At 38.2% G+C, this 72,089-nt stretch overlaps 3 non-coding genes across 3 annotated transcripts; 1 reads left to right on the top strand and 2 right to left on the bottom strand.

Annotated features, from left to right (window-relative positions):
* Nucleotides 1-18,427: 18,427 nt before the first annotated feature.
* On the bottom strand, nucleotides 18,428-18,535 carry LOC148574113 (small nucleolar RNA R71). The gene has a single exon (XR_015905851.1). It is a non-coding gene; the product is annotated as a small nucleolar RNA R71 (small nucleolar RNA).
* Nucleotides 18,536-42,086: 23,551 nt separating this feature from the next.
* LOC148574112 (small nucleolar RNA R71) lies at nucleotides 42,087-42,194 on the bottom strand. Its single transcript, XR_015906148.1, has one exon. It is a non-coding gene; the product is annotated as a small nucleolar RNA R71 (small nucleolar RNA).
* An 18,347-nt stretch (nucleotides 42,195-60,541) lies between these two features.
* Nucleotides 60,542-60,649, top strand: LOC148574111 (small nucleolar RNA R71). The gene has a single exon (XR_015906363.1). It is a non-coding gene; the product is annotated as a small nucleolar RNA R71 (small nucleolar RNA).
* The last annotated feature ends 11,440 nt before the right edge of the window (nucleotides 60,650-72,089 follow it).

The following is a 72,089-nucleotide window of genomic DNA, read 5'->3' as shown; positions in this document are numbered from 1 at the left end:
AAATATACATGGCAAAGAAAGTAAACTAATGGCTAAAAAAAAGTCTTGGCAAGGTTTGGTGGTCAAGGATCTCTATCCTAATCACTAACCACAACATGAGAATTGTCAAGGATCAACCCCATTAAGTCATCCTCTAACTAATAAAGGAAAGTCAAATGAGCTATGTCAATCCAAGTCCATAAGTCCTAGTTCTCCACCAAATCAATTAGTGAGATCTAGAGTTAATGGCTCCCAATCATCAATTACTTGGACATTAGCAACTCAAGAGTTCCTAAGTTGCCTTCCCAAGCCAAGAGCATAAAATTCTACTCTAAAATCCAACCAAGTATTTTATCAAACACTTGGAAGGCATAAAAGGTAAACAAAGTTCAATTGCAAGAAAAGTAAATCTACACTACTCAATTGCAAGGAAATTAACAACAACAATTCAATTAAGCAATAAAGGAACATGAATCATAAATTGCATTAAGAGAAAATAGAGGAAACAAAAGTGCATCAACATAAAAGTAGAGAATTACAAGAACTAAATGCTAAACTAGAGAGAGGAAAGGTAGAAGAAGAAGAAGAATTACAAAGAGAAAAGTAAATCAAAGCATGAAATTAAACTAGATCTAAGAGTTTCTAATCTAGATTTAAAACCTAATCCTAATCCTAGAGACAAGTGAGAGCTTCTCTCTCTAAAACTAACTTTCCCTCCAAAAATTAAACTAAACTAAACTAATGTATGAAAGTATGTTGATTCCTCTTCATTCCTTGTGTTAAATAGCATCAGAAGTGAGTTGGATTTGGGCCTGGGAAGCCCAGAAATCGCCCCAGCGGATTCACTTTAAGTGGGTCACATGTGGACATCGGCGCGTATGCGTACAGTGTGCGTGCGCGTCGCCTGACAATTTTCCACCCACGCGTATGCGTCATGCGCGCGTACGCGTTGCCATGCGACGTCACCATTTCACGCATGCACGTCGTTGATCTTATCCCAAATCCTTGCTTTTCCATGATTTCTCCACTTTGCATGCTTTCCTTTCCATTCCTTTGATCCATTCCTAGCCTTTTGAACCTGAAATCACTTAACAAACAAATCAAGGCATCTAGTGGAATCAAAGGTGAATTAAATTTAGCTAATTAAAGACCTAGAAAGCATGTTTTCACACTTAAGCATAAATTAGGAGACAATCATGAAACCATACTATTTCATTGAATAAATGTGGGTAAAAGGTCATAAAATCTCCTAAATTAAGCATAAGATAAACCCTACAAATGGGGTTTATCAACCTCCCCACACTTAAACCAAGCATGTCCTCATGCTTAAACCAAGAAAGGACAAAGGGTATAAACATTTATTCAATGTAAACTAATCTAAATGCAAACTACCTATATGCAACTATCTACATGAATACAATTGCTTTGTCAAAATAAATCAATTCCCAAGAATACATATATGCACAAGGGCTAAGGGTATTAACAACCATGCCAAACCACAATTGAATTGAGCTATTAATTATTTTTACAAACTTGCATGATGAGTGATGATCATAGGTGGAAAACATCTAATTGAGCAATCGAACCCTCACCGAATGTGTTTGCACTCTATTTGCTCAAGTGTTTAGGGTTGATTCACTCAATTCTCCCCTAATCATGCTTTCCAAGATTTGTTTTTCTTCTAACAATCGACATTTATTTCATGCATGCATACAAGTATCATGAGGTCTTTTCATTGGTTGTAATGGGGCTAGGGTCAAGGTAGGATGCATATATGGTTAAGTGGACTAGGATTTGAATCTTTGATTGACTTAGACTTTCCCACCTAACCTATATAATAACCTATATAATTAAGTGCTAACCTAACTACCCATTCTTCACTTTTTCACATACTCATGCACTTTCTTTCATTTCACAACACTTATGTATTGATTCTTATTGAACTTTATTTTGGGGCATTTTGTCCCCTTTTTATTGCTTTTCTTCTTTTCTTTCTTTTTCTATTTTTTTTTTTTTTCTTCTTTTCTTTTCTTTTTCACATTTTTTTTCTTTTGTTTTTCTCATTTTTTCTTTCTTTTAAGCTACATACGAGAACATCAATGCATAAGGTCTATACATTTAATCAATACATGAGCATGCACCCAATTCCCAAATATAGAAATACAAAACACCCTTTTATCCCAACCAATGTTCCCAAATCTCCCCAAACTTGAATAATAAGCACTCGCACTAGCCTAAGCTAATCAAAGATCCAAACAAGGGACTTTTATTGTTTTTCGCTTTAGGCTTGTAATGTGCTAAAATAAAGAACAATTGGGTTAAGCGTAGAATCAAAATTGGTTAACAATGATAGGTAAAAGGTAGGCTATTCGGGTAAGTGAGCTAAATGACGATGCCTCAATCATATAAGTGCATGTCTACACAAAATAATGGACATAAAGAATCAAACAATTCAAAGATCACAATCATAGAAAGAGAATAATGCACACAAGAAGGGAAAATAAGTGGTTATAAGATGTAACCACACCATTAGGCTCAAATCTCACTTGCTTGTGTTCTTAGCTCAAAAATCATGTTCCACAATATATATATAATTCAAGCAAGTTCTATGAAAAATTTTCACTCAAATCAATTGGTGCCCTCTAGATAGAAATCTTGAAAAATTTCATTATTTTGACTAAGCTTATTATTTATATATATGCAAAAATAAGAAAATGAAAAAAAAAAATCTAAAAATGAAATGCAAAAGTGTTGGAATTAGAAGCTTGTCACCCAAAATCACCGACCGGTCGGATGATCTCCCCACACTTAAAAGTTTGCACCGTCCTCGGTGCACTCAAAGATGACCAAGGGGGTACGGCGACTTTCCGAGTTGCTACCTTCAGCTGGTAGGTCAACCGGTTGCTGCGTGTTCTTTGTCTCGCTTCCATTTTTTCTTGTGGTGCATCAATCATAAAAAATAGAAAATAACACCATAAGATGTGAAAGTACAAAAGCAAGGAAGCATACATTGTCGGAATGAGGTAAATCACTAGGATTGAGTGAGTGAATTAGTGTGACATTAAGAAATATTAGGTATGTGAGTTCCAAATTGCACGGTTTAGAACATACATTAGCATAAAAGTTATGTCACAAAAGAAGCATGCACTTCACTTATCCTAGTGTGCTTGAGATGCTTTAAGTAAACTTGTAAGGTAAAACAAGCATTAAAGAAGCATGAGAGCATTCAAGCTAAAAGCATATGGATTCATATAATCATGAAACACAATGCATTAAAGTAAATGCTCAACATCCAATATCAAGAAATTGCCTAATCAAAGAAAAGGGTTCAAATCACATGGTAGCCAAATCATGCAATTCAAGAAGAGTTACAAGCTTGAAGGAAATTCTCATCACTTGGTATTCTTAAAAGGTAAGTGATAAACCACTATTTCATGGTTTATCTTATGCTCAATTGAGTGGTTTTTATCAACTCTTTACCCACTGATGAGCGGATAATTTATACGCTTTTTGGCATTGTTTTTAGTATATTTTTAGTATATTTTAATTAATTTTTATTATATTTCTATTAGTTTTTATTTAAAAATCACATTTCTGGACTTTACTATGAGTTTGTATGTTTTTCTGTGATTTCAGGTATTTTCTGGCTGAAATTGAGGGACCTGAGCAAAAATCTGATTCAGAGGCTGAAAAAGGACTGCAGATGTTGTTGGATCCTGACCTCCCGGCACTCAAAGTGGATTTTCTGGAGCTACAGAAGCCCAATTGGCGCGCTCTCAATTGCGTTGGAAAGTAGACATCCTGAGCTTTTCAGAAATATATAATAGTCCATACTTTGCCCAAGATTTGATGGCCCAAATAGGCGTTCCAAGTCAGCTCAAGAATTCTGGCGTTTAACTCCAAAACTGGCACAAAAGCTGGCGTTTAACTCCAAGAAAAGTCTCTACACATGGAAGCTTCAATGCTCAGCCCAAGCACACACCAAGTGGGCCCGGAAGAAGATTTTTGCATTAATTACTTATTTCTGTAAATCCTAGGCTACTAGTTCTCTATAAATAGGACCTTTTGCTATTGTATTTTCAGACTTTGATAGACCTTTTCACGTTTGGGAGGCTGGCCTCACGGCCATGTCTAGACCTTCTTCTTATGTATTCTCAACGGTGGAGTTTCTACACACCATAGATTAAGGTGTGGAGCTCTGCTGTTCTTCATGAATTAATACAAAGTACTATTGTTCTTCTATTCAATTCACGCCTACTTCTTCTCTAAGATATTCATTCGTTCTTCAACTTGATGAATGTGATGATCCGTGACACTCATCATCATTCTCACCTATGAACATGTGCCTGACAACCACCTCTGTTCTACTAGCAATGGCTTGAATGCGTATCTTTTGGGTTTCTAATCTAAGATTGGAACCTTCGTGGTATAGGCTAGAATTATTGGCGGCCATTCCTGAGATCCGGAACGTCTAAACCTTGTCTGTGGTATTCTGAGTAGGATCTGGGAAGGGATGACTGTGACGAGCTTCAAACTCGTGATTGTTGGGCGTGTGACAGACTCAAAAGGATCAATGGATCCTATTCCAACATGATCGAGAACCGACAGATGATTAGCCGTGCGGTGACAGCGCATTTGGAACGTTTTCACTGAGACGACGGGAAGTAGCCATTGACAACGGTGATGCCCAACATAAAGCTTGCCATGGAAAGGAGTATGAATGATTGGAAGAAGGCAATAGGAAAGCAGAGGTTCAGGAGGAAAAAAGCATCTTCATACGCTTATCTGAAATTCCAACCAAAGAATTACATAAGTATCTCTATCTTTATTTTATGTTTTATTTATCTTTTAATTATCAATTCTCCATAACCATCTAAATTTGCCTGACTGAGATTTACAAGGTGACCATAGCTTGCTTCAAGCCAACAATCTCCGTGGGATCAATTCTTACTTACGTAAGGTATTAATTGGACGACCCAGTGCACTTGCTGGTTCGTTGTGCGGAATTGTGACAAAGTGTGATTCACGTTTAAGAGCTCCAAGTCCTTTGGTGCCATTGTTGATGATCACAACTTCGCGCACCACCCACTTATTCATACTATTTGCATGGTTTTATATTTTCCTTCCTGATTTTGTGCTATGACTGAAAACATGTTTCTTTTGTCTTAATTTGCTAATATTAATCCTCTCCTATTACCATTCGATGCCGTGATATGTGTGTTAAGTGATTTCAGAGATTACAGGGCAGAAATGGCTTAGAGGATGGAAAGGAAGCATGCAAAAGTGGAAGGAACACAAGAAGTTAGAGAAATTGCTAAGCTGTCCAGCCTGACCTCTTCGCACTCAAACGGTCATAACTTGAACTACAGAGGTCCAAATGAGATGGTTCTAGTTGCGTTGGAAAGCTAACGTCCAGGGATTTGCAACAATATATAATTTGCCATAATTGCCTTGAAGCCAGGCGATGCGAACGCATGGATCACGCGGACACGTGACCTGGCAGAAACGCAATCCACACAAATGCGTGGACGATGCCTCCGCGTCACTTTTGCTGTGACCTGAACGTAACAGAAATCACTGGGGGTAATTTTTGGGCTGTTTTTGACCTAGTTTTCGACCCAGAAAACACAGATTAGAGGCTATAAAGTGGGGGAATGCATCCATTCATCATACAACATATCATCAGCTCATAATTCACTTTTCATAATTTAGATGTAGTTTTTAGAGAGAGAGAGGTTCTCTCCTCTCTCTTAGGTTTTAGGATTAGGATTCCTCTTAAAGGATTTAGGATTTCAACTGCTTCTTAGGTTCAACGTTCCTTTTATTTATTTTCCCAATTTACTTTATGAACTTCTCCATGTTAGATTTGAATTTATGTTTAAACGTAATTTGATGTGTTTCAGATTTATGATCGCTTTATTCTATTTATGAATGCTTTTAATTTAATTTAGATATTTTCTTCCTTTTGACTTTGGTTAAATAATTGGTAACGCTTGAGTTATCAAACTCGAGGTGTTGACTGAAAATTGGAATTCTTCAAGAATTAATTCGAGTTCCACTAACTCTAGCCTTTCCCAAGGAAAGACTAGGACTTGAGGAATCAAATTAATTCATCCACTTAACTTACCTTCATAGTTAGAGGTTAACAAAGTGGGGAAAAAAATCCAATTCTCATTACAATCGGTAAGGATAACTAGGATAGGACTTCCAGTTCTTATACCTTGCCAAGAGTTTTATTAGATATTAATTTATTAATTCCTGCAATTTATTTTCCTTGTTATTTAAATTACTTGTTCCTCACTTTCAAAACCCCCAATTTACAAGACTCATAACCAATAATAAGAACACCTTCCTGCAATTCCTTGAGAAGACGACCCAAGGTTAAATACTTCGGTTATCAATTTCAAAGGGGTTGATGAGATGCAGAAGCTGGTGAATTAAAAATTATTAATATGGTTACGTTGCAAGTATAGTTCTTAACTCACCGAAAATCTGCCTATCAATTTAGAAATATGTCACAGAGAGTTTAAATTAAAAATTACTGGGAGTTTTAAGTCCCAGGTCGTCTCTCAACGAGTTGCAGAAAGTGTGCTATTTTATTAATCAGATGTTCCAAGAAGTTGAGTTAAGTAAATTGAAAATTAAATTGAGGGAATTTAAATAAAATGAACAAAAGCCTTGACTGGGAGTTGATTAGTTGGAACTTCTATTGTTGATGGAGTAATTTTAAGATTAATTTGTAATTGATGGTTGTTCTGTTTGGTTATCCTTTACTAGGTAAAGAAAAGTCAAACAAGTTGGAATGCTGGATCTGTTCACAAGTTGCAACCCACTTAGTTCAAAGGGATTGGCGTTAGCGATTAGATACAATCCAATAGTTAATCCAATTACAATTTTTCTTTCAATCCTTCCAACTCAAGAGTTCCTTTTAATCAACTCCCCATCAAGTGAAGAAACTACTCACTCATTGTAAATAATAAACCCATAACACATGAAAGGAAATTGAAGGAAGACATGATTATTAGAATGGAGAAATAGATTAAAATGGAAGAAATAATCCTTGTATTAAATAGTCATAAAAGTATTCAAATAACAAAATTGAACAAAGCAAAGAACATGGAAGAATAAAACCAAGTTAAGAGAACGAACTAGAATGACGAAGTCTTGATGAGGAAATAACTCTTCTCAATGTTCCAATGCTAAGACCAATTGAAAATTAAAATTCTAAAACCTAGAGAGAAAAACCTAAGGGAGTAAAACTAGATCTAAAACTATAAACTGTATAGAATGAATGTTCTCTTTTGTTTCTACATATTCTCTGGCTCTAGTCTGCTGTTCCGGGCCGAAAATTGGGTCGAATTAAGGTCCAAAATCGCCCCCAACGAATTCTGCAGATTATGCAGATTGCACATGTCACGCGATCGCGTCATCCATGCAGACGCGTCATTTGCGTTTTTCCTTGCCACGCGTTCGCGTCGTCCACGCTACCGCGTCGCCTGAGCTTTTCCAATCCGCGCGGCCGCGTGAGCCATGCGGCCGCGTCACTGCAATTTGCTCTCCTTCGCGCGGTCGCGTGAGCCATGTGACCGCGTCACTTCTCGCTGGTTATCTCCTCAAATTCTTGTCTTCCTTCCATTTTTTCTAGCTTCCTTTCCAATCTCCAACTCATTTATGCCCTGTAAAGTCTGAAACACTCAACACACAGATCACGGCATCGAATGGATTAAAGGAGAATTAAAAATAAATAATTAAAGTCTCTAGGAAGTAGTTTTCAAACATGTAATAAATTCAGGAAGGAAATCTAAATGCATGCTAATTTAATGAATAAGTGGGTAAGGATCATGATAAAACCACACAATTAAACACAATATAAATCATAAAATAGTAGTTTATCAACCTCCCCACACTTAAACATTAGCATGTCCTCATGCTTAATTGAAGGAGATAAGGAAATGAGCATGAACGTGTAGAAACTCATGAAATGCAATGCAAGCCTATATATATGTAAATAAATGCAACTATATGATTCTTGTCCACTTGATCAAAAGTAAATAAGCTCTTCAAAACAATTACAAATCAAATTCTACTAAATTTATCATCATATAATAAAACAGATAAAAGTGCAAGAAGATAGCTCATGAAAGCAGGGAACATGAAAATTCAAGCATTGAACCCTCACTGATAATGTATGTACGTTCTAATCTCTAGTGTATAGGATAATCACTCTATCCTCCTCTAATCATGCTTTCTAACTTTTGTTCTTCTCCTAACCAATCAACAACAGTTAATATACTAATGCAAACATCATGAGGTCTTTTCAAGGTTGTAATGGGGTTAAGGTATAGGTAGGGGTGTATATTTGGTCAAGTGAGCTAATAAATTGAATCTTTAATTAACCCAAGCTCCAACCTAACTTGTATTCACTTAATGTAATCTTTAAAGTTTATACCTAGCTACCAAGAGTTCCCTTTTTCAATCCCTACTCATGTATCAACTTCGTATTTTGATTCTATCATATGTGCACTGATCTTTGAATTCTGAATTTAACATTGGGGTAATTTTGTCCCCTTATTTATTTATTTTTCATTTTTTTTGACATTAAAATAAATAAAGCTTATCAATGCACATAGATTTTTCATTCTTATATTTTCACATGAGTAGGTATCCAAATTCCCCTTAAATTTTCATGACACATTTCCTTAACAATTTTTTTTGTTCCCACAATTTCCCATACTTAACTAGCACACACAATTCTATCTTAAGCTAACCAAAGATTCAATTTGGGATATACAATTGTTTTTCGGCTTAAGGTTAGTAATGTGGTAAAATATCGAACAAATGGGATTTAAAGGCTCAAAGTGGTTAACAAAGGTAATTGAAAAGGGTAGGCTTAATTTGGATAAGTGAGTTTAAACAAATAATGGCCTCAATCATGTGAAAGCATGTAAATATAATAAATATTGGACATATAAGATAAAACAAAATATAGATCACAATCATAGAGAAGTAAACACACAGAAATGAAATAATTATGGTTAAATAATGTAACCATACATAAAGGCTCAAATCTTTCACAGGTTGTGTGTTCTTTAGCTCAAATATTATGTTCCAAATACAACTCAAGCAAATTTATCATAAAAATTTTGAAAAGTTAGTGAAATTTTGTTCCAAAGATAGAGTCTTAAAAGAAACTTATTGTCTTTTCAATCAAGTGGAACATGCATGCAACTATCCTAACCTTTGCAATTTATTCTATTTTATAAAGGAAAGAAAATCTAACTAACATATCCTAATTATTGGTGCTAGAGAAAAGAAATTACCTCCGGAAGTCAGGTACTGACCGACCTCCCCACACTTAAGGCTTTGCACCGTCCTCGGTGCCATCTGTCAAGAACAGGGGTGGGCTGGTAGCAGTATCTCCACAATCGGGGCCGTCATGGCTCCCTGTGCTGGTAAAAGAAGTGGAGTCCGGGGTATCCGAGTCCTTGAAGTGTCCCTTGAGTAGCTCCTTGAGGTGTTTGAATCGGCGCTCGTTACGACGCTCTCTCATCTTAGCTTTCTGTTCTTGCCGATCCAACCGTTCGATTATCTGCTGGAGCAATGCATCAGTTGTAGGTGCTTGTGGTGTTGAAGAAGGATTGTCTTCAACTGGAGCCGTAGGAAGATTTGTAGTGGCTGCTGGAAGTCTGAGGTATTTCCCGTTAGGGACATACTGATCATCCCGTGGAAGCACGGCTTTGGTGTCCCTAGCTCTGTAGGAGACTCCGGCTGCTGAGACAAGATCTGAGACCATGGCAGAGAAAGGTAAATTGCCCGCAATTTGTACGTGTCCCATAGCATTCCGGATATGTCTTGAGAGATTCAAAGGTTGGTCTGTAAGGATGCACCATAGTAGAACAGCCATGTCCGCAGTGAAGGAGGACTCGTGGGTGCTCGGGAAGACGTAATGGGACATGATCTGTGCCCATACGCGAGCCTCCAAGGTGAGTGCTGAAGCCAAGATTCTCTTAGGGCGGGTACGGTGGTATCCGTAGATCCAACGGCTGCCAGGTAATGCGATGACTCCGAGAACGGAGTCCTAGTCAAATTGGTACCTCTGGCGCTTAAGTGCGGCTTCTTGAAAGGCGTCCATTCCTTCTGGAATAGGGGGAAGATTCAGAGCTTGCTGAATGGCCTCTTCTGTGATGGAGACTTGCTTCTGCCGGACATAAATAGACTGTAGGGTCGGCATGTAGAAGTTGGAGTAGAACTCAACTACCCAAGAAAGATTGACCTGCCTTGGCTGTCTCCGTAGGAAACCCCATTGTCTTCGTTCAATTTGTGGATCAACAAAGGTAGCAATATTGGACGGGAGAATAAGAAGGTATTCATTGTTATAGTTCCTTTCTGCCAGGATAGGGAACATCTGCTCACAGTAGCGATTGGGAACTCGCGCAGTGTCCCTTGTTGGAAAGGTTTTCTCCCTTTCATCAACCTTTATTATCCTCTTAACTCTTTTTGTTGAGGGCTTGACTGCGGTTGAAGAAGGCTCTGCCAGTAATGCTCTTTTATTTCCTCTTCTTGCTGGTGGTTTGGAAGTTGCTTTCTCCTTTCCTTTCTTGGTGGCGATCCTGAAAGAAGGGAAGAGAAATTAAATTAAATTCAAAGAGATAGACAGCAAGGAAGGAAACGGAAAAGAGGTTGAAGGGTGCACAGTAAAATGTAAATGACATTAACACATGCTCTCGAGTACATATGAAAAGCCATTAATGGAAAATAGCTAGTGCAGATAAAGACAAGTGAATGCAAGGTGTTTATTGGCATGCCGGCAAAGGGCATGAGTAGCATAGACCAAGCAATACTTTGTAACAAACCATCACGTTTGTATTCACAATTAAATTCAATTAATAAAATAGTAAGAGAAAGTTGTGAAAAGCAAGCATTGAAAAGTATAACAACATAGAGAAGTGCATAATGCCATATGAGCTTTTTCACAAACACATAGCATGCATGGAGAATAAGGTATAGAAAATATGAAGATGAACATGCAAGCAATCCCTTAAATAGAATAAAAATAAATGTCAAACAATTTGCAACAATCCACAAGCATATAATGAGGGATAATGACTCAAAAGAAAATTTCTAACACCATGTAAAAAGGAAAAGAAAAAGAAGGAAAATATGAATAATGAAAAGAGAAAGAAAAGAGAAGAAAATATATATAAAATAATAAGAATGATAGAAAGAGAGAGAGGGAAGAAGAAAATAAAACCTTGTTAATGGAGGTGAGAGAGATAGAGAGTGAAAGGTGAGATAGAAAGGGGAAGGGGGAAGTAAGAAATAGGGAGGGAAAAGAGAAATTAGGATTTGGAGGAGAGAAAGATAAGATATGTAGCAATTTATGGTTGAGCTGTGCGGCGCATGCGACGCGGCCGCGTGGGGCACGCGTTCGCATGAAGGTGCCTCAAGTAAGGTGACGCGATCGCGTTGGTCACGCGATCGCGTGACCCATATTATGCTTCTGGCGCGAGTGCAGCCTCGCTCCAGCACAACTCTCTGTTCAAATTAAATTACGTGCCAAAATTGGAGTGACGCGATCGCGTGGGTCACGCGATCGCGTGAGTGTGCGTCAGAAAATGGATGACGTGGCCGCGTCGGTGACGCGGTCGCGTGATAAGGATTGTGCTTCCAGCACCAATCCAGCACCACTCTTGCAGAATATTTAAGTGTGCACCCTTTTAAGTCGAAAACTCAGGGCACGCGACCGCGTGGAGCACGCGGTCGCGTGGGTCGATTTGTGCCATTGGCACGCCTCCAGCCACGCTCCAGCGTGACTCTCTATTCATTTATTTTTTTCTTCACTTCCGTTGCGACGCGGACGCATCGCGTAGCGAAAATTTTTTTTTTTTTTGGAAGAAATATAAAGACATGTAAACACAAATGCACGAAAGTACTAATAAAGAGAAGAGTTATTGAATAGGAAAAACAAAGAAAAGAACGATCATACCATGGTGGGTTGTCTCCCACCTAGCACTTTGCTTTAACGTCCGTAAGTTGGACGCTCCACTAGCTCAATCTTCTGCTATGTGGGGATCTTCCAAGAGGAAGATCTCAAGCTCCTTGTTTTTCTGCACTTTCTTGCCATGGTATAGCTTCAGGCGTTGTCCATTAACCTTAATAAGTTCAGAGCCTGAAGGATGGCGTAGGTGATAAACTCCGTACGGTTTGGCCTTTTCTACTTTGTATGGACCTTCCCATTTTGATCTCAACTTACCTGGCATAAGCCTTAGTCGAGATTTGTAAAGGAGGACTAAATCCCCAGGTAGGAACTCTTTCTTCTTGATATGCTGATCATGTATAGCCTTCATCTTTTCCTTGTAAATTCTGGAGTTCTCATAAGCTTCTAGGCGAAGGTTCTCCAGTTCCTGCAGTTGCAACTTCCTTTCAGCTCCGGCTTTCTCAATTCCCATGTTGCACTCCTTAACTGCCCAAAAAGCTCTGTGTTCTACCTCAACGGGGAGATGACAAGCTTTTTCATAAACCAAGCGGAAGGGACTCATCCCAATGGGTGTCTTGTATGCTGTTCGGTATGCCCACAGCGCATCTTGTAGCCTGGTTCTCCAGTCTTTTCTATGAGGCTTTACTATCTTTTGCAAGATACGCTTAATTTCTCTGTTTGACACCTCGGCTTGCCCATTAGTTTGGGGATGGTAAGCTGTTGCAACTTTATGAATTATCCCATGCTTCTTCATCAATCCTGTTAGTCTCCTGTTACAAAAATGGGTGCCTTGATCGCTCACGATCGCTCGTGGTGATCCAAAGCGACATATAATATGGTTTCTCACAAAGGAAACAACAGTGTTAGCATCATCAGTGCGGGTAGGAATTGCTTCCACCCATTTGGAAACATAATCCACAGCTAACAATATATAAAAATATCCATTAGAATTTGGAAATGGACCCATGAAGTCAATGCCCCAAACATCAAAAATTTCACAGAAAAGCATATATTGTTGAGGCATCTCATCCCTTCTGGATATATTACCAAATTTCTGGCATGGGAGACAAGATTTACAAAACTCAGCAGCATCTCTAAAAAGAGTAGGCCACCAGAATCCACAGTCTAAGATCTTTCTAGCTGTTCTTTGAGGGCCAAAATGTCCTCCACTCTCAGATGAGTGAAAGGCCTCTAAAATGGACTGGAATTCTGATTGAGGCACACAACATCTAATTATCTGGTCAGCGCCACATCTCCATAAATATGGGTCATCCCATATATAATATTTAGACTCGCTTTTCAGCTTGTCTCTTTGATGCTTAGAAAAAATTGGAGGAAATGTGCGGCTAACTAAATAATTAGCAACAGGTGCATACCAAGGGACTACCTCGGATACTGCTTGCAGGTTATCAAAAGAAAAATTATCATCTATAGGAGTAGAATCATCCTTAATATGTTCAAGGCAACTCAAATGGTCTGCTACTAAATTCTGATTACCACTCCTATCCTTTATTTCTAAATCAAATTCTTGTAACAGCAGTATCCAGCATATAAGTCTTGGTTTGGACTCCTTTTTAGCTAATAGATACTTTAAAGCTGCATAGTCTGAATACACTACTACTCTAGTACCAAGTAAATAAGCCCGGAATTTGTCCAGAGAAAAAATAATAGCAAGAAGTTCTTTCTCAGTAGTAATATAATTGGACTGCGCAGTGTCTAAAGTCTTAGACGCATAGGCAATAACAAAAGGATCCTTACCTTCACGCTGAGCCAGGGCTGCTCCTACTGCATGGTTGGAAGTATCGCACATGATTTCAAATGGCTGGCTCCAGTCTGGTCCTTTCACAATTGGAGCTTGAGTCAGAGCAGTCTTCAGCTTATCAAACGCTTGTTTGCAATCCTCACTGAACTCGAACTCAATATCCTTCTGCAGTAATCTGGATAAGGGAAGTGCCACCTTACTAAAGTCCTTAAAAAATCTCCTGTAGAAACCTGGATGGCCAAGGAACGAACGGACTTCCCTCACAGAGGAGGGGTAAGGTAAACTAGAAATAACATTCACCTTTGCTGGGTCTACAGAAATGCCATTATTAGATACCACATGTCCTAATACAATCCCTTGTTTTTACCATAAAGTGGCATTTTTCGAAATTCAATACAATGTTTGTATTAACACATCTATCTAATACTCTAGATAATCCATCTAAGTAAAGGCTAAAAGAATCACCATAAACGCTAAAATAATCCATAAAAACTTTCATACAGTCCTTGATGAGCGGATAATTTATACGCTTTTTGGCATTGTTTTTAGTATGTTTTTAGTAGGATCTAGTTACTTTTAGGGATGTTTTCATTAGTTTCTATGTTAAATTCACATTTCTGGACTTTACTATGAGTTTGTGTGTTTTTCTATGATTTCAGGTATTTTCTGACTGAAATTGAGGGACTTGAGCAAAAATCAGATTCAGAGGTTGAAGAAGGACTGCTGATGCTGTTGGATTCTGACCTCCCTGCACTCAAAGTGGATTTTTTGGAGCTACAGAACTCTAAATGGCGCGCTTCCAATTGCGTTGGAAAGTAGACATCCAGGACTTTCCAGAAATATATAATAGTCTATACTTTGGCCAAGAATAGATGACGTAAACTGGCGTTCAACGCCAGCTTTCTACCCAAATCTGGCGTCCAGCGCCAGAAAAGGAGCCAAAACCAGAGTTGAACGCCCAAACTGGCACAAAAGCTGGCGTTCAACTCCAAGAAAGACCTCTACACGTGAAACACTCAAGCTCAGCCCAAACACACACCAAGTGGGCCCCGGAAGTGGATTTATGCATCAATTACTTACTCATGTAAACCCTAGTAGCTAGTTTATTATAAATAGGACCTTTTACTATTGTATTTGGCATCCTGGATTGTATTTTGATCCTGTGATCACGTTTTGGGGGCTGGCCATCTCGGCCATGCCTGGACCTTCACTTATGTATTTTCATACGGTAGAGTTTCTACACTCCATAGATTAAGGTGTGGAGCTCTGCTGTTCCTCAAAGATCAATGCAAAGTACTACTGTTTTTTATTCAACTCATCTTATTTCGCTTCTAAGATATCCATTCGCACCTAAGAACGTGATGAAGGTGATGATTATGTGTGACGCTCATCACCATTCTCCCCTATGAACACGTGCCTGACAAACACTTCCGTTCTACATGAAATAAGCTAGAATGAATATCTCTTAGATCTCCTAACCAGAATCTTCGTGGCGTAAGCTAGAATGATGGCGGCATTCAAGAGAATCCGAAAAGTCTAAACCTTGTCTGTGGTATTCCGAGTAGGATTCAATGATTGAATGACTATGACGAGCTTCAAACTCGCGATTGTTGGGCGTTAGTGACAGACGCAAAAGGAGGGTGAATCCTATTCCAGCATGATCGAGAACCGACAGATGATTAGCCGTGCTGTGACAGAGCATGTGAGCATATTTTTCACTGAGAGGAGGGGATGTAGCCACTGACAACGGTGATGCCCTTGCATAAAGCCAGCCATGGAAAGGTGTAAGATTGATTGGATGAAGATAGCAGGAAAGCAGAGGTTCAGAGGAACGAAGGCATCTCCATTCGCTTATCTGAAATTCTCACCAATGAATTACATAAGTATTTCTATCCCTATTTTATTATATTAAATTCGAAAACACCATTATCAATTTATATCTGCCTAACTGAGATTTGCAAGGTGACCATAGCTTGCTTCACACCAACAATCTCCGTGGGATTCGACCCTTACTCACGTAAGGTATTACTTGGACGACCCAGTGCACTTGCTGGTTAGTTGTATCGAAGTTGTGAACCATGGTATTGGCACCATGTTCTTGGCGCCATTGCCAGGGAAAGAAAGAGCCATGAATTTTACATAATTAAAGTGTAATCACGATTACGCGTACCAAGTTGCTCACGTTGCCAGGGATTGTTCGAGCCTGGACATCACAATTTCGTGCACCAAGTTTTTGGCGCCGTTGCCGGGGATTGTTTGAGTATGGACAACTGACGGTTCATCTTGTTGCTCAGATTAGGTAATTTTCTTTTTGTTTTGTTTTCAAAAATTTTTCAAAAATCTTTCAAAAATTTTTCATCTGTTTTCGAAAAAAAAAATAAAAAAATAATAATATAAAAATGTTCTCAAAAATTTTATTCAAAATTTTTAAGAATGAATTCTAGTGTTTCATGAAGCATGTGAAGCCTGGCTGGCTGTAAAGCCATGTCTAAATTCTTTTGGACTGAGGCTTCCAACCATCAGCTGTTATACGACTGTAGGGTATGTCAGGCATGTCATGTCTGAATTACATGCTGAAGCTTGGCTGGCCATTGGCCATGTCTAGTGTTTTGGACCAGAGCTTTCATTGAAAGCTTGGCTGGCTAGTGAGCCATGTCTAATTCCTGGACTGAAGCTTTAGACTAAGAATGCAATATTCCTGGAATTCATGTTAAAAATTTTGGAATCCTTATTTTTTCTTTTTCATATAATTTTCGAAAAATACCAAAAAAAAAAAATTAGAAAATCATAAAAATCAAAAATATTTTTCTGTTTCTTGTTTGAGTCTTGAGTCATGTTATAAGTTTGGTGTCAATTGCATGTGCATCTTGCATTTTTCGAAAATTCTCATGCATTCATAGTGTTCTTCATGATCTTCAAGTTGTTCTTGGTAAGTCTTCTTGTTTGATCTTGATGATTTTTTGTTTTGTGTCTTTTCATGTTTATCATATGCATTCTTGAATTCTTAGTGTCTAAGCATTAAAGAATTCTAAGTTTGGTGTCTTGCATGTTTTCTTTGCATTAAAACTTTTTCAAAAATATGTTCTTGATGTTCATCATGACATTCAAAGTGTTCTTGGTGTTCATCTTGACATTCATAGCATTCTTGCATGCATCACATGTTTTGATCTAAAATTCTCATGCATTGCATCATTTTTCTTGTTTTTCTCTCTCTTCATTAAAAATTCAAAAATCAAAAAAATATCTTTCCCTTTTTCTATCTCATCAAATTCGAAAATTTGAGTTGACTTTTTCAAAATTTTTTAAAATCAAGTTGTTTCTTATGAGTCAAATCAAATTTTCAGTTTGAAAATCTTATCTTTTTCAAAATCTTTTTTTTTCTTTTTTTTTTCAAAAATCAAATCTTTTTCAAAATTCTTAGTTATTTTCGAAAATTCCAAAAATATTTTTAAAAAATCTTTTTTCTTAATTTTTATATCAAATTTTCGAAAATAACATAATCAATTAATGTTTTGATTCAAAAATTTGAAGTTTCTTACTTGCTTGTTAAGAAAGATTCAAACTTTAAGTTCTAGAATCATATCTTGTGATTTCTTATGAATCAAGTCATTAATTGAGATTTTAAAAATCAAATCTTTTTCAAAACTAATTTCAAAATTATCTTTTTATCTTACCTTTTTCAAAAAGTTGGTTTCAAAATATCTTTTCTGACTTCCTAACTTCTTATCTTTTCAAAATTTGTTTCAACTAACTAACTAACTTTTTGTTTGTTTCTTAACTTTTTCAAAACTACCTAACTAACTCTTTCTCTCTCTAATTTTCGAAAATATCTTCCCCCTTTTTCAAAAATTTCTTTTTAATTAACTAATTATTTTTATTTTTTATTTAAAAAAATTTTTTTCGAAAAATACTAACATTTTTCAAAAACCATTTTCGAAAATCACTAACTCTTTTTCAAAAATTATTTTTGAAAATTCTCCCTCTCCCATCTTATTCTATTTATTTATTCATCTACTAACATCTCATCTTACATCTCAACCCTCCTCACAGTTGTGTTTCTTCCATTATACTACATTCTTTGTCTCCCCCTCTTCTTCCACTCACAAAGGGATCCCTATACTATGGTATAAAGGATCTCTATTATTATTATTTTTCTGTGCCCTCTTCTTTGTCATATGAGCAGGAGCAAGGACAAGAATATTCTTGTTGAAGCAGATCCAGAACCTGAAAGGACTCTGAAGAGAAAATTAAGAGAAGCTAAAATACAACAATCCAGAGATAACCTTTCAGAAATTTTCGAACAGGAAGAGGAGATGGCAGCTAAAAATAATAATAATGTAAGGAAGATGCTTGGTGACTTTACTGCACCTAATTCCAATTTACATGGAAGAAGCATCTCCATTCCTGCCATTGGAGCAAACAACTTTGAGCTGAAACCTCAATTAGTTTCTCTGATGCAGCAGAACTGCAAGTTTCATGGACTTCCATCTGAAGATCCTTTTCAGTTCTTAACTGAATTCTTGCAGATATGTGATACTGTTAAGACTAATGGAGTAGATCCTGAAGTCTACAGGCTCATGCTTTTCCCTTTTGCTGTAAGAGACAAACCTAGATTATGGTTGGATTCTCAACCCAAAGACAGCCTGAACTCTTGGGATAAGCTGGTCACGGCTTTCTTAGCCAAGTACTTTCCTCCTCAAAAGCTGAGCAAGCTTAGAGCTGATGTTCAAACCTTCAGACAGAAAGAAGGTGAATCCCTCTATGAAGCTTGGGAAAGATAAAAACAGTTGACCAAAAAGTGTCCTTCTAACATGCTTTCAGAATGGACCATCCTGGATATATTCTATGATGGTTTATCTGAGCTATCAAAGATGTCACTGGACACTTCTGCAGATGGATCCATTCACCTAAAGAAAACGCCTGCAAAAGCTCAAGAACTCATTGACATGGTTGCTAATAACCAGTACATGTACACTTCTGAAAGGAATCCTGTGAGTAATGGGACGCCTATGAAGAAGGGAGTTCTTGAAGTTGATACTCTGAATGCCATATTGGCTCAGAATAAAATATTGAGTCAGCAAGTCAATATGATCTCTCAGAGTCTGAATGGAATGCAAGCTGCATCCAACAGTACTCAAGAGGCATCTTCTGAAGAAGAAGCTTATGATCCTGAGAACCCTGCAATAGCAGAGGTGAATTACTTAGGTGAACCTTATGGAAACACCTATAACTCATCATGGAGAAATCATCCAAATTTCTCATGGAAGGATCAAAAGCCTCAACAAGGCTTTAACAATGGTGGAAGAAACAGGTTTAGCAATAGCAAGCCTTTTCCATCATCCACTCAGCAACAGACAGAGAATTCTGAGCAGAATCCATCTAGCTTAGCAAACTTAGTCTCTGATCTATCTAAGGCCACTGTAAGTTTCATGAATGAAACAAGGTCTTCCATTAGAAATCTGGAAGCACAAGTGGGCCAGCTGAGTAAAAGGATCACTAAAATCCCTCCCAGTACTCTCCCAAGCAATACAGAAGAGAATCCAAAAGGAGAGTGCAAGGCCGTTGACATAAGCAAAATGGCCGAACCCAATGAGGGAGAGGAGGACGTGAATCCCAAGGAGGAAGACCTCCTGGGACGTCCAGTGATCAATAAGGAGCTTCCCTCTGAGGAACAAAAGGACTCTGAGGCTCATCTAGAGAGCATAGAGATTCCATTAAACCTCCTTATGCCCTTCATGAGCTCTGATGAGTATTCCTCTTCTGAAGAGAATGAGGATGTTACTGAAGAGCAAACTGCCAAGTTTCTTGGTGCAATCATGAAGCTGAATGCCAAATTATTTGGTATTGAGACTTGGGAAGATGAACCTCCCTTGTTCACCAATGAACTAAGTGATTTGGATCAACTGACATTGCCTCAGAAGAGACAGGATCCTGGAAAGTTCATAATACCGTGTACCATAGGCACCATGATCTTTAAGGCTCTGTGTGACCTTGGTTCAGGAATAAACCTCATGCCCCTCTCTGTAATAAGAAACTGGGAATCTATGGGGTGCAAGCTGCTAAAATCTCATTAGAGATGGCAGACAATTCAAGAAAACAGGCTTATGGACAAGTAGAGGACGTGTTAGTAAAGGTTGAAGGCCTTTACATCCCTGCTGATTTCATAGTCTTGGATACTGAAAAGGAAGAGGATGAATCCATCATCCTAGGAAGACCTTTCCTGGCCACAGCAAGAGCTGTGATTGATGTGGACAGAGGAGAATTGATCCTTCAATGGAATGAGGACTCCCTTGTGTTTAAAACTCAAGGATCTCCCTCTGCAACCATGGAGAGGAAGCATGAAAAGCTTCTCTCAAAGCAGAGTCAACCCAAGCCCCCACAGTCAAACTCTAAGTTTGGTGTTGGGAGGCCACAACCAAACTCTAAGTTTGGTGTTGAACTCCCATATCCAAACTCTAAGTTTGGTGTTGGAGAGTTTCAACAATGCTCTGAACATCTGTGAGGCTCCATGAGAGCCCACTGTCAAGCTATTGACATTAAAGAAGCGCTTGTTGGGAGGCAACCCAATTTTTATTTATCTAACTATATTTTTCTTAATTATATGTCTTTATAGGTTCATGATCATGTGGAGTCACAAAATAAATATAAAAATTGAAAATGGAATCAAAAACAGCAGAAGAAAAATCACACCCTGGAGGAGCATCTGTCTAGCGTTCAACGCCAGAACAGAGCATGGTGCTGGCGCTGAACGCCCAAAATGGGCAGCTTCTGGGCGCTGAACGCCAGAACAGGCATGGTTCTGGCGTTCAACGCCAGAAATGGCACACAAATGGGCGTTGAACGCCCAAAATGGCCACCAACCTGGCGCTGAACGCCCAGAGTTGTGTGCAAAGGCATTTTTACATGCCTAATGGGTGCAGGGATGTAAATCCTTGAACACCTCAGGATCTGTGGACCCCACAGGATCCCCACCTACCTCCACTCACTTCTTCTCACCACTTTCTTTCACACAACCCCATAAACACTCTTCCCCATCACCTCTTCACCACTCACATCCATCCACTCTTCCCCATAAACCTACCTCATAAACTCCACCTACCTTCAAAAATTCAAAACCAATTTCCCACCCAAACCCACCCATATGGCCATACCTTAACCCCCCTCCCTTCCCTATATAAAGCCCTCCATTCTTCATCAAATTCACACAACACACCCCTCTACACTCCTCTTGGCCGAAACCACATCTCCCTCTCCCTCTCCTCCATTTCTTCTTCTTCTTCATTTATTCTTTTGTTTATTGCTCGAGGGCGAGCAATATTCTAAGTTTGGTGTGGTAAAAGCATAAGCTTTTTGTTTTTCCATTACCATTGATGGCACCTAAGACCGGAGAATCCTCTAGAAAGGGGAAAGGAAAGACAAGAGCTTCCACATCCGAGTCATGGGAGATGGAAAGGTTCATCTCCAAAGCCCATCAAGACCACTTCTATGATGTTGTGGCCAAGAAGAAGGTGATCCCTGAGGTCCCTTTCAAACTCAAAAGAAATGAGTATCCGAAGATCCGACATGAAATTCAAAGAAGAGATTGGGAAGTTCTAACAAATCCCATCCAACAAGTCGGCATCCTAATAGTTCAAGAGTTCTATGCTAATGCATGGATCACCAAGAACCATGATCAAAGTAAGAACCCGGATCCAAAGAACTATGTTACAATGGTTCGGGGGAAATACTTAGATTTTAGTCCGGAGAATGTGAGGTTGGCGTTTAACTTGCCCATGATGTAAGGAGATGAACGCCCCTACACTAGAAGGGTCAACTTTAATCAAAGGTTGGACCAAGTCCTTATGGACATATGCGTGGAAGGAGCTCAATGGAAGATTGACTCCAAAGGCAAGCCGGTTTAACTAAGAAAATTGGACCTCAAGCCTATAGCTAGAGGATGGTTGGAGTTCATTCAATGCTCAATCATTCCCACTAGCAACCGGTCTGAAGTTACTATAGACCGGGCCATCATGATCCACAGCATCATGATTGGAGAAGAGGTGGAAGTTCATGAGATTATACCTCAAAAACTCTACAAGGTGGCTGACAAGTCCTCCACTATGGCAAGGTTAGCCTTTCCTCACCTCATCTGCTACCTATGCAATTCGGCTGGGATTGACATAGAAGGAGATATCCTCATTAAAGAGGACAAGCCCATCACTAAGAAAAAGATGGAGCAAGCAAGAGAGCCCATTCATGGAGCTCAAGAGGCGTATGAAGCTCATCACTATGAGATCCCGAAAATGCCTCAAATGCACTTTTCTCCACAAAATTTTTGGGAGCAAATCAACACCTCCCTAGGAGAATTGAGTTCCAATATGGGACAACTAAGGGTGGAACATCAAGAGCACTCCATCATGCTTCATGAAATAAGAGAAGATCAAAAAGCAATGAGGGAGGAGCAACAAAGACAAGGAAGAGACATAGAAGAGCTCAAGGACATCATTGGTTCCTCAAGAAGGAAACGCCACCATCACTAAGGTGGATTCATTCCTTGTTCTTATTTCTTCTGTTTTTTGTTTTCTATGTTATGTGCTTATCTATGTTTGTGTCTTCATTACATGATCATTAGTAGTAGTTAGTAACTTTGTCTTAAAGTTATGAATGTCCTATGAATCCATCACCTCTCTTAAAAAAAAATTGTTTTAATTCAAAAGAACAAGAAGTACATGAGTTTTGAATTTATCCTTGAACTTAGTTTAATTATATTGATGTGGTGACAATGCTTCTTGTTTTCTGAATGTATGCTTGAACAGTGCATATGTCTTTTGAAGTTGTTGTTTAAGAATGTTAAACATGTTGGCTCTTGAAAGAATGATGACTAGGAAACATGTTATTTGATAATCTGAAAAATCATAAAAATGATTCTTGAAGCAAGAAAAAGCAGCAAAGAACAAAGCTTGCAGAAAAAAAAATAAGCGAAAAAATATAGAAAGAAAAAGCAAGCAGAAAAAGCCAAAAGCTCTTAAAACCAAGAGGCAAGAGCAAAAAGCCAATAACCCTTAAAACCAAAAGGCAAGGAAAATAAAAAGGATCCCAAGGCTTTGAGCATCAGTGGATAGGAGGGCCTAAAGGAATAAAATCCTGGTCTAAGCGGCTAAACCAAGCTGTCCCTAACCATGTGCTTGTGGCGTGTAGGTGTCAAGTGAAAACTTGAGACTGAGCGGTTAAAGTCAAGGTCCAAAGCAAAAGAAGAGTGTGCTTAAGAACCCTGGACACCTCTAATTGGGGACTTTAGCAAAGCTGAGTCACAATCTGAAGAGGTTCACCCAATTATGTGTCTGTGGCATTTATGTATCCGGTGGTAATACTGGAAAACAAAGTGCTTAGGGTCACGGCCAAGACTCATAAAGAAGCCGTGTTCAAGAATCATCATACTGAACTAGGAGAATCAATAACACTATCTGAACTCTGAGTTCCTATAGATGCCAATCATTCTGAACTTCAATGGATAAAGTGAGATGCCAAAACTATTCAAGAGGCAAAAAAGCTATAAGTCCCGCTCATATGATTGCAGCCATGTTTCATTGATAGTTTGGAATTTATAGTATATTCTCTTCTTTTTATCCTATTTGATTTTAAGTTGCTTGGGGACAAGCAACAATTTAAGTTTGGTGTTGTGATGAGCGGATAATTTATACGCTTTTTGGCATTGTTTTTAGTATGTTTTTAGTAGGATCTAGTTACTTTTAGGGATGTTTTCATTAGTTTTTATGTTAAATTCACATTTCTGGACTTTACTATGAGTTTGTGTGTTTTTCTATGATTTCAGGTATTTTCTGACTGAAATTGAGGGACTTGAGCAAAAATCAGATTCAGAGGTTGAAGAAGGACTGCTGATGTTGTTGGATTCTGACCTCCCTGCACTCAAAGTGGAATTTTTGGAGCTACAGAACTCGAAATGGCGCGCTTCTAATTGCGTTGGAAAGTAGACATTCAGGGATTTCCAGAAATATATAATAGTCCATACTTTGGCCAAGAATAGATGACGTAAACTGGCGTTCAACGCCAGCTTTCTACCCAAATCTGGCGTCTAGCGCCAGAAAAGGAGCCAAAACCAGAGTTGAACGCCCAAACTGGCACAAAAGCTGGCGTTCAACTCCAAGAAAGACCTCTACACGTGCAACACTCAAGCTCAGCCCAAACACACACCAAGTGGGCCCCGGAAGTGGATTTATGCATCAATTACTTTCTCATGTAAACCCTAGTAGCTAGTTTATTATAAATAGGACCTTTTACTATTGTATTTGGCATCCTGGATTGTATTTTGATCCTGTGATCACGTTTTGGGGGCTGGCCATCTCGGCCATGCCTGGACCTTCACTTATGTATTTTCATACGGTAGAGTTTCTACACTCCATAGATTAAGGTGTGGAGCTCTGTTGTTCCTCAAAGATCAATGCAAAGTACTACTGTTTTCTATTCAATTCATCTTATTTCGCTTCTAAGATATCCATTCGCACCCAAGAACGTGATGAAGGTGATGATTATGTGTGACGCTCATCACCATTCTCCCCTATGAACACGTGCCTGACAAACACTTCCGTTTTACATGAAATAAGCTAGAATGAATATCTCTTAGATCTCCTAACCAGAATCTTCGTGGCGTAAGCTAGAATGATGGCGGCATTCAAGAGAATCCGAAAAGTCTAAACCTTGTCTGTGGTATTCCGAGTAGGATTCAATGATTGAATGACTGTAACGAGCTTCAAACTCGCGATTGTTGGGCGTTAGTGACAAACGCAAAAGGAGGGTGAATCCTATTCCAGCATGATCGAGAACCGACAGATGATTAGCCGTGCTATGACAGAGCATGTGAGCATATTTTTCACTGAGAGGAGGGGATGTAGCCACTGACAACGGTGATGCCCTTGCATAAAGCCAGCCATGGAAAGGAGTAAGATTGATTGGATGAAGATAGCAGGAAAGCAGAGGTTCAGAGGAACGAAGGCATCTCCATTCGCTTATCTGAAATTCTCACCAATGAATTACATAAGTATTTCTATCCCTATTTTATTATATTAAATTCAAAAACACCATTATCAATTTATATCTGCCTAATTGAGATTTGCAAGGTGACCATAGCTTGCTTCACACCAACAATCTCCGTGGGATTCGACCCTTACTCACGTAAGGTATTACTTGGACGACCCAGTGCACTTGCTGGTTAGTTGTATCGAAGTTGTGAACCATGGTATTGGCACCATGTTCTTGGCGCCATTGCCAGGGAAAGAAAGAGCCATGAATTTTACATAATTAAAGTGTAATCACGATTACGCGTACCAAGTTGCTCACGTTGCCAGGGATTGTTCGAGCCTGGACATCACAATTTCGTGCACCAGTCCTCAATAAGATCAGAGAAAAGACTCATCATGCACCTTTGGAAAGTAGCTGGTGCATTGCACAAGCCAAAGGGCATTCTCTTGTAAGCATAAGTCCCAAAAGGACATGTAAAAGTAGTCTTTTCCTTATCCTCCGGAGCTATATGAATCTGGAAATAACCTGTGTAACCATCTAAAAAGCAATAATGTGATTTACCTGACAGGCGATCCAGCATTTGATCAATGAATGGAAGTGGGTAGTGATCCTTACGGGTAGCTTGGTTGAGACGCCTGTAATCAATGCAGACTCTCCAAGCATTCTGAACTCGAGTTGCTATGAGCTCTCCATGCTCACTCTTCATTGTAGTGACTCCAGACTTCTTGGGCACCACTTGTACTGGGCTTACCCATTCACTGTCTAAAATGGGATATATGATACCTGCTTTCAATAGTCTGGTCACTTCCTTTTTGACAACTTCCAAGATGGTGGGATTCAATCTTCTTTGGGGTTGACGGACAGGTCTTGCTCCCTCTTCTAAAAATATTCTGTGCTCACATACTTGGGGGTTGATTCCAACTATGTCTGCTAAACTCCACCCAATTGCCTTCTTATGCTTCCTCAGTAGATCAAGTAATTGTTCTTCTTGTTGAGAAGTCAGTTCCCTTGCAATAATGATTGGAAGCTTCTGCTCATCCTCAAGATACGCATATTTGAGATGTGGAGGGAGAGGTTTCAATTCTAACTTTTGATCATGGGCAGGCTCTGGATTATCTAGGGCTTGTGAAAATGGCGAAGTGCCTTCATTGTCAGTTAAAAGGGTCCCCACACTTGGACATTGTCCAGTGTGCCTCTCTCCAAACTCTTCCGTGTGAACTTTAGCTACACTTTCGTCTATGACATCACACTGGAAGATAGAACGATCCTCTGGGGGGCTGTCAATGACTCCATTCAGATTGAAGATTACTATGCGACCATCTATTTCAAAGGAGTATGTTCCTGAAAAAGCATCCAATTTGAATTTTGATGTCTTCAGGAATGGTCTTCCAAGTAGGATTGATGATGGCTTATCTGAATCATTATGGGGCATCTCCAAGATATAAAAATCAGTGGGAAATGTAAGCTCTTTTATGTTCACCAAAACATCTTCAGCAACTCCAGCCACTGTAATAATGCTTTTATCTGCTAACACAAAACGAGCTGCCGACCTTTTTAAGGGAGGGAGCCTCAAAACATCATATATAGACAAAGGCATTATACTAACACATGCTCCTAAATCGCACATGCAATCATAAATTACTACACCACCAATAGTACAGCTAACTATACAAGGACCTGGATCACTACATTTTTCAGGTAATCCTCCCATTAAAGCAGATATAGAACTACCTAAAGGAATAGTTTCTAATTCATTAATTTTGTCTTTATGGATACATAAGTCTTTTAGAAACTTTGCATATTTAGGTACCTGCTGAATAACATCAAAAAGAGGAACAGTTACCTTAACCTTTTTAAATATTTCTACCATTTTGGGGTCGGGTTCCGGCTGCTTCCTGGGCTTCCTTGCAAGTTGTGGAAAGGGAATAGGAGTAGTATTTTCTGTGGTGTCTGCGCCTTTTGGTGCTTCCTCTTGTGGTTGAGCTATTTCTTCTTCAGCTATGTCCTGTATATCCTCTTCTTCTTCAACATCTTCTATTTCTACCACCTCTTCAGCTGAGGCGTATTCTGGTGAGCTTGATTCCTCCTGATTCCTATCCTGCAGTGTGGTTCCGAACCTCAGGGTGATGGCATTAATGCCTCCCTTTGGATTGGGTAATGGTTGAGAGGGGATTCCAGTGGTGCTTGAAGGTTGGTTACTGGAATTTTGTGTTGATTCAAGCTGTGTCATATAAGCTTGCAGAGTAGAGGTGAGACCATTCAGACTGGCATTAATACTATTCATGATGTTATTTTCCATGGTCTGTAGTCTTCGCTCAAAAGATTGTAGTAGCTCTTCATTAGAAGATAAAGAAGAATGAGTAAATTGAGAGGTCTGCTGTTGATTGTTCTGTGGTCCTTGGTTTTGCCTCAGGTGAGGTGCTCTGTAAGGTTGATTTTGCTGCCTGCTGTTGTTATTATTCCACCTCTAATTTCCCTGATTATCTCTGCCTCCTCTGTTATTGTTGTCCCTCCAATTCTGGTTTGAATTGTCCTGCCATCCATGGTTATTATTTCCACTTTGATTGTACCCTTGGTTGGGGTGGTCATAGAAGTTGTGAGTGGATGCCACCATGTTGTCTTCTTGTTGAAGCTGCATGTATTCATCAGTGTAATGGCTATAATCAGCACAGATTCCGCAAATTCTTTGTGGGACTAGTTGTTGGGTTTGCTGTGGTGGAGGAGGTTGAGCTTGCTGAGCTTGTTGTTGATTCAATTGCATTTGCTTCAGCAAGTTGGTCATTTCACAGATGCTTTGAGTTAGAGCAGCAGTCTCTCTACTAGAGGATACTTCTGCAACAGCTTTTGAACGGCCCTGCTTCTGTCTGTGGTTCCTAGTAGATTCAGCTAAATCACTGATCAATTGCCAAGCCTCATACCCTGTGTGATATAGCTGAGTAGCACTATCTTGTCAATCATGTGGTGGGAACATGCTTCCAGAAGATTATTGAAGCGCTCCCAGTATTCAAAGAGAGTTTCATTGTCATCCTGAACAATTATGGAAATATCCTTCCTCAGTTTATCAGTGACTTCAGATGGAAAGAATTTTTCCAGAAACTCCTTTCTGAGTGTATCCCAGTTGGATACATTTTCTAGAGGTTGAGTGTAGTACCATTCCCTTGCCTTTCCTTCAAGAGAAAACGGGAAAGCTTTCAGCAAAATTGAAGTTTCATCAGTGCCATCACGCCTGACAGTAGAACAGGCTGCCTGAAAATCTCTCAAGTGCTTGATAGGCTCTTGAGCAGGTAGGCCATGAAACTTGGACATCAAATTTAGCAGTGCGGTCTTTATTTCAAAATCTGTAGCTACCGCTGGATGATGCGCTTGAAACGGTTGCATTGTAAAATCAGGGGCTCCTTCCTCCTGGATGGTAACTCTCCTAGCTGCCATGTCTTCTGCACGTAAAAGAACCGAATCAGTAGAACGGGGGCTGGTTTCTTCCTCAAGTTCACTTTCAGATCCGCCCTCAGAGCGGGCTAACCGACACTGTTCTCGCCTTATTCGTGAAATAGTCCTTTCAATTTCAGGATCGAATATTAGCAAGCGCGGATCAGGAAGTGAACGCGTCATTTGACGGAAGAAAACTGCAGCTCATAGTAGCAAAATAAAATAAAATGCAAAGAAATAAATTCTAATTAATAAATTCAGCACTCTATTGCAACTCCCCGGCAACGGCGCCAAAAATTGATGAGATGCAGAAGCTGGTGAATTAAAAATTATTAATATGGTTACGTTGCAAGTATAGTTCTTAACTCACCGAAAATCTGCCTATCAATTTAGAAATATGTCACAGAGAGTTTAAATTAAAAATTACTGGGAGTTTTAAGTCCCAGGTCGTCTCCCAACGAGTTGCAGAAAGTGTGCTATTTTATTAATCAGATGTTCCAAGAAGTTGAGTTAAGTAAATTGAAAATTAAATTGAGGGAATTTAAATAAAATGAATAAAAGCCTTGACTGGGAGTTGATTAGTTGGAACTTCTATTGTTGATGGAGTGATTTTAAGATTAATTTGTAATTGATGGTTGTTCTGTTTGGTTATCCTTTACTAGGTAAAGAAAAGTCAAACAAGTTGGAATGCTGGATCTGTTCACAGGTTGCAACCCACTTAGTTCAAAGGGATTGGCGTTAGCGATTAGATACAATCCAATAGTTAACCCAATTACAATTTTTCTTTCAATCCTTCCAACTCAAGAGTTCCTTTTAATCAACTCCCCATCAAGTGAAGAAACTACTCACTCATTGTAAATAATAAATCCATAACACATGAAAGGGAATTGAAGGAAGACATGATTATTAGAATGGAGAAATAGATTAAAATGGAAGAAATAATTCTTGTATTAAATAGTCATAAAAGTATTCAAATAACAAAATTGAACAAAGCAAAGAACATGGAAGAATAAAACCAAGTTAAGAGAACGAACTAGAATGACGAAGTCTTGATGAGAAAATAACTCTTCTCAATGTTCCAATGCTAAGACCAATTGAAAATTAAAATTCTAAAACCTAGAGTGAAAAACCTAAGGGAGTAAAACTAGATCTAAAACTGTAAACTGTATAGAATGAATGTTCTCTTTTGTTTCTGCATATTCTCTGGCTCTAGTCTGCTGTTCCGGGCCGAAAATTGGGTCGAATTAAGGTCCAAAATCGCCCCCAACGAATTCTGCAGATTATGCAGATCGCACATGTCACGCGATCGCGTCATCCATGCGGACGCGTCATTTGCATTTTTCCATGACACACGTTCGCGTCGTCCACGCTACCGCGTCGCCTGAGCTTTTCCAATCCGCGCGGCCGGGTGAGCCATGCGACCGCGTCACTACGATTTGCGCTCCTTCGCGCGGTCGCGTGAGCCATGCGACCGCGTCACTTCTCGCTGGTTATCTCCTCAAATTCTTGTGTTCCTTCCATTTTTGCTAGCTTCCTTTCCAATCTCCAACTCATTTATGCCCTGTAAAGTCTGAAACACTCAACACACAGATCACGGCATCGAATGTAATAAAGGAGAATTAAAAATAAATAATTAAAGTCTCTAGGAAGCAATTTTCAAATATGTAATAAATTCAGGAAGGAAATCTAAATGCATGCTAATTTAATGAATAAGTGGGTAAGGATCATGATAAAACCACACAATTAAACACAATATAAATCATAAAATAGTGGTTTATCAGGGGTTTGTTACTTGTGACAACCAAACCGTTTGTAAGAAAGGACTTTTGTTGGTTTAGAAGCTATACCTGCAACGAGGATTTATCTGCGAAAATTCTAGATCGCGCAAAAGTTCTCTCTTCAAAATGGCGCCGTTGCCGGGGAATTGTAAACGTGTGCCTTATTATTGGTTACTGTAAATATTTGCTTGTTTATTTGTTTTTATTTTTGTTTTTAATTTTTTTCTTTTTCGTAAATTAAGAGGTTATTGGTTTTTATTTAGTTATTAAAAAAATTTTTTTCAAAAATTTGTTCTTCCTGTTCATCTTGACCTTCAAGTTGTTCTTAGTTGTTTTCTTCGTTTCGATCTAAAAATTTTAAGTTTGGTGTCATTTTATTGTTTTTCTATTTCCGCATTTAATTCAAAAATATCTTTTCTCTTTATTTTAATTGAATTTTCGAAATTTGAATTAAAATTTTTTTCAGATTTTTATTTTAAAATTTTTATCTTATCTTAGTTTTAAATTTCAAAATTCAAAATTCAAAATTCAAAATTTAAATTTAAAAATTTTTAAAATCAAATCTTTTCAAAATTTAAATCTTTTTCAAATCTCTATCTTATATTGTTGACTTTTTCAAAATTCAAATTTCAAAATTTAAATTTCAAATTTCAAATTCTCAAATTTCAAATTTCAAAATTCAAATCTTTTTCAAAAATCATATCTTTTTCAAAATCTTATCTTATCTTATTTCCAAAATCAAATTTCAAAATTCAATATTTAAATTTCAAATTTCAAATTTCAAATTTCAAATTTCAAATTTCAAAATTCAACTTTCAAAATTTAAAATTCAAATTTCAAAAATTTAATTTTCAAATTCAAAATTTAAAATTTAATAACCTTTTAATTTAAATTTGTTTTTATTTTCGTTTTTAATTTTTATTTTGCTACTATGAATTCTCACCCCTCTGGTTTCAAGTTTGGTTCCAATGTTGTTGTAAGGAATGGAAACTATAATGAAAATAGGCATCAAGGTTGGAAGAATCAAAGATGGGAAGAGCCACAAGGATTTGATTAACCCTCTTGGCAACAATCCCCTCCAATGCACTATAACTAACAACCATTCTGTGATGCATACCAAGATGATGATTATGGTGGACCCCTTGTAGTTACCAATAAGTCCCGTCATATGCTTATGAACCATCTCCTCAACACAACTCTGGACCACCATACTCATAAGCCCCTTACCACCAAACACCACCATATGATCCTAACCCGTATCCACACCAATTCCAATCCAATTACTCCCAAAAACCACCACTTCTCTATGCACCATGTCCATATCCATCACCCCAAGAATCAAGGGAGCAACTCCAGGAAACATTTGAAAAATTTCATGCCACACTCCACCAATTGAATCAAGCAATAAATCGATTACCCTCTCGACGTTCGGACACTCAAGGAACCCCCATGGCTTCTTGTGGACAATCTAATGAAGAACGTAGCATGAAGAAGATACTAGAAACTCCAGTGGACAGTACGGAGCATGACTTTGTACTGGAACAAGTGGAGGAAGCTATAATTATTGAAGAGGAAGAAGTGGTTGAAGACTTAGGAGATGCTGAATCCCCATGGGAAAGTCAAGTTATAAAGCCTCCTTCAAGGATGTTTGAAATTGATGTTGAGGAGGGTGTACAACCTCCAAGGCATATCATGATTGAAGACTTTGAAGAGGTTGATCAAGAGATGGATTCAATCATTGATGAATTCTTATCTGCAATTGAATCCTCTCCCATTAGACTTGACATGGAAATTAAAGAAGAAGAAGCACAACCTCCCATGCCCTTGGTGAACAATGAAGAAGAGATCAAATTGGAAGAAAGCTACCAAGAGAAAGAGTTTGAAATTGAAGAAACTTGCAAGGAGGTGGAAGTTGACAAGGAAGAACTCAAGGGACTGGAGCTGGAAATCACCATGCCAATGTTGTTGGAGACCTCTCCCCCAAAGCCATCACCATCTATTCCTTCACTCAAGTGGGTAAATCTTTCATCTCTAAGCTTAATTAGCTCACTTGAATATGCTTTACTTGAAACAGATGGTCAGCTTAGAGCTCTTTGTGGCATTAAGCGTAAAAGGAAGATGGTTAGTTGTTGGAGTTGTCATGCAAGGTTCAACATGGTTGTGTGCTCAAAGTTTAAATACAAGGGTTGGTGTAAAGCTCAACTGAATGGGTCTAGGAAGTTGTTTGGCCGCTTTAGTGAGAATTCAGACTGCTTGCTACTCGGATGGAATCATAATGATCAACAAGAAGACGTGTGCAAGAGTAAGATTTGGGACCCCGGAATTCATTATGGCAATCAACACTCTTGGGGCCTTGTCACTTGCCTTAACTTACTTGAAGGCTTTCTGCGCCTAGTTTGGGATTCCGGAGGCTGTTGGCATTCCAAACATTGGTGGAGATTTCTGGATGAATTCAAGCACAAGCCACCATAACAGGAAGCTCATCAAATGTCCAACTTAAGGACTTTAACTAAAAGTGCTAGGTGGGAGACAACCCACCATGGTATGATCATTCCTTTCTCAATTTTAATTTTATTTCGTTTTGTTTGTTTTTAGTTTTATTTTATTTTATTGAACCTGGAATTATTCATAACATCCATATCAGCATTGCATTTTGCATTCTGCATTTTTCATGCACCAAAAAAAAAAAACACGCACGCGACGCGTAAGCGTCACTGACGTGTCCGCGTCACCAGTGCGTTTGGAAGAAAAGAAAAGTGAACAGAGAGTCACGTGAAAGCGTGGCTGGAGGCGTCCCTTTGGCACAAATTGATCCACGCGACCGCATCGCTGACACGTCCGCGTCATTTACGAAAAAAGCCTCCCACGCGTCCGCGTCACCCACGCAAATGCGTGCCCTAAAAATCGACGTAAAGAGGGTGTTTGGCAATAAGTTGGGCTGGAATGGGGCTGGACCCATGCTGGAAGCACAAGCCCACTCAAGCGAACGTGTGCCCCACGCGTCCGCGTCATTTTTCAGAGTATAGCTATCCACGCGATCGCGTCAACCACGCGACTGTGTCACCCAAAAATCTGGCGAAAAGAGTTTCGAACAGAGGGTTGTGCGTACGCGAGGTTGCACTCGCGCCAATCGCACAAATCAGGCCACGCGATCGCGTGACCCATGCGTCCGCGTCCCCTGACCTTATCGCGCACCACGTGACCGCGTCACTCACGCGTCCGCGTCACCTGCGTCGCACAACTCATCCAAATCAGCACCAATTATCTTCTCTTTTCTTTTCTAATCCCAATTTCTTCTATCTTTTCTTCTTTCTTTCTTACTTTATTTCTTTCACTTCTCATTCCTTTTCACCTTCATTCTATTTTACTTAATTTATTTGAATATTTCATTCATTGCATTTTAATTTTGTGCATATTTTTCTTTTCTTTTCTAAATTTATTACTCTTCCATTGGTGTCACTTGTTCATATTCAACTGTTGTGTCTTTTCTGGTATTATTTTGGTGCTCAGTGACTTGTTTTACACTGTTGAGTAATATTATTTAAGTCAATGCTAATCTTTTATGATATTTTTATTAATTTTGCATTGACATTAATTTATATTATCTTGCACTCTCTTCCCTATTGTTGCAAATTGTTGCACTCTTGATTTGCCATGTACTTCTACTGTTTTCTCACTTGCATGTTGTAGCTACCATGTAATTGGGACCCTTATTATCTGGCATTAACACCCATATTTTATTTATTTTCTATCTTTATTTTTGGGTTACTTTTCTTCTTTTCCCTCTTCTTTCAGGATGGTCACCAAGAAAGGAGAGGAAAAACTTCTAAATGGGGAGACAAACAAGTCCATCAGCACAATCCTTGGAGAAAAGTATCAGTTAGAGAGACCCGTCCACTTGTACATCTTAGCATGCACCGAGGACGGTGCAATCTTTAAGTGTGGGGAGGTCGATACCGATCTCCGTGGGTTAGTACCTTCCTGTCTCAACACTAATGTTCAAATTTTCTTTGTTAAATTAGTTGTTGCATTTGCATGTTTAATTGCATGTTTGTTTGATTTTATGCATTTAGTTACTACTTGGCTAAAGTAATAAATTTCTTTTTAGGACTCTTTTTTTGAAAAATTTCACTGATTTAAATTGAAAAATTTTTATGTTAAAACTTGTTTGAAGTTGTAGTTGGAACATAGTTAAAAGCTAAGAACACACAACCTGTGAGATTTTGAGCTTATTTATATGGTTACATTATTTAACCATAAATTTTTATTCTTGTGTGTTTTCTTCTCTATAATTGCAATATTTGCTTTGTTCCATTCTATATGTCCATTATTTAGTATATTTACATGCTTGCATATAATTGAGGCCATTATTTGTTATTAGCTCACTTATCCCAAATAAGCCTACCTTTTACATCGCCCTTGTTAGCCACTTTGAACTTTTTAACCCCCTTCTATTTCATGACCACATTACTAGCCTTAAGCAGAAAAACAAAATAAAAATCCCAAGTTGAATCCTTGGTTAGCTTAAGATGGATATTGTGTATAATTTAAGTGTGGAGAATTTTATGGGAACATGGGATGATATGAAAAAAAATAGGGAATTAAATTGAATGAGTTATTTGAAAATTTGGGAAACATGCTCATGTGAAATCAAAATAATTAAATTACCATGTGCATTGAAAAAAAATACTCAATAAATAAGTAAATAAATAAAGGGACAAAATTACCCCAATGCTAAGTTTAATAATGAAAGATCAATACACATGTGATAAATTAAAAAGAAAAGTTGATACATAAGTATGTGATGCAAAAGTGGGAATTTTGGGTAGTTAGGCATGAATTAGAATTATATAGAGTATATATATGTTAGGTGAAAGTTTAGGTTAATTAAAGATTTAATTTATAGCTCACTTAGCCATATATATATATATATATATATATATATATACCTTCACCCTTACCTTAGCCCCATTACAACCTTGAAAAGACCTCATGATATTTGCATTGGTACATTAAATTTTTGTTGATTAGTTAGATGAAGAACACAGTTTAGAAAGCGTGATTAGAGAAGAGTAGAGTGAATTACCCTATACACTTGAGAGACTAGAGTGATATACACTACCAGTGAGGGTTCAATGCTTGATTCTTTGTTCCCTGCTTTCATGAGCTATCTTCTTACAAGTTTACTTGTCCTTTATTGTATGATTTGAATTAGTGAAATTCGATTTATGTATATTCTTGGAGAATTTTATTTACTTTTAACCAAGTAGGTAGAAACATTTTGCATGTAGTTGCATTCATACAGATAGGTTGTATTTCATACATTCTATCATTCCTCTTCACTCCTTTATAGCTTCTCTTGAGCTTAGCATGAGGACATGCTAATGTTTAAGTGAGGGGAGGTTGATAAACCACTATTTCATGGTTTATCTTATGCTCAATTGAGTGGTTTTATCAACTCTTTACCCACTTATTCATACTATTTGCATGGTTTTATATTTTCCTTCCTGATTTTGTGCTATGACTGAAAACATGTTTCTTTGGTCTTAATTTGCTAATATTAATCCTCTTCTATTACCATTCGATGCCATGATATGTGTGTTAAGTGATTTCAGAGATTACAGGGCAGGAATGGCTTAGAGGATGGAAAGGAAGCATGGAAAAGTGGAAGGAATACAAGAAGTTGGAGAAATTGCTAAGCTGTCCAGCCTGAGCTCTTCGCACTCAAACAGTCATAACTTGAGCTACAGAGGTCCAAATGAGATGGTTCTAGTTGTGTTGGAAAGCTAACATCTGGGGCTTCGCAACGATATATAATTTGCCATAGCTGCTCCGAAGCCAGGCGACACAAACGCGTGGATTACGCGGATGCATAACCTGGCAGAAACGCAATCCACGCAAACACGTGCACAACGCCTCCGCGTCACTTTGCCGCGACCTGAACGTAACAAAAATCGCTGGGGGCAATTTCTGGGCTGTTTTTGACCCAATTTTCGGCCCGGAAAATACAGATTAGAGGCTATAAAGTGGGGGAATGCATCCATTCATCATACAACATATCATCAGCTCATAATTCACTTTTCATAATTTAGATGTAGTTTTTAGAGAGAGAGAGGTTCTCTCCTCTCTCTTAGGTTTTAGGATTAGGATTCCTCTTAAAGGATTTAGGATTTCAACTGCTTCTCAGGTTCAACGTTCCTTTTATTTATTTTCCCAATTTACTTTATGAACTTCTCCATGTTAGATTTGAATTTATGTTTAAATGTAATTTGATGTGTTTCAGATTTATGATCACTTTATTCTATTTATGAATGCTTTTAATTTAATTTAAATATTTTCTTCCTTTTGGCTTTGGTTAAATAATTGGTGACGCTTGAGTTATCAAATTCGAGGTGTTGACTGAAAATTGGAATTCTTCAAGAATTAATTCGAGTTCCACTAACTCTAGCCTTTCCCAAGGAAAGACTAGGACTTGAGGAATCAAATTAATTCATCCACTTAACTTACCTTCCTAGTTAGAGGTTAACAAAGTGGGGGAAAAAATCCAATTCTCATCACAATCGATAAGGATAACTAAGATAGGACTTTCAGTTCTTATACCTTGCCAAGAGTTTTATTAGATATTAATTTATTAATTCCTGCAATTTATTTTTCTTGTTATTTAAATTACATGTTCCTCACTTTCAAAATCCCCAATTTACAAGACTCATAACCAATAATAAGAACACCTCCCTGCAATTCCTTGAGAAGATGACCCGAGGTTAAATACTTCGGTTATCAATTTCAAAGGGGTTTGTTACTTGTGATAACCAAAATGTTTGTAAGAAAGGACTTTTTTTGGTTTAGAAGCTATACCTGCAACGAGGATTTATCTGCGAAAATTCTAGATCGCGCAAAAGTTCTCTCTTCAGTAAGCATGAAAAACTCAAAACCAAGTAGAAAAATATAACCACAACAATAGAATCCAACAAAGATTATAAACATAATGATGTTAAGATAACATCCTCTTTTAATACTCAGCAGCAATTAATGGTAAACAAGAAAAATAATCAAACACTTGCAATGAAAAAAAAGAAAATAAAATAAAAACTAACTAATCAACTAACTAACTAACTAATTAGTTAACTAAAATAAATGGTTATCAATGGTGTTTGGAAGTGTTGGATGAAGGGTACAAGAAGGGAAGAAGAAAGGAGAAGGAAAGAAATGGAAAGAGGAGAAGAAAAGAGATGTGTTGAAGGAAGGAAATCCGCGCGTACGCGCGCATGGCGCGCGCGCGCGGATGATGGTGTAATGGATGCGATGCGTATGCATACATGGCACGTGCGCGGATGGCTTATTTCGAGTAAATGTTGTTTTTTCTTGTCCTCTAGAGCAATGTATATTTGGAAGTACCCAGAATAGCCATCTAGAAAGCAATAATGGGATTTACCGGATAATCGATCGAGCATTTGATCGATAAACGGAAGCGGAAAATGATCTTTTCTAGTGGCCGAGTTCAACCTTTGGTAGTCTATACATACTCGCCAAGAGTTTTGCACCCGTGTTGCTATGAGCTCCCCGCTTTCATTTTTGATTGTGGTTACCCCGGATTTCTTTGGCACAACTTGAACGGTGCTTACCCATTCACTATCCGAAATGGGGTAGATGATGTCCGCCTCGAGTAACCGTGTTACCTCTTTCTTGATATCCTCCAAAATGGTAGGATTCAAGCACCTTTGAGGTTGTCTTACGGGTCTAGCTCCTTCCTCTAAAAAGATCCGATGCTCACACACATGGGGGCTTATCCCCACTAGATCCGCCAAGCTCTACCCTATTGCCCTTTTGTTCTTCCTCAAAACACATAGCAACTTCTCTTCTTGTTGAGGATTTAGTTCCCTTGCTATGATCACCGGGAACTTGTGGGCTTTATCAAGGTATGAATACTTTAGGTGGGGGTGGCAATGGCTTCAATTCTAGCTTTTGCTCTTGGCTTGTTACTTGAATTTCTTCACTTGGATCTTCACTATCTTCTTCAATCATATGTTTCTCTTCTAGCTTTGCACAACGCACTTCGGCTACAATGTTGTCAATTAAGTCACACGGGAATATGGAATGGTTCTCCGGTGGGTGTCTCATTGCCTCTTCTAGGCTAAAACTTACAACTCTCCCATCTATCTCAAACGAGTAGGTTCCCGAATGGGCATCCAACTTGAATCTAGAGGTCCTCAAAAACAGTCTCCCAAGTAGGATAGATGATGCCCTGTCGGATTCACTTGGTGGCATCTCAATAATATGGAAATCAATTGGAAATATCAAACCCTTGATGTTGACCAACACATCTTCCGCAATACCTGATGAGCGGATAATTTATACGCTTTTTGGCATTGTTTTTAGTATGTTTTTAGTAGGATCTAGTTACTTTTAGGGATGTTTTCATTAGTTTTTTTGTTAAATTCACATTTCTGGACTTTACTATGAGTTTGTGTGTATTTTTGTGATTTCAGGTATTTTCTGGCTGAAATTGAGGGACTTGAGCAAAAATCAGATTCAGAGGTTGAAGAAGGACTGCTGATGCTGTTGGATTCTGACCTCCCTGCACTCAAAGTAGATTTTCTGGAGCTACAGAACTCGAAATGACGCGCTTCCAATTGCGTTGGAAAGTAGACATCCAGGGATTTCTAGAAATATATAATAGTCCATACTTTGGCCAAGAATAGATGACGTAAACGGGCGTTCAACGCCAGTTCTCTGCCCAATTCTAGCGTCCAACGCCAGAAAAGGATCCAAAACCAGAGTTGAACGCCCAAACTGGCACAAAAGCTGGCGTTCAACTCCAAGAAGGACCTCTACACGTACAACACTCAAAGCTCAGCCCAAGCACACACCAAGTGGGCCCCGGAAGTGGATTTATGCATCAATTACTTACTTCTGTAAACCCTAGTAGCTAGTTTATTATAAATAGGACCTTTTTCTATTGTATTAGACATCCTGGATCGTATTTTGATCCTGTGATCACGTTTTGGAGGCTGGCCATCTCGGCCATGCCTGGACCTTTCACTTATGTATTTTTAACGGTAGAGTTTCTACACTCCATAGATTAAGGTGTGGAGCTCTGCTGTTCCTCAAAGATTAATGCAAAGTACTACTGTTTTCTATTCAATTCAACTTATTCTGCTTCTAAGATATTCATTCGCACTTCAACCTGAATGTGATGAATGTGACAATCATCATCATTCCCCATGAACGCGTGCCTGACAACCACTTCCGTTCTACTTTCGATTGAATGAATGTCTCTTAGATCTCTTAATCAGAATCTTCGTGGTGTAAGCTAGAATGATGGCGGCATTCAAGAGAATCTGGAAAGTCTAAACCTTGTCTGTGGTATTCCGAGTAGGATTCAATGATTGAATGACTGTGACGAGCTTCAAACTCGCGAGTGCTGGGCGTTAGTGACAGACACAAAAGGAGGGTGAATCCTATTCCAGCATGATCGAGAACCGACAGATGAATAGTCGTGCCGTGACAGGGTGCGTTGACCATTTTCACTGAGAGGAGGGGATGTAGCCACTGACAACGGTGATGCCCTTGCATAAAGCCAGCCATGGAAAGGAGTAAGACTGATTGGATGAAGACAGCAGGAAAGCAGAGGTTCAGAGGAACGAAAGCATCCCTATGCGCTTATCTGAAATTCTCACCAATGATTTACATAAGTATTTCTATCCCTATTTTATTAATTATTTTTGAAAACCCCATTACTATTTTATATCCGCCTGACTGAGATTTACAAGGTGACCATAGCTTGCTTCATACCAACAATCTCCGTGGGATTCGACCCTTACTCACGTAAGGTATTACTTGGACGACCCAGTGCACTTGCTGGTTAGTTGTGCGAAGTTGTGAACCATGGTATTGGCATCATGTTTTTGGCGCCATTACCAGGGAAAGAAAGAGCGATGAATTTTACATAATCAAAGTGTAATCACAATTTCTGCGCACCAAGTTTTTGGCGCCGTTGCCGGGGATTGTTTGAGTTTGGACAACTGACGGTTCATCTTGTTGCTCAGATTAGGTAACTTTCTTTTCGTTTTCTTTTCACAAAAAAAAAAATTTTTTTTCAAAAAAAAAATTCAAAATTTTCTTATCTATTTTCGAAAAAAAAAATGTTTTCAAAAATATATTTTTTTCTTCAGAATTTTTAAGAATGAATTCTAGTGTTTCATGAAGCATGTTGAACATGCCTCAATTCTTTTGGACTCAAGAGAAGAGCTTCTTTATCTTTCTTAGCAAATTGGCTGCTGAATGTAAAGTTCTGCTAAAGCTTGACTGGCTATTAAGCCATGTCTAACCCTCAGATTGGAGCTTTAGACTAACATGGCAAGATTCCTGGAATTCATGTTAAAAATTTTGGAATCCTTATTTTTCTTTTTTCAAAATGATTTTCGAAAAAATTAAAAGAAAATACAAAAAATTCATAAAATCATAAAAATAAAAAATATTTTTGTGTTTCTTGTTTGAGTCTTGAGTCATGTTATAAGTTTGGTGTCTTGCATGTTTTCTTTGCATTAAAAATTTTTCAAAAATGTGCTCTTGATATTCATCATGATCTTCATAGTGTTCTTGGTGTTCATCTTGACATTCATAGCATTCTTGCATGCATCACATGTTTTGATCAAAAATTCTCATGCATTGCATCATTTTTCTTGTTTTTCTCTCTCATCATAAAAATTCCAAAAATCAAAAAAATATCTTTCCCTTTTTCTCTCTTAAAATTTCGAAAATTAGATTTGACTTTTTCAAAAAAATTTTAAAATCTAGTTGTTTTCATGAGTCAAGTCAAATTTTCAATTTAAAAATCTTATCTTTTTCAAAATCTTTTTCAAAAATCAAATCTTTTTCATTTTTCTTAGTTATTTTCGAAAATTCCAAAAATATTTTTCAAAAATCTTTTTCTTATTTTTTTATATCAAAATTTCGAAAATAACAGTAACAATTAATGTTTTGATTCAAACTGAGTTCTAAAATCATATCTTGTGATTTCTTGTGAATCAAGTCATTAATTGTGATTTTAAAAATCAAATCTTTTTCAAAAACTAATTTCAAACATTTCTTTTCAAAATATCTTCTTATCATATCTTTTTCAAAAACTTGATTTCAAAATATCTTCTCTAACTTTCTAACTCCTTATCTTTTCAAAATTTGTTTCAACTAACTAACTAACTTTTTGTTTGTTTCTTATCTTTTTCAAAACCACCTAACTAACTCTCTCTCTCTAATTTTCGAAAATATCTCCCTCTTTTTCAAAATTTCTTTTTAATTAAACTAATTATTTTATTGTTTATTTGAATTTTCGAAAAAAAAAACTACTAACCCTTTTCAAAACTATTTTTGAAAATCACTAACTCTTTTTCAAAAATCATTTTCGAAAATTCTCCCTCTCCCATCTTATTCTATTTATTTATTTATCTACTAACATCTCCTCATCTCAATTCACTGCTCCTATCATCACCTTTGTGTTTGGATTCTTCATTCTTCTTCACCCCTATTTCTTTTCTTCTTCTACTAACAACAAGGAACCTCTTTACTGTGACATAGAGGATTCCTCTTCTTTTCTTGTTCTCTTCTCTTCCTTATGAGCAGGAACAAAGAAAAAGGCATTCTTATTGAAGCTGATCCAGAACCTGAAAGGACTCTGAAGAGGAAACTAAGAGAAGCTAAATTACAACAATCCAGAGACAACTTGATTGAAAATTTCGAACAAGTAAAGGAGATGGCAGCCGAACCCAACAACAATAATGCAAGGAGAATCCTTGGTGACTTTACTGCACCTAATTCCAATTTACATGGAAGAAGCATCTCCATTCCTGCCATTGGAGCAAACAACTTTGAGCTGAAACCTCAGCTAGTTTCTCTGATGCAGCAGAATTGTAAGTTTCATGGACTTCCATCTGAAGATCCTTTTCAGTTCTTAACTGAATTCTTGCAGATATGTGATACTGTTAAGACTAATGGAGTAGATTCCGAAGTCTACAGGCTCATGCTTTTCCCTTTTGCTGTAAGAGACAGAGCTAGAGTGTGGTTGGACTCTCAACCCAAAGACAGCCTGAACTCTTGGGATAAGCTGGTCATGGCTTTCTTAGCCAAGTTCTTTCTTCCTCAAAAGATGAGCAAGCTTAGAGTGGATGTTCAAACCTTCAAACAAAAAGATGGTGAATCCCTCTATGAAGCTTGGAAAAGATACAAACAGTTGACCAAAAAGTGTCCTTCTGACATGCTTTCAGAATGGACCATCCTGGATATATTCTATGATGGTTTATCTGAGCTATCAAAGATGTCATTGGATACTTCTGCAGGTGGATCTATTCACCTAAAGAAAACACCTGCAGAAGCTCAAGAACTCATTGACATGGTTGCTAATAACCAGTTCATGTACACTTCTGAGAGGAATCCTGTGAGTAATCGGATGCCTATGAAGAAGGGAATTCTTGAAGTTGATACTCTGAATGCCATATTGGCTCAGAACAAAATATTGACTCAGCAAGTCAATATGATTTCTCAGAGTCTGAATGGAATGCAAGCTGCATCCAACAGTACTCAAGAGGCTTCTTATGCAGAAGAAGCTTATGATCCTGAAAACCCTGCAATAGCAGAGGTGAATTACTTAGGTGAACCTTATGGAAACACCTATAACCCATCATGGAGAAATCATCCAAATCTCTCATGGAGGGATCAAAGGCCTCAACAAGGCTTTAATAATGGTGGAAGAAACAGGTTTAACAATAATAAACCTTTTCCATCATCCACTCAGCAACAGACAGAGAACTCTGAACAAAATACTTCTAACTTAGCAAACTTAGTCTCTGATCTATCCAAGGCCACTGTAAGTTTCATGAATGAAACAAGGTCTTCCATTAGAAATTTGGAAGCACAAGTGGGCCAGCTGAGTAAAAGGATCACTGAAATCCCTCCTAGCACTCTCCCAAGTAATACAGAAGAAAATACAAAAGGAGAGTGCAAGGCCATTGACATAACCAAAATGGCCGAACCCAATGAGGGAGAGGAGGACGTGAATCCCAAGGAGGAAGACCTCCTGGGACGTCCAGTGATCAATAAGGAGCTTCCCTCTGAGGAACCAAAGGACTCTGAGGCCCATCTAGAGACCATAGAGATTCCATTGAACCTCCTTATGCCATTCATGAGCTCTGATGAGTATTCCTCTTCTGAAGAGAATGAGGATGTTACTGAAGAGCAAGCTGCCAAGTTCCTTGGTGCAATCATGAAGCTAAATGCCAAATTATTTGGCATTAAAACTTGGGAAGATGAACCTCCCTTGTTCACCAATGAACTAAGTGATCTGGATCAACTGACATTGCCTCAGAAGAGACAGGATCCTAGAAAGTTCATAATACCTTGTACCATAGGCACCATGATCTTTAAGGCTCTGTGTGACCTTGGTTCAGGAATAAACCTCATGCCCCTCTCTGTAATAGAGAAACTGGGAATCTATGGGGTGCAAGCTGCTAAAATCTCATTAGAGATGGCAGACAATTCAAGAAAACAGGCTTATGGACAAGTAGAGGACGTGTTAGTAAAGGTTGAAGGCCTTTACATCCCTGCTGATTTCATAGTCCTAGATACTGGAAAGGAAAAGGATGAATCCATCATCCTAGGAAGACCTTTCCTAGCCACAGCAAGAGCTGTGATTGATGTGGACAGAGGAGAATTGATCCTTCAGATAAATAAGGACAACCTTGTGTTTACAACTCAAGGATCTCCCTCTGCATCCATGGAGAGGAAGCATAAAAAGCTTCTCTCAAAGCAGAGTCAAACAAAGCCCCCACAGTCAAACTCTAAGTTTGGTGTTGGGAGGCCACAACCAAACTCTAAGTTTGGTGTTGAAATCCCATATCCAAACTCTAAGTTTGGTGTTGGAGAATCTCAACAATGCTCTGAACATCTGTAAGGCTCCATGAGAGCCCACTGTCAAGCTATTGAAATTAAAGAAGCGCTTGTTGGGAGGCAACCCAATTTTTATTTATCTAACTATATTTTTCTTAGTTATATGTCTTTATAGGTTCATGATCATGTGGAGTCACAAAATAAATATAAAAATTGAAAACGAAATCAAAAACAGCAGAAGAAAAATCACACCCTGGAGGAAGCATCTGCCTGGCGTTCAACGCCAGAACAGAGCATGGTTCTGCCGCTGAACGCCCAAAATGGGCAGTATCTGGGTGCTGAACGCCCAAAATGGGCATCATCTGGGCGCTGAACGCCAGAATTGCACCCTGGAGAGGAGCTGGCGCTGAACACCCAGAACAAGCATGGTTCTGGCGTTCAACCCCAGAAATGGGCAACAAATGGGCGTTGAACGCCCAAAATGGGCACCAACCTGGCGCTGAACGCCCAGAGTTGTGTGCAAGGGCATTTTACATGCCTAATTTGGTGCAAGGTTGTAAATTCTTGAACACCTCAGGATCTGTGGACCCCACAGGATCACTTTAGGATCTGTGAACCCCACAGAATCCCCACCTACCTCTACTCACTTCTTCTCACCCCTCACCACTCTCTTTCACAAAATCCCATAAACACTCGCCCCCAAAACCCTTCACCAATCACCTCAATCTCTCTTCCCCATCACCTCCTCACCACTCACATCCATCCACTCTTCCCCATAAACCTACCTCATAAACTCCACCTACCTTCAAAATTCAAAATCAATTTCCCACCCAAACCCACCCTAAATGGCCGAACCTTCACCCACTTCCCATCCCTATATATAACCCTCCATTCTTCCTCATTTTCACACAACACAACCCCTTCTCCCTCTCCTCCATTTCTTCTTCTTCTTCATCTATTCTTTCTTCTCTTGCTCGAGGGCGAGTAATATTCTAAGTTTGGTGTGGTAAAAGCATAAGCTTTTTGTTTTTCCATTACCATTGATGGCACCTAAGACCGGAGAATCCTCTAGAAAAGGAAAAGGGAAGACAATTGCTTCCATCTCTTAGCCATGGGAGATGGAAAGATCCATCTCACAAGCCCATCACTAAGAAAATGATGGAGCAAACAAGAGAGCACATTCATGGATCTCAACAGGCACATGAAGAAGCTCATCATCAAGAAATCCCTGAGATACCTCAGGGGATACAGTTTCCTCCACAAAATTTTTTGGAGCAAATCAACAACTCCCTAGGAGAATTAAGTTCCAACATGGGACAACTAAGGGTGGAACATCAAGAGCACTCCATCATCCTTCATGAAATAAGAGAAGATCAAAAAGTAATGAGGGAGGAGCAACAAAGACAAGGAAGAGACATAGAAGAGCTCAATGACATCATTGGTTCCTCAAGAAGGAAACGCCACCATCACTAAGGTGGATTCATTCCTTGTTCTCATTTCTTCTGTTTTTCGTTTTCTATGTTATGTGCTTATCTATGTTTGTGTCTTCATTACATGATCATTAGTAGTTAGTAACTATGTCTTAAAGTTATGAATGTCCTATGAATCCATCACCTCTCTTAAATGAAAAAAAATGTTTTAATTCAAAAGAACAAGAAGTACATGAGTTTTGAATTTATCCTTGAACTTAGCTTAATTATATTGATGTGGTGACAATGCTTCTTGTTTTCTGAATGTATGCTTGAACAGTGCATATGTCTTTTGAAGTTGGTGTTTAAGAATGTTTAATATGTTGGCTCTTGAAAGAATGATGACAAGGAGACATGTTATTTGATAATCTGAAAAATCATAAAAATGATTCTTGAAGCAAGAAAAAGCAGCAAAGAACAAATCTTGCAGAAAAAAAAAGGGCGAAAAAAAAAATTAGAAAGAGAAAGAAAAAGCAAGCAGAAAAAGCCAAAAGCTCTTAAAACCAAGAGGCAAGAGCAAAAAGCCAATAACCCTTAAAACCAAAAGGCAAGGGCAAATAAAAAGGATCCCAAGGCTTTGAGCATCAGTGGATAGGAGGGCCTAAAGGAATAAAATCCTGGTCTAAGCGGCTAAACCAAGCTGTCCCTAACCATGTGCTTGTGGCGTGTAGGTGTCAAGTGAAAACTTGAGACTGAGCGGTTAAAGTCAAGGTCCAAAGCAAAAAAAGAGTGTGCTTAAGAACCCTGGACACCTTTAATTGGGGACTTTAGCAAAGCTGAGTCACAATCTAAAAAGGTTCACCCAATTATGTGTTTGTGGCATTTATGTATTCGGTGGTAATATTGGAAAACAAAGTGCTTAGGGCCACGGCCAAGACTCATAAAACAGCTGTGTTCAAGAATCATCATACTGAACTAGGAGAATCAATAACACTATCTAGACTCTGAGTTCCTATAGATGCCAATCATTCTGAACCTCAATGGATAAAGTGAGATGCCAAAACTATTCAAGAGGCAAAAAGCTATAAGTCCCGCTCATTTGATTGGAGCTATGTTTCATTGATAGTTTGGAATTTATAGTATATTCTCTTCTTTTTATCCTATTTGATTTTCCATTGCTTGGGGACAAGCAACAATTTAAGTTTGGTGTTGTGGTGAGCGGATAATTTATACGCTTTTTGGCATTGTTTTTAGTATGTTTTTAGTAGGATCTAGTTAATTTTAGGGATGTTTTCATTAGTTTTTATGTTAAATTCACATTTCTGGACTTTACTATGAGTTTGTGTGTTTTTCTGTGATTTCAGGTATTTTCTGGCTGAAATTGAGGGACTTGAGCAAAAATCAGATTCAGAGGTTGAAGAAGGACTGCTGATGCTGTTGGATTCTGACCTCCCTGCACTCAAAGTGGATTTTCTGGAGCTACAGAACTCGAAATGGCACGCTTCCAATTGCGTTGGAAAGTAGACATCCAGAGCTTTCTAGAAATATATAATAGTCCATACTTTGGCCAAGAATAGATGACGTAAACGGGCGTTTAATGCCAGTTCTCAGCCCAATTCTGGCGTCCAACGACAGAAAAGGATCCAAAACCAGAGTTGAACGCCCAAACTGGCACAAAAGCTGGCGTTCAACTCTAAGAAGGACCTCTACACGTGCAACACTCAAAGCTCAGCCCAAGCACACACCAAGTGGGTCCCGGAAGTGGATTTATGCATCAATTACTTACTTCTGTAAACCCTAGTAGCTAGTTTATTATAAATAGGACCTTTTTCTATTGTATTAGACATCCTGGATCGTATTTTGATCCTGTGATCACGTTTTGGAGGCTGGCCATCTCGGCCATGCCTGGACCTTTCACTTATGTATTTTTAACGGTAGAGTTTCTACACTCCATAGATTAAGGTGTGGAGCTCTGCTGTTCCTCAAAGATTAATGCAAAGTACTACTGTTTTCTATTCAATTCAACTTATTCTACTTCTAAGATATTCATTCGCACTTCAACCTGAATGTGATGAACGTGACAATCATCATCATTCCCCATGAACGCGTGCCTGACAACCACTTCCGTTCTACTTTCGATTGAATGAGTGTCTCTTAGATCTCTTAATCAGAATCTTCGTGGTGTAAGCTAGAATGATGGCGGCATTCAAGAGAATCCGAAAAGTCTAAACATTGTCTGTGGTATTCCGAGTAGGATTCAATGATTGAATGACTGTGACGAGCTTTAAACTCGCAAGTGCTGGGCGTTAGTGACAGACGCAAAAGGAGGGTGAATCCTATTCCAGCATGATCGAGAACCGACAGATGAATAGCCGTGCCGTGACAGGGTGCATTGACCATTTTCACTGAGAGGAGGGGATGTAGCCACTGACAACGGTGATGCCCTTGCATAAAGCCAGCCATGGAAAGGAGTAAGACTGATTGGATGAAGACAGCAGGAAAGCAGAGGTTCAGAGGAACGAAAGCATCTCTATGCGCTTATCTGAAATTCTCACCAATGATTTACATAAGTATTTCTATCCCTATTTTATTAATTATTTTCGAAAACCCCATTACTATTTTATATCCGCCTGACTGAGATTTACAAGGTGACCATAGCTTGCTTCATACCAACAATCTCCGTGGGATTCGACCCTTACTCACGTAAGGTATTACTTGGACGACCTAGTGCACTTGCTGGTTAGTTGTGCGAAGTTGTGAACCATGGTATTGGCATCATGTTTTTGGCGCCATTACAAGGGAAAGAAAGAGCGATGAATTTTACATAATCAAAGTGTAATCACAATTTCTACGCACCAATACCCGTCATGGTTATTATGCTCTTGTCCGCCAAGACAAACCTAGCCGCCGATCGCTTCAACGGTGGGAGCTTCAATAGATGTAAACGGAAAGAGGAATAATGCTAACGCATGCACCAAGGTAACACATACAATCAATGAATTGAATTCCATCAATGACACAAGAGACTAAACAAGGACCCGGATCAACACACTTTTCTGGAATGGCTCCCATCAAAGCCGAAATAGAACTCCCCAATGGAATGGTTTCCAACTCATGAATTCTATCTTTGTTCATACACATGTCCTTGAAAAATTTTGCATATTTAGGCACTTGATGTATAGCATCAAAGAGGGGGATAGTTACCTCCACTTTCTTAAACATCTCTACCGTTTTTGGGTCAAGTTCTACACGCTTCTTAGCCTTTCTTGCCAATGTAGGAAATGGGATTGGTTGAGCCACTTCCTCTAAGACTTGCTCCTTTCTAGGGACTTCACTCCTTGGTTGAGGATCTTTATCTTCAACTATCACGTGTGCTTCCTCCTCCTCTTCTATTTCTTCTATCTCAACTCCATTCTCTTCTTGAGTAACGGTCAATGGTCTAGGTGCCTTTGAGTCCCTTTCTTTCAATTGAGTTCCGAACCTCAAGGTTACGGTGTTGATGCCACCCTTGGGGTTGGGTAGATGTTGAGAAGGTATGGCACTAGAGTTTGAGGCTTGAGGAGTGGAAGTAGAAGGTAGCTCTATGCGAGCAATGAGAGCTTGGAGGGTGGAAGTAAGACCATTGAGACTTGAGTTGAGTGTGTTTTGGAGTTTTTTTTTTGCCCTTGGAGTATGGATCGAAGTGTGTCATCTTGATTTAGAGAAGTGGAAGGATATGTGATTTGTGGTGCTTGGAGTTGGTTGGGTTGAGGTAGTTGCCTATGAGGTGGTATGTAGGTTTGATAGTTCCTTCCTTGGTTTGGTTGTTGGTTTGGAGGGTTTTGTGAATATCGGTTTTGTGGAGTGTTGTTTTTTCATCTTTGGTTGCCTCCATTGTCCCTACCTCCTTGTTGATAATTATCCCGCCAACCTTGGTTGGAGCCATCCCTCCAACCTTGATTAGAGTTGTTACTCCCTTGGCTATAGTTGCCTCCTTGTTGGGGGTACCCTTGGTTGTAATTGCTCTCTTGTAAATGGTATCCTTGATTGGCACGTTCATAGTAGGAGCGATCATAAAAGTTATAGGTAGACGCTAGAGTGTTATCTTCTTGGAGACTTGGACACTCATCCATGTAGTGGGAGTAGCATGAGCAAATGCCGCACACTTTTTGGGGGACCAATTGTTGACCTTGTTGGTTTTGAGGAGGTGGTGGTTGTTGTTGGGATGGAGGTTGTTGTTGATTCACTTGGAGTTGCTTTAGAAGACTTGTCATCTCACATAAGGTCTTAGTAAGGGTAGCGGTCTCACCACTAGAAGAAACTTCATTCACGGCCTTTGGGCGGTTGACTCTGTGTCTAGCATGTTGAGTGAACTCGGCCAAGTCAGTAATGAGTTGCCATGCCTCCTCCGCCGTCCTATACTTCGACAAAGAACAGTTGCTTGAAGCATCCAATAAATTCTTATCTTGCTCCCTCATGCCTTGGCACACATAGCTAAGCAATACTTGAGTGTCAATCATGTGGTTAGGGCACGAGTCAAGAAGTTTGTGGAATCACTCCCAATACTCATATAAAGTTTCCATCTCGCCTTGTACAATACATGAGATCTCCTTCCTTAGCTTGTCCGTCATTTCTACGGGCATGAATTTATCAAGGAATTCTCTTTTAAGCAAATCCTAATCGGACACAACATCACTAGGTAAGGTATAAAACCACTCCTTGGCTCTTCCCTTAAAGTCCTTCCCGACAACCATATAGCCACTTCATCGGATCCTTCCCGCCTAGTAGTTGAGCATACACCATGAAAGTCCTTGAGGTGTCTAATTGGATCTTGTGCGGGAAGTCCATAGAACTTGGGTAAAAGATTGATGAGAGCGGTCTTGAGTTCAAAGTTTGTATTCAAGTTGGGATGAAGTACATGGAAAGGTTGAAGAACAAAATCCGGTGCACCCGCTTCCTTGAGAGTAACTCTCCTTGGAGCGGCCATATCGTCAACACCTAGATAAAAAGAAGAACTATTAGTAGTATCAACGGAAGAGTAATTAGTGCCTTCGTTGGATGACGATGATATGGTTGGTGAATTGGTAAGAACCTTTTTACCTTCCTCAAAGGCTAACCGCCTCCGAGCTTGCCTAATATAAAGCAAAGTTCTTTCAATTTCCGAATCAAATGGTGCTAAGCTCGGATTTGGTAGTGAACGCATCATGCAATGAAGGAGAAAAGAAGCTCATGACATCAATTGGTATCTAAGCAAAGACTAATCCTAATTAACAATCAAACAAACAAACAATCAAGAGAGAAATGCAAGTATTCACATATTAACATATTCACACTAACCAATAGAATGGCACACATAAGCACTCCCCGGCAACGGCGCCATTTTGATAAACCGAATATTCTTATGCCGGTTAGAAATTAACAATGAATCCAATCGTGAGTATAGTCTAACCAACACGCAAATATCGCATCAAACAATTCTAAAATCTATGACCGAGAGTATTGATCTCGGGTCGTTCTCCCTAGGAATTGCTTTAGAATGCACATCATTGATTAGGAAATCTTTTGTGGTTTTGAGAGTTGGTGCAAGAATTCAAGCTAACAAAAGCAAACAACAATTAATTGAGATAAAAGCCTTGGCTAAGGGTAAGTATTGGAAGTTCCATCATTATAGTTTCCTTCAATTATGATATCAATTGATTGTTGCTTCATTTAGTTAACCCCTAACAATGGAGGAAAGTCAAATAAGAGTAACTAACTTGAGTCACAAGTCCTAGTCTCACCCTAGGGAAGTCTAGCTTTAGTGCACTCTAAGTCAATTAGCAATTCTCAATTCATAATCTATAATTGATATCCACTATTCAAGTGTCTCTAATAACTCAACCCCTAAGCCAAGTAAGAGAAATCTACTCCATAGCTAGGGTTGTCATTATCACAAACAATTGGTAGGCAATCATAGAAGACATGATGTAATTGAGAGAAGAAAATTGAATTAAAGCTATCTAATCCAAACAATCATCAACAATCAAGCAATTGAATGAAATTCCACAATTTATTAATCCAAGTTCAAAGTAACAAAGTCAAAAAAATCTAGATCTAAGAAATTGAATCAAAAGAGTATCAATTAAGAGTAGAAGAAGAGTGGATCTACAACTTGTATCCAAACAAAAGTGAATTAGCAATGGATCTCACCAAGGAATCAAAGGAGAATTGCAATGGAGGAAGTGAAATCTTAGAGAGAAGTTGGAATTTCTCTCTCTAAAAACAAAATGTAACTAACTCTCTAAAATATCTAGAATTATGACTAATTGTCCTAACACTCCTAATCCTTGGTCTTCTTAAGCTTTTCCCTCCAAAATTCTGCTCCAAAACTGGGCCTGGGGTCCCCTGAAATTGCTGGTCACATTTTTCCTTTAAAAAATCATGTGCGTCTTCGACGCGTACGCGCACCTGGAGTCTTCTGCGATCTGAGCGCAGGTGCATAGTGCGCGCGCGCGTCCAATGACTTGTGGCCCAGCCACATAAGCGCGCTGGCTTCTCGTCTCGACTCTGATGATTAGACTTTTGTGTGGTTTAGAATTCACAATAAATTCTCGTTGCAATATAGTTTCTAAACCAACAATAGTCCTTTCATACAAAAATTTTGTTTGTCACTAGTACAAACTCCTAAATTTATAAACCGAAGTATTGAACCTCGGGTCGTTCTCCCTAGGAATTGCAACAAAGTGTTTTGTTATTGATTATGAGTTGTATTTTGGGGTTTTGGATAAGAGACGTGAAATGTAAATGACAATGAAAATAAACTAACAACTAGAAAGCTCTTGGCAAGGTTGTGAGAATTAGAAGTCCTATCCTAGTTATCCTCCTCAATTGTGACCAAAATTGTCTATTGCTACCACTTAGTTAACATCTAATCATGGAGGAAAGTCAAGTGGATGAATCAACTTGATTCCACAAGTCCTAGCCAACTCCCAAGGGAAAGACTAGCGTTAGTGGTATCCAAATCAATTAGCAACTTCTAATTATCAATCAACAAGGGAATTAGACAACTCAAGCATCATTAATTACTCTACCAAAGCCAAGAGGAATAAAATCTATACTAAAATCCAACCAAGCATTTTATCAAACACTTGGAAGGCATAAAAGGAAAGCAAAGTAAATTGACAACAAAAATAGAATCTAACAACAATTATGGCAATGAATTAACAACAACAATCAAAAGGAACACAATTATTATGAATTACCTCTAATTGAATTGAAAGAGAAGAGAAGGAACAAAAGTAGATCTACAACAAAGCATGGAAGCAAAATAGAAGAGATTACAACAAAAGAATAAAGGAAGATGAATGTAACAACAAGAATTGAGAATCAAAAATAGAAGAAGGCATGAATTGAAACCTAGATCTAAGAACTAATCCTAATCCTAATTCCTACTCCTAGAGAGAAGTGAGAGTTGTGTTAACCGCTTCAGCCCAAAGGAATTTTGGAACATTGTTCTCACAAAGCATAACTCTTGTCATTTCTTGTATGCTTCTATTTCTTCTTTCCACCACACCATTTTGTTGTGGTGTCATTGGACAAGAGAAGTTGTGAGATATTCTAAATTCCTCACAAAAGGATTCAAATAAATTGTTTTCAAATTCAGTTCCATGATCACTTCTTATAGAAGAGATCTTCAAATCCTTTTCATTTTGAATTTTCTTGCAAAAAGGTTCAAAGGCCGAAAAGGATTTATTTTTGTGAGCAAGAAATAAAACCCAACCAAACCTAGTATAGTCATCCACAATCACTAAACCATAATGTTTACCACCTAGGCTTTGAGTTCTTGTTGGACTAAATAAATCAATGTGTAGCAACTTAAGTGGCCTTTTAGTAGAGATGTCTTCCTTTGGTTTAAATGAACTTTTAGTTTGATTTCCCATTTGGCAAGCATCACAAGTGATGTCTTTGTCAAACTTTATCAAAGGAAGACCTCTTATTAACTCTTTCTTTACAAGTTTGTTAATTTGAAATATACTTGCATGGCCCAATCTCTTGTGCCATAGCCACTTTTCAGATTCTTTAGAATGAAAACAGGCTACATTTTGATCTTTTAGTTCATCAAGGGTAAGTCCATACACATTATTACAACGCTTGGCAACAAAAAGCACTTCATTTGTCTTTTCATTTACAACACAACATTCAAGTCTTTTGAAGGTCACTAAATATCCTAAGTCACACAGCTAACTTATACTCAAAAGATTGTGCTTTAAACCACATACTAAAAATACATCATCAATGAAAGTAGATTGTTCATTACCTACTTTTCTAACTGCAATAATTTTACCTTTACCATCATCTCCAAAGGTCACAAAACCTCCATCATACTTGTTTAGTTTGATGAAGTAAGTTGACCTTCCAGTCACGTGCCTTCAGCATCCACTATCCAAGTACCACATATCCTTCTTGTTCTTGGATGCTAGGCAAATCTGCATGAGAAACTTCAAGTAACCTTAGGTATCCTAATTAATTTGGATCCTTTGAAGTTAATCCATCTTGGTTTCTCAAGTGCATTGAAATCACAAACAACTTTGTAAATTTGGTTTTCCATAACTCTCTTTTCAATGAAACATTGTGCATATGAGTGACCAGGTTTCTTGCAATTTAAACAGTGATTTTCTGATGCATATCGCTGAAATTGGTGTGAGTTATTTTTCTCGAAATGATTAAAAGGTTGAAATTTTCTAGTTTTTGGAAGAGGTGCATTTCTTTTTACAAACTGGTTTTTGTTATAATTATTCCTCTTTGCAAATGCATTTTCACCAGAATTTTTGAAAACTTTTGGGCTTTTCAAATATGAGGTTTTGTTGTAAACTGATGGTTTCTTAAAAGCAACCTCATTTTTCGAAATATACCTAGACCTGACCTGTTTAAAGTATGTTCGGTTCTTGGTGAAGGTTCATTTTCACTTGTGTAAACTTCATCAAAATTTTCTTCCAATATTGGAACATATCCAATACCAGATTGTTGGTTGTGGATTTAGTATTTGATGAAAAAGCTACAAATTTCATAGAGGAATCATTACAAACCGCACATTCCTTGGTTATATAACCTAAACCAGATTTTTCAAACAATGGTCTTTGGCTTGTAAGTAATTTGTCCAAGCTACTAGAGCTTTGAGCAAATTTTGCTAAGTCACCATTCAGCCTTTTAATCATACCATTTAGTCTTTCATTTTCAGCAATTAACTCATGAGAAGGATCCACAATGTGCTTTCCTTTTAATTTTTCAATTTCAGATTTTAGAAATCTGTTTTCTTCAATAGTGTCCAAAGCACATTCAGTTTTCTTCACTTTTTCTTTTAAAAAATTATTTTCAACTTTTAACACATCTCTTTCAGATCTGCACTCATTGTACTTATCTAGCAGTTTTGAGGTGTTTAGAGTAAGTAAGATCATCAAAAATGGCATGTAAATCATCTATGGACAGATCATAGAAATTTACCTTAACAAGATTATTGTTTCCCGCCATGAAATAGTCTTTATCTTCAGCTTCAGAGTCTTCTTCCTCATTGGAGTCGTTCTCAAGATCCTCCCAAGCTTCCATGAGCACTCTCTTCTTTTCCTTATTTCCTTTGTCCTCTTTCTTGAGCTTTAGATAGTTTAGCTTGAAGTGTCCAGCCTCCTTGCAATGATGACACGTGGTGCATGAAATCGTGATTGTTCATTCATTGGTAACGGCGCTAAAAACTTAATACGCACGTTCATAATTTTAGTTCTTTTCACAATTTTGATACAACTAACTAGCAAGTGCACTGGGTCGTCCAAGTAATAAACCTTACGTGAGTAAGGGTCGATCCCACGGAGATTGTCGGCTTGAAGCAAGCTATGGTCACTTTGTAAATCTCAGTCAGACGGATTCAAAAGGTTATAGAGTTTTAATAATTAAAAGATAAATAAAACATAAACTAGGATAGAGATACTTATGTAATTCATTGGTGAGAATTTCAGATAAGCATATAGAGATGCTTTCGTTCCTCTGAACCTCTACTTTCCTGCTGTCTTCATCCAATCATTCCTACTCCTTTCCATGGCAAGCTGTATGTAGGGCATCACCGTTGTCAATGGCTACATCCCATCCTCTCTGTGAAAATGGTCCAATGCGCTATCACTGCATGGCTAATCATCTGTCGGTTCTCGATCATACTGGAATAGGATTTACTATCCTTTTGCGTCTGTCACTACGCCCAGCATTCGCGAGTTTGAAGCTCGTCACAGCCATCCCTTCCCAGATCCTACTCGGAATACCACAGACAAAGTTTAGACTTTCTGGATCTCAAGAATGGCTGTCCATGGGTTCTAACTTATACCACGAAGATCCTAATATCTCGGACTCGGTCCTCTGTATTAGATATCTAAGAGATACTCATTATAGCTTGTTTGCATGTAGAACATAAGTGTTTGTCAGGCACGCGTTCATAGGTGAGAATGATGATGAGCGTCACATAATCATCACATTCATCATGTTCTTGGGTGCGAATGGATATCTTAGAGAAGGAATAAGCTTGAATTGAATAGAAAAACAGTAGTACTTTGTATTAATTCACGAGGAACAGCAGAGCTCCACACCTTAATCTATGGAGTGTAGAAACTCTACCGTGGAAAATACATAAGTGATAAGGTCCAGGGATGGCCGAATGGCCAGACCCCAAAAAGTGGTCAAAGGATCAAAAGATAATCCAAAGATGTTCCAAAGATGTAAATACAATAGTAAAAAGTCCTATTTATACTAAACTAGTTACTAGGGTTTACAGAAATGAGTAAATGATGCAGAAATCCACTTCTGGGGCCCACTTGGTGTGTGCTTGGGTTGAGCATTGAGCTTTACACGTGTAGAGGCTTCTCTTGGAGTTGAACGCCAGTTTGTAACCTGTTTCTGGCATTTAACTCCACTTTGCAACCTGTTTCTGGCGTTTTACTCTAGAATGCAGCATGGAACTGCGTTGAACGCCAGTTTGCGTCATCTAAACTCGGGCAAAGTATAGACTATTATATATTGCTGGAAATCCCTGGATGTCTACTTTCCAACGCAATTGAGAGCGCGCCATTTGGAGTTCTGTAGCTTTAGAAAATCCACTTTGAGTGTAGGGAGGTCAGAATCCAACAGCATCTGCAGTCCTTCTTCAACCTCTGAATCTGATTTTTGCTCAAGTCCCTCAATTTCAGCCATAAAATACCTGAAATCACAGAAAAACACACAAACTCATAGTAAAGTCCAGAAATGTGATTTTTAATTAAAAACTAATAAAAATATACTAAAAACTAACTAAATCATACTAAAAACTATGTGAAAACAATGCCAAAAAGCGTATAAATTATCCGCTCATCACGACACCAAACTTAAATTGTTGCTTGTCCCCAAGCAACTGAAAATCAAATAGGATAAAAAGAAGAAAATATATTATAAATTCCAAAATATGAATGAAACTTAGCTCTAATCAGATGAGCGGGACTTGTAACTTTTTGCCTCTTGAATAGTTTTGGCATCTCACTTAATCCATTGAGGTTCAGAATGATTGGCATCTATAGGAACTCAGAATTCAGATAGTGTTATTGATTCTCCTAGTTCAGTATGTTGATTCTTGAATACAGCTACTTTATGAGTCTTGGCCGTGGCCCTAAGCACTTTGTTTTCCAGTATTACCACCGGATACATAAATGCCACAGACACATAACTGGGTGAAACTTTTCAGATTATGACTCAGCTTTGCTAGAGTCCCCAATTAGAGGTGTCCAGGGTTCTTAAGCACACTCTGTTTTTGCTTTGGACCTTGACTTTATCCGCTCAGTCTCAAGTTTTCACTTGACACCTTCACGCCACAAGCACATGGTTAGGGACAGCTTGGTTTAGCCACTTAGGCCAGGATTTTATTCCTTTAGGCCATCCTATCCACTGATGCTCAAAGCCTTGGATCCTTTTTATTACCCTTGCCTTTTGGTTTTAAGGGCTATTGGCTTTTTGCTTTTGCCTTTTGGTTTAAAGAGCTTTTGGCTTTTTCTGCTTGCTTTTTCTTTTTCTCTTTTTTTTTCGCCATTTTTTTTTCTGCAAGCTTTTGTATTCACTGCTTTTTCTTGCTTCAAGAATCATTTTTATGATTTTTCAGATTATCAAAAAACATTTCTCCTTTTTCCTTATTCTTCAAGAGCCAACATATTTAACATTCATAAACATCAAATTCAAAAGACATATGCACTGTTCAAGCATATATTCAGAAAACAAAAAGTGTTGCCACCACATCAAAATAATTAAACTAGTTTCAAGGATGAATTCGAAACCATGTACTTCTTGTTCTTTTGTAATTAAAACATTTTTTATTCAAGAGAGGTGATGGATTCATATTCATAACTTTAAGACATAGACACTTAGACATTAATGATCATGTAATAAGACATAAATATAATTAAACATGAAGCATGGAAACCAAAAACAGAAAATAAACAGACAAGAAGATTAAGGAATGAATCCACCTTAGTGAGGGTGGCGTCTTCCTCTTCTTGAAGAACCAATGGTACTTTTGAGCTCCTCTATGTCTCTTCCTTGCCTTTGTTGCTCCTCCCTCATAGCTCTTTGATCTTCCCTAATTTCATGGAGGATGATGGAGTGCTCTTGGTGTTCCACCCTTAGTTGTCCCATGTTGGAACTTAATTCTCCTAGGGAGGTGTTGATTTGCTCCCAATAGTTTTATGGAGGAAAGTGCATCCCTTGAGACATCTCAGGGATTTCATGGTGAGGAATTTCCTCATGCTCATGTTGAGGTCCATGATCTCTTATTTGCTCTATCCTTTTCTTAGTGATGGGCTTGTCCTCTTCAATGAGGGTGTCTCTGGCCTTAGGTGCCATAAATGGTTATGGAAAAAAAGTAATGCTTTTACCACACTAAACTTAGAAGGTTTGCTCGTCCTCGAGCAAAAGAAGAAAGAAAGGATGAGAAGAAGAAGAGATGGAGGAGATGGAGGTGTGTGAATGGTTTGGCCACTGGGGGTTTAAGGTGGTTATGATGTGTGAAAAGGAAGGAGTGATGGTTTGAATTTGAGTGGGTGGGTGTAGGTGGGTGTATGATGGTTTTGGAAGGGAATTGGAGGTGATTGGTGGAGGTTATTTTGGGGAAGAGAGTTATGAAAAGGTGTGAAGAGGAGAGAAGAAGTGGTGGGGATCCTGTGGGGTCCACAGATCCTGAGGGGATCTTGTGGGGTCCACAGATCAAGTGGGGTCAAGGACTTAACATCCCTGCTCCACTTAGGCGTGTAAAACGCCCTTGCTGTGCAATCCTGGCGTTTAACGCCAGACTGCTGCCTGTTTCTGGCATTAAACGCCCAAATGTAGCTTGTTTCTGGCGTTTAACGCTAGGTAGATGCTTGTTTCTGGCGTTAAACGCCAGCTTGGTGCCTATTTCTGGCGTTAAACGCCAGACAGATGCTTGTTTCTGGCGTTTAAACGCCAGACTGCTTTCCTCCAGGGTGTGCTGTTTTTAATGCTGTTTTTCATTCTGTTTTTGATTTTTCAGTAGTTTTTATGACTTCATATGATCATCAACCTAAAAAATAAAGTAATAATAAAATAAATATAATTAAATAACATTGGGTTGCCTCCCAGCAAGCACTTCTTTAATGTCAATAGCTTGACAGTGAGCTCTCATGGAGCCTCACAGATAATCAGAGCAAGGTTGGAACCTCCCAACACCAAACTTAGAGTTTGTATGTGGGGGTTCAACACCAAACTTAGAGTTTGACTGTGGGGGATTTTGTTGACTCTGCAGTGAGAGAAGCTTTTCATGCTTCCTCTCCATGGTTACAGAAGGAGATCCTTGAGTTTTAAACACAAGGTTGTCCTCATTCAGTTGAAAGATCAATTCAACTCTGTCCACATCAATCACAGCTCTTGCTGTGGCTAGGAAGGGTCTTCCAAGGATGATGGATTCATCCTCATCCTTCCCAGTGTCTAGGATTATGAAATCAGCAGGGATGTAAAGGCCTTTAACCTTTACTAGGACGTCCTCTACTTGTCCATAAGTCTGTTTTCTTGAGTTGTCTGCCATCTCTAATGAGATTCTGACAGCTTGCACCTCAAAGATTCTCAGTTTCTCCATTACAGAGAGTGGTATGAGGTTTATCCCTGACCCAAGGTCACATAGAGCCTTCTCAAAGGTCATGGTGACTATGGTACAAGGTATTAAGAACTTTCCAGGATCCTGTTTCTTCTGAGGCAATGTCAGTTGATCCAGATCACTCAGTTCATTGATGAGCAAGAGAGGTTCATCTTCCTAAGTCTCATTACCAAATAATTTGGCATTCAGCTTCATGATTGCACCAAGGTACTTGGCAACTTGCTCTTCAGTGACATCTTCATTCTCTTCAGAAGAAAAATACTCATCAGAGCTCATGAATGGCATAAGGAGGTTCAATAGAATCTCTATGGTCTCTAGATGAGCCTCAGATTCCTTTGGTTCCTCAGAGGGAAACTCCTTGTTGATCACTGGACGTCCCAGGAGGTCTTCCTCACTGGGATTCACGTCCTCTCCCTCCCTTGTAGGTTCGGCCATGATGGTTAAATCAATGGCCTTGCACTCTCTTTTTGGATTCTCTTCTGTATTGCTTGGGAGAGTACTAGGAGGAGTTTCAGTGACTCTTTTACTCAGCTGGCCCACTTGTGCCTCCAAATTTCTAATGGAGGACCTTGTTTCATTCATGAAACTTAAAGTGGCCTTAGATAGATCAGAGACTATATTTGCTAAGCTAGATGGATTCTGCTCAGAATTCTCTGTCTGTTGCTGAGTGGATGATGGAAAAGGCTTGCTATTGCTAAACCTGTTTCTTCCACCATTATTAAAGCCTTGTTGAGGCTTTTGTTGATCCTTCCATGAGAAATTTAGATGATTTCTCCATGAGGGATTATAGGTGTTTTCATAGGATTCACCCATGTAATTTACCTCTGCTATTGCAGGGTTCTCAGGATCATAAGCTTCTTTTTCAGAAGATGCCTCTTTTGTACTGTTGGATGATTCCTTCAATCCATTCAGACTCTGAGAGATCATATTGACTTGATGAGTCAATATTTTATTCTGAGCCAATATGGCATTCAGAGTATCAATTTCAAGAACTCCCTTCCTCATAGGCGTCCCATTATTCACAGGATTCCTTTCAGAAGTGTACATGAACTGGTTATTTGCAACCATGTCAATGAGTTCTTGAGCTTCTGTAGGCGTTTTCTTTAGGTGAATGGATCCACCTGCAGAATGGTCCAATGACATCTTTGATAATTCAGACAGACCATCATAGAATATATCCAGGATGGTCCATTCTGAAAGCATGTTAGAAGGACACTTTTTGGTCAGTTCCTTGTATCTCTCCCAAGCTTCATAGACGGATTCACCTTCTTTTTGTTTGAAGTTCTGAACATCCACTCTAAGCTTACTAAGCTTTTGAGGAGGAAAGAACTTGGCTAAGAAAGCCGTGACCAACTTTTCCCAAGAGTTCAGGCTAGCTTTAGGTTGAGAGTCCAAGCATATTCTAGCTCTGTCTCTTACAGCAAATGGGAAAAGTATAAGCCTGTAGACCTCGGGGTCAACCCCATTGGTCTTAACAGTATCACAGATCTGCAAGAATTTAGTTAAGAACTGAAAAGGATCTTCTGATGGAAGTCCATGGAACTTGCAGTTCTGTTGCATCAGAGAAACTAACTGAGGTTTAAGCTCAAAGTTATTCGCTCCAATGGCAGGAATTGAGATGCTTCTTCCATGTAAATTGGAATTTGGTGCAGTAAAGTCACCAATCATCTTCCTTGCATTGTTATTATTTTCGGCCATGTCTCCTTCTTTTTCGAAAATTTCTGTCAGATTTTCTCCAGAGAGTTGTGCTTTAGCTTCCCTTAGCTTCCTCTTCAGAGTCCTTTCAGGTTCAGGATCAGCCTCAACAAGAATGTTCTTATCCTTGTTCCTGCTCATATGAAAAAGAAGAGAACAAAAAATATGGAATCCTCTATGTCACAGTATAGAGATTCTTTTATGTGAGTAGAAGAAGATATGAGTAGAAGATGGAGAATCCAAACACAAGGGTGAGGAATGAGTTCAAATTCTTGGGTGAAAAAGGGGTGTTAATAAATGAATGAATAAATAGAAGGAGGTGAGGAAGAGAAGAATTCAAAAATTTAAATAAATAAAATAAAAATATTTTAAAATTAAAGTTAAAATTCGAAGATTAAGCAAGGAAAATTAAGTCAAATTAAATTAAATTTAAAACAATTAGTTAATTCAAAAAGGAATTTTGAAAAAGATGAAGGTGATTTTCGAAAATTAGAGAGAGAGAACTAGTTAGGTAGTTTTGAAAAAGATAAGAATCAATCAAAAAGTTAAGTGGTTAATTGAAAAAGATTTGAAAATCAAATTTGAAAAGATAAGAAGTTAGAAAAAGATTTTGAAATCACATTTTAAAAAGATATGATTGAAAGAGATTTGTTTGAAAAAGATATGATTGAAAAGATATTATTGAACTTTATTTTGAAAAAGATTTTAAAGATAAATTAAAAAGATTTGATTTTTAAAATTAAAGTTGATGACTTGACTAACAAGAAACTAAAAGATATGATTCTAGAATTTAAAGATTGAACCTTTCTTAATAGGCAGGTAACAACTTAATATTTTTGAATCAATCACATTAATTGTTAGCATTGAATTCGAAAATATAGAATAAAAATAAGAAAAAGATTTTGAAAATTAATTTGAAATTTTCGAAAATATGAAAGAAAAATTGAAAAAGATTTAATTTTTGAAAAAGATTTGAAAAGATGAATTTTTTTTTTTGAAATTGAAATTTTGCTTGACTAAAAAAAATTATGATTTTGAAAATCTTTGACTAATTCAATCCAAATTTCGAAAATTAGGAGTAAAATAAGGAAAAGATATATTTTTGATTTTTGAATTTTTAATGATGAGCGAGAAAAACACTAAATTGAAACAAAACATAAGAATTATGAATCAAAACAACTAATGCATGCAAGAACACCTTGAATGTCAAGATGAACACCAAGAACACTTTGAAGATCAAGATGAACATCAAGACTTATTTTTGAAAATTTTTTAAGAAAAGAAAAACATGCAAGACACCAAACATAGAAATTTTCAAACTTTAGACACTAATAATTTAAAAATGCATATGGAAAACAAGAAAAGACACAAAACAAGAAAATATAAAGATCAAACAAGAAGACTGGCCAAGAACAACTTGAAGATCATGAAGAATGCAATGCATGAAATTTTCGAAAATAATTTTTTTAGAAAATTAAAAAGATGCAATTGACACCAAACTTAAAACTCGACTCTAGACTCAAACAAGAAACACAAAAAATATTTTTGATTTTATGATTTTATAAATTTTTTTTGTTTTTTTGAAAATTATTGTGGGAAAAACTAAAAAGAAATTATATTTTTTTTTATTATTTTCGAAAATAAGAAATAAAAAAGCTTAAAAATAAAACAAAATTACCTAATCTGAGCAACAATATGAATCGTCAGTTGTCCAAACTCGAACAATCCCCGGCAACGGCGCCAAAAACTTGGTGCACAAAATCGTGATCGTTCATTCCTTGGTAACGGCGCTAAAAACTAAATATGCACGTTCATAATTTTAGTTCTCTTCACAATTTCGATACAACTAACCAGCAAGTGCACTGGGTCGTCCAAGTAATAAACCTTACGTGAGTAAGGGTTGATCCTACGGAGATTGTCGGCTTGAAGCAAGCTATGGTCACCTAGTAAATCTCAGTCAGGCGGATTCAAAAGGTTATAGTGTTTTAATAATTAAAAGATAAATAAAACATAAACTAAGATAGAGATACTTATGTAATTCATTGGTGAGAATTTCAGATAAGCATATAGAGATTCTTTCGTTCCTCTGAACCTCTACTTTCCTGCTGTCTTCATCCAATCATTCCTACTCCTTTCCATGGCAAGCTGTATGTAGGGCATCACCGTTGTCAATGGCTACATCCCATCCTCTCTGTGAAAATGGTCCAATACGCTGTCACTGCATGGCTAATCATCTTTCGGTTCTCGATCATACTGGAATAGGATTTACTATCCTTTTGCCTCTGTCACTACGCCCAGTATTCGCGAGTTTGAAGCTCATCACAGGCATCCCTTCCCAGATCCTACTCGGAATACTACAGACAATGTTTAAACTTTTCGGATCTCAAGAATGGCCGTCCATGGGTTCTAACTTATACCACGAAGATTCTAATATCTCGGACTCGGTCCTCTATATTAGATATCTAAGAGATACTCATTCTAGCTTGTTTGCATGTAGAATAGAAGTGTTTGTCAGGCACGCGTTCATAGGTGAGAATGATGATGAGCGTCACATAATCATCACATTCATCATATTCTTGGGTGCGAATGGATATCTTAGAGAAGGAATAAGCTTGAATTGAATAGAAAAACAGTAGTACTCTGTATTCATTCATGAGGAACAGCAGAGCTCCACACCTTAATCTATGGAGTGTAAAAACTCTACCGTGGAAAATACATAAGTGATAAGGTCCAGGCATGGCCGAATGGCCAGCCCCCAAAACGTGATCGAAGGATCAAAAGATAATCCAAAGATGTTCCAAAGATGTAAATACAATAGTAAAAAGTCCTATTTATACTAAACTAGTTACTAGGGTTTACAGAAATGAGTAAATGATGCAGAAATCCACTTCTGGGGCCCACTTGGTGTGTGCTTGGGCTGAGCATTGAGCTTTACACGTGTAGAGGCTTCTCTTGGAGTTGAACCCCAGTTTGTAACCTGTTTCTGACATTTAACTCCACTTTGCAACCTGTTTCTGGCATTTTACTCCAGAATGCAGCATGGAACTGGCGTTGAACGCCAGTTTGTGATGTCTAAACTCAGGCAAAGTATGCACTATTATTTATTTCTGGAAAGCCCTGGATGTCTACTTTCCAACGCAATTGAGAGCGCGCCATTTGGAGTTCTGTAGCTCCTGAAAATCCACTTTGAGTGCAGGGAGGTTAGAATCCAACAGCATCTGCAGTCCTTCTTCAACCTCTGAATCTGATTTTTGCTCAAGTCCCTCAATTTCAGCCAGAAAATACCTGAAATCACAGAAACACACAAACTCATAGTAAAGTCCAGAAATGTGATTTTTAATTAAAAACTAATAAAAATATACTAAAAACTAACTAAATCATACTAAAAACTATGTAAAAACAATACCAAAAAGCGTATAAATTATCCGCTCATCAACACGTCACCTTGCTCAAGTCCATCTTTTGTTCCTTTGAGCTTGAACCCTTGTATTTGCCCTTGTTCTTCATCATCCTTCTAAATCTCCTAGCAAAAATCATAAGCTCATCATCTGAAATACCATCACTAGACTCACTTTTTTTTATTCTATTTTTGACTTGAAGGTTATTCCCTTTTACTTTAAGTCTGGGTTTGTGTGTGTGGTTTCATAGGCAAGGAGTTTTCCTCTCAACTCATCATAGGTTATAGGGCTTAGTTTATTGCTCTCGGTTAGGACAGTGGTAGTGGTTTCCCATTCTTTTGTGAGACTTCTAAGGAGTTTTCTCACTAGGATTTGTTCTGAGTAGTTTGTACCCATAGCATCAAGGTTGTTGATTATGATTGAGAATCTCTCAAACGCTTCATCAATGCTTTCTTTATCCTTCAGGTTGAACATCTGTTATTCTTTTCGCAGCATATCAATCCTCGTTTCTTTGACCTGTTTAGTACCTTCGTGTGTAACCTGGAGTTTTTCCCAGATTTCTTTGGCTGTCTTGCATCTAGATACCTTTCGGTACTCTTTAAAGCTGATAGCACAGTGAAGAAGGTTGATGGCTTTAGCATTCAGCTCCATCTTCTTCTTATCGTTCTCATTCCATTCAGCTTCTTCTTTTGGAGTCACCACTCCATCAGCACTTATTTTTAATGGAATCTTGGGACCGCTCATAACAATCTTCCATATGTTGTAGTCAATGGATTGGATGAAGATCCTCATCCCCTCTTTCAAGTAGGCATAGTTCTTTCCATTGAAGAAAGGAGGCCTATTGTTTGACTGGCCTTCAGTGAGGGTGTAGGCAACTGTGGTTGTGCCCAATTTGTTCGTCATTGGATCTTTGCTCCAAGCAGTTAAGCTTGATTCTTGAGACCTTAGATCCTGATACCAATTGAAGGTTGTAGTAGGCTTAGAAAAGAAAGGGGTTGAATCTATGTCTTTCTTTAAGTTACTGAAAAAACCCATTTTTGATAAACTTGCAATTCTGATTCTGTTTGAACTCAGCAGCGGAAATTTATGAGACAATTTATTTTTGTCTCATGAATATCAGAAAACAGAACAGAGCAGAAAGGAGAAGAGCTAACACCATCATCATGTATCCTGGTTCGGTTGCCTTGTGCTATGCAACCTACGTCCAGTCTCCACCACAACAGTAGTAAAATTTCCACTATAGTTAAAATATTACATACACCAATTCCAAAGGATTGATACAATCCTCTCACACTCAAGTTCTAACCTAACTTGACATTGGCTATGCTAATACCTAACTCTTCACTCTTAGTGGTAACCCAACTAAGAAAGGGATACCTCACAGGTATAAGATACAATACACAGACTAACCTAAAGAAATTTGAAAATAACTCTAGGCTTTTCTCTCTAGTGTATCACTCATCCTCATTCAACTCATTGGATTTTACTTGAGCTCTCTCAATATGCCTTTTCACTCAAGAAATTACAGAAAGATAAATATAGAAAAGTAAATTACAATCTGTAAAACATGAAGGAGATTGACTTCATCAACAGCCTCTTTGCTATGTGATAAACTAGATTAGCATATGTCTTATTCAGTTCTTCATTTTTGGCAGAATGCTTCTTTGAAAGAAAATACTGTCCAAGTAGATTAACTTCTTCAGGGAGCTTCTTCACAGAACAAAATCTCAATACTCTAGGTTATCTCTCCTTGTCTTCTGAAAGAACAAAAATCTTCTTTTATCTCCTTGCATGTTGCTGGGTTCTTCTTCCTAGGTCAACTCCTTGAGCATTGTGCTTCACCAATCCACAAACTCACTTTTTCTCATTAATCCTCAGAGTAGAAACTTTACTTCTGACCTTCTCTTGTTGACCGAAAGCCATAAAATATCAACCACAAAAATCTTCCAATGGTAAACTAGATCTGAGCCATTGAGAAGCTACTTAGTCCCCAAGAATCACTTGTGACCGTAGATACACAGCAGTGAAGAATAGAAATCAACTTTCCTTTGTATCCCATTTCGGACTGAGCAGAGAGTTAGGAAGAGGAGAAGAATATATGATGCATGCATAAGGAAATGGATTACCTTTTAGCTTCTGAACTTTTCCTTGATGTGGTTTGAAATAGTTGATTAGACCTTACCCTTTCTTGCCTAACCTTCTCTTTCTTTCCTCTTCTTTGAATAGCTTAGGAACTAAGCACTTTCTCTTACTTCTGTGATTTGACTGAGACAAATAAAAATGAACTTTGCTTTGGAAGCTAGATAGAGGGATTTGCTGAAATCAAATCAGGCTTGTATTGGGTCTTGATTTGCTTGGCCCGCCTGATCTCTTGCTTTGTTTTTCTTTGGGCTTCTATTTGTATTATAGCCCACCAGCCTTATTTCTAGTTTTCATCCACTTGGGCTACTTGCTTTTATATTGGGCTGTCGCATCAATACATTTTAGCCTACAACACTTAATCACAAATGATTAACATTTATTAGATAATTTGCCCAATAAAATAATGTTTGTCACCATTAATTAATTTAGTTAATTTCTTAACTCAACAAAAAGTATTATTGATAATCCGAAAAATCCAAAAATTTATTCCTGAAGCAAGAAAAAGCAGCAAAAAGAAAAAGAAAAAGCATGTTGCAAAAGAAAAAATATATATGCATGCGAAAAAAAAGGAGAAAAATAAAAAGCAGAAAAATCCATTACTGCCAAAAAATGCAGGAAAAGGAGGGCAGATTAAAAAAGCCAATAACCCTTTAAACCAAAAGGCAAGGGTAAAAAGATCCAAGACTTTGAGCATTAATGGATAGGAGGACCTAAAGGAATAAAATCCTGGCCTAAGCATCTCAACCAAGCTGTCCCTAACCATGTGCTTGTGGCGTGAAGGTATCAAGTAAAACGTTAAGATTGAGCGGTTAAAGTCGTGGTCCAAAGCAAAAAGAGTGTGCTTAAGAACTCTGGACACCTCTATCTGGGATTTTTGCAAAGCTGAATCACCATCTGAAAAGGTTCACCCGGTTCAAGTGTTTGTGGCAAGAATGTATCCGGTGGTAATACTGGAAAATAAAGTGCTTAGGGTCACGGCCAAGACGCTAAAAGCTGTGTTCAAGAATAAAAAAGAACTGAACTAGGAGAGTCAATAATATCATCTGGATTCTAAGTTCCTAAAGATGCCAACCATTCTAAGTTTCAATAGATAGTGAGATGCCAAAACTATTCAGAAGCAAAAAGCTACTAAGTTCCGCTCATCTAATTGTAACTGGGCTTCATTGGAAACTTAGAAATTTATTGTATCTTGATTTTCTTTTCTATCCTACTATGTTTTTTAGTTGCTTGGGGACAAGCAACGATTTAAGTTTGGTGTTGTGATGAGCGGATATTTTATACGCTTTTTGGCATCTTTTTCGTATAGTTTTTAGTATGTTTTGTTTAGTTTTTATTAAGTTTTTATAGGTTTTAGTGTTAAATTCACATAAGTTTTTGGAAATTTCAGGTAATTTCTGGCTGAAATTGAGGAGCTGGAAAAGAAATCCGATTCAGAGACAAAGAAAGCACTGCAGATGCTGTCCGGATCTGACCTCCTTGCATTTGGAAGAGCTTTTCTGGAGCTACAGAAGTCCAAATGGAGTATTCTTAACGGATATGGAAAGCTGGCTTCCAAAGCTTGCCAGCAATATATAAGAATCCATACTTTGCTTTGGATTAGAAAGCCTAAAACTGGCGTTCAACACCAGCTTCCTGCCGCCTCCAGGCGTCCGGCGCCCAAAGAGCAGAGTCCAGCATCCAAACGCCCAGAGAGGACCCCCTAGCCAGTGTTCAATGCCTTAGGAGCCTCATAGCACGTGGATATCATCAACGCTCAGCCCAAACACTCACCAAGTGGGTCCCAGAAGTGGATTTCAGCACTAAAAAGACTGCTTTACCCTTACTAGTCATCTGTTTAGTATTTAAGGATTAGATTTATGTTATTCAGACTTTCCTCGGCCTTTTTATGCCATATTTGAGTTTTACATTGCATTTTCCCTTTCAGTATGAGTTTCTCAACCTCCTAGGTTATGGGAGGAGCCCTACTGAGTCCTATGAATTGATAAAAGTATTACTGTTTCTTTTCGATCTGTGTTTGATTTATTTCTAAGATGTATATTCGTTATTCAACATGGTGAATAGGATGATCAGTGACAATCAGCTCTGTCATCATACTAAGATGAACGTGCCTAACAAACACCCGCGTCTACTTGGGTTCGTGTGAATACGTGGCTGGAAAGCGCGAACCAACAGCTATGTTTATACATCTCTCAGACGGATAATCCACGACTTCGTTGAGGACTTCTCGAGACACCAGTTCAGCCGATTTTTGGGGAGATTAGGGTTCCTGTGGTAAAGGCTAGAATCCAAAGAAGCAGCATTCTCTGATCCGAAAGATTCGACTTTGTCTGTGGTATTTTGTGTAGGATCGCCAAGAGAATGAACTACTAGAGCTTCACCCTCCGTCAGATTGGATGACCACGGGCAATGGCGTTCGATCTGGAGCAGAGGAGATTAATGACCATGGGCAATGGCGTTGATCACATACAGCCTCCCATTGAAGAGATCATTCACAAGCAAAGAAGACAGTAATACCAGAGTTAACTCAGAAAGACAAAGCAACTCCAATCCTTTACCTTACTCCTATTACTGATTCCAATAATCCTAATACAATTCCGTATCCAACAACCTTCTGATTCGCCTGACTAAGACCTGCAAGATAACCATAGCTTGATTCAAACCACAATCCTCGTGGGATTGACTCTGACTCGCTCAGGTATTACTTGGACGACCCAATGCACTTGCTGGTACAGTTGTACGAAAGTATGGGGATTTGTGAACCAAAAATCCCCTAAGTTAGATTATCTTTTTATTATGTTATGTTTTTAATTTATGCTTTAATGTTTTAGTTATGCTTTAATATGAATCTTGTGATGGATATGAAGTTCTAGGATTGCCTCTGGCGTTCTGAAGTCTTATATCTTACATCACTGGGCACTGTTACTATACTGAGAACCTTCGGTTCTCATACCATATTCTGTTGTTATTTTTCAGATGCAAGTCGCAACCCACCTCGGTGAGTTACTTTGATGGTGACAAAGCAGAGGATCCTGGATGTGTTTTGGAGTCTTTTTGATTATTTTGTTTATATCTCTCACTTTTGTATTTACTTTTGCCTACAGGCTTATTTTGAGAGAGAAACTTGTATAAGCTGTTTTACTTTCTAAGACTCTGTATGTTTGTAAGTAACTAGCCGGCTTAAACTCTGCGAGCCACGGCTAGATCTTTATACTATTATACTCTTACATTTTGTTATATTATATCTATATCTTGTGCGTTAAGTTTGTAGCTTCGTGTGTACGTTTTGCGCTTTTCAAATCCTATTTTGGAGCTGTATCTTTCATCGTTTTCTAGAATATATTAATTCTTTCTATATTATATGTGAGCTTAGAACTATCGTAACCTTTGATTAACCTTTGCTTTACAATGCGAGGTAAGGCTTAGGGTAATTAGGGTGTTACACGGTCCAATTGACTCCTAAAACTTCCTACAAAAAATTGATGAAAAATCGATTGAACCGATAGTTAATCAGTGAACTGGTTGGACCAATTGGGTTTTTTGAAAGTCCAGTTCTCTAATCATTTTCAAAACGACATTGTTTTGATCTCAGCAAAAAAAAAGAAGAAAACTCAGTCCTAAACGAGTAGAACAGACCTCCCGTTCCCTTCCAAGTTCCAACCCTATCAGAGCAAACAGCAAAAGCTACGCCTCTACCATCCCTACAACTATCGGCGCCAGTGACAGTGACCACCAGCGGTTGTCATCCTCGCCACTCGAAGGTCTTCTCTTCTCCTAGCGTATGAAAAGGTTAGTCCGAAGCTGTTGTCGTGGTCGTGCTCGTCTCTGCTCTCTTCGTCAAGCTTGATCTATCTTTGTCATTGTCGACCCTCGTGAACTCGTCGTTGAGCATCTGTCTTTGAGCCATCTCTCTCTCTCTCTCTCTCTCTGTGTGTGTGTGTGTGTGTGTGTGTGTGTGTGTGTGTGTGTGTGTGTGTGTGTGTGTGTGTGTGTGTGTGTGTGTGTGTGTGTGTGTGTGTGTGTTTGTGTATGTGTGTGTGTATCTCAGTCGAGCTCACTATGAAGTGCAAAATGCAAAGTTCGAACGTCCCTCTCTGCCACTGTGGACTCTTCTGCCACTGTGGACTCTTCGTTGTCTCTCTCTGCCACCGTGAGTTCTTCAATCTTCAGTAATTCAGTTTAATTTTTTTATTCTGTTAATTGTAATATTTCTGAATTGATGTATTTTACTATTTTGGATTCTGATTTTGGTTGCTGAACATAATATGTTAATTTTTCTGAGTTAATAGAGTTGATTATTGTTATTTTTCTGAGTTAGCAAAGTCTATTTTTGTTCTGAGTTAACAGAGATCTATTTTTGTTTTGAGTTAACATGAACTGTTTTTGTTCTGAGTTAATAGAGTTGATTGATGATAATTTTTTGAGATAGCAAGGGTTTGTTTTTGTTCTTAGTTAAGAGGGATCTAATTTTGTTTTGAGTTAATAGGATCTATTTTTGTTCGAGTTAATAGAGTTGATTGATGATAATTTTTTGAGTTAGCAAAGGTGATAAGAATTTATTAGAACGAAGAAGGGTGAAGGGATAAGAAAAAGGGTGGAGAAAAGACACAGCAGAAACACAAAAGGATAGATAAAAGGGTTTTCCTACTAGACCTCTAAGAAACCTGTTCTTAGAAACCTAGGTCATTAGAAGGGTTTTCTTACTACACCTCTAAGAAACTTATTCTTAGTAACCTAGGTCACTGGAAGAGTTTTCTCTACTAGACCTTCAAAGAACCTGTGCTTGACAACCTAGATAAGAGGGATGAAAACTGAAAGAAACAACCACGCAGATCACCTTAGTGTTGGATCCTTCAATCTTCTTCATGCAACAAGTGAAGCAAATCACTCACCTCACTCAATCACACAAAAAAAATGTGCATAAAGCACTAAAAAAATTTTATTCATCAAAAGTTGTGTAAATTGTCTCACCAAAGGTGTTTAAATAGGCCCTTAACAAACTAGCTAAAAGATAAGATAAGATAACTTAATTTAAATTTTCTAAAGATAAGATAACTAATTTAAATTAGAATTGATCTTATTGGGTTATATCAGATTTGATTTAAATTTTAAAATCTTAAAGATATGATAATTAATTTAAATCAGATTTGATTTAAATTTAAAATTCCTAAAATACTACTAAGCACATTAGAAGTAAATCAAATCTTCTAACAAACTCTAACAGCAAAACAAATTAAAATAAATGCCTAAAAATTTGAATATAAAATTAAGAGTAAAAGACAAATAGGTCCCTGACCTTTTTTTTCGCGGACATTTTCATCTCTGACCATTGAAAAATACTTTTAAGTCCCTGACGTCCTTAAAAGTTGGACGGATTAGTCCCTCCGTCTAAATACCTCTGTCAAACCCAACGGAAAAGTCTGACGTGCCTCCCGTAATGCTTGTCACGTGCACGCATCGCCTGAATTCAGCAAATCCTCATTTCTTCATGAATTCTCCACTTTGCATGCTTT

This window comes from Arachis ipaensis, chromosome B2, assembly GCF_059453495.1.
Source record: "Arachis ipaensis isolate K30076 ecotype BB chromosome B2, ASM5945349v1, whole genome shotgun sequence".
Classification (NCBI taxonomy): domain Eukaryota; kingdom Viridiplantae; phylum Streptophyta; class Magnoliopsida; order Fabales; family Fabaceae; genus Arachis; species Arachis ipaensis.
This window is presented reverse-complemented; position numbering and strand designations above follow the sequence as displayed.